The following is a 72,089-nucleotide window of genomic DNA, read 5'->3' on the forward strand; positions in this document are numbered from 1 at the left end:
AGCTGATTTAAAGTCTTTGACTAGTAAGTCCAACATCTGGGCTTTTCTAGGAACAGTTTTTATTGATTGCTTTTTTCCTGTGTACACACCATACTTTTTTGTTTCTTTGTGTGTCTCATAATTTTTTGTTGAAAACAGGGCATTTTGAATATTAGGTATTTGAATATTATAACCCGTCCCTTAGAGGTTGTTGTTGTTGCTTCCTGTTTGTTTGGTTACTTTTCTGAACTAATTTTGTGAAGTCTGTAGTCTTTGTTGTCTGTGCCCCTTGAAGTCTCTGTTCCATTAGGGGTTAGCTAAGAATTTGACACAGATTTCCTCAAGTGCCCGGAGCCAAAATATATTGTATAAACTGATATATTCTGCATAAAGTGGTGTGTGATGCTCTCTGCACCTTTTATGAGTCTATAATAACAATCCACATGATTTCTTAACATTTCAGTAAGACTCTTTCTTCCTTGAACGTGACATATGCAGAGTTCACACTACATGGGAAATCGGCTTATATTTAGTTTGTACGTTCCCCAGTTCATCCATTTGTTCATGTGTTCATTCAACAAAGACTGATGATAGATGTTAATTTAAACAAGACACAGATCTTGCTCTTAGGTGGGTCACAGTCTAGCTGTGTGACCTTGGGAAAGTTTCTTAGTCTCTCTGAGGCTGAAATTCTTTCATGATGTAATAGGAATACTATCAATGATCTCCCTGAGTTGTCATGAGAATTAAATGGGAGTATGTATGTAAAGCTAGTACAGCACCTGGTACAAAGTTAGTGCTTAATAAATGCTTTCTTCCTGCTCTTGTCAATGCTCAAAGCCGCAGAGGACTGTGAGGAACAATGATCACATCTGTCATATGCTGTCTTTGTGCCAACTGAGTGTGAAGGGTCTTATTCAATGTTTCATTTAGTTGTAAAACATGGCAATGAAGTAGGTATTAATATAGTAGATATTAATTAATATAAGTAGCCATTAATAGTAAAACTGAAGGTGGCACAAAGAGATTAAGCAACCTCCTGAGCCCACACAATTGCTAAATGAAGATTAAGAATGTGAATTCGGGTCTCCTTTAGTCCGATATCTATATCCTCAACTTCTTCCCTCTATGTCTGCTGGTACCTGTGCTTCTCTCACTAGATGACACAGGCGTAAAACCCTCAAGGAGATAGTTCTAGAGCAGCAGAACCCAAGAAAGGACCATTGCTTGCTGTTTCTTGGCTCAGAGGGGCAGCGGAGAGCCAGGTTGTGACAAGGGTGAGCCCTCCAGAGTGCAAGTCAGACTCGACCTTCTCTGCTGGCATTGCTCCTGGAAGGTTATTTTAATTTGGACAATGCAAAATCATAGGCCTAAAGCTGTGTAATGAGCTCTTGGAAACCAGGCCAGATGGATAGGATTTTAAAATATTTATTTACTTATGTATTTATTTTTCTGACAGTTTTTCTTAAAGAATATTCCTCCTCTTGGCAGAGAAAGAAAGCAAACCTCAGCCAAAAAATATTAAGCCAATAACAGTTCAAAAACTAATAAAGAATGCTCCCCTCGGTTCCTATTTGAAAGGTAGCCCTTCTGTAGCTTCGTTCTTAGTCAAGATCGAAGAGTTCAAGGTCATATTTTAAAACTAAGGTCTAAAGGAATTTGAGCTGTTTTCACTCTGATTTCTTTCCTGAAGATGGCTGTTGTCGGGATCTCGAGCCCTCCGCCACAGGCAAAGGTTCTGATGGCTGCTGCGCTGGAAGTCACGGAGTGTGGATTTTAAAGGGCAGCCAAGGTAAACTCAGGACGCGGACACTTCCTGTGGACTCAGCATCATTATGTGCTTCTGAGCTCCTTCTCCTGTGTTTAAGGAGTAGAAATGTAATTGCTAAAATTTTGAGTTTCTAAAAGTGTTGATAAATAAAACAAAGTCTAAAATTAGAGAATGTTTGTCCACTGTTTGAAGTAATTAAATTTAACGTTTACTGACTTGATCCTAAAATCATGAACTTTAGAATACAATTTGCCTGCCCTTCAAGGCAATAGACCAGATTGTGAGGTTCTTGGGGGCAAGAACTGGAAACAATGACCCTAACCAACGAAAGCAAAAAAACAGATAAAAAGGTGAATGCACAAATATTTATTGAGTACCTATGCTTAGGACCAGGGATGCAAAGGTAAGTGAGGCTTGTTTATCGCAGGAGGTGGCATAGTCCGGTGGGCCAAGAGCACAGCTGCTGATTCAGACTGTCTGGTTCGAGGGTTGGCTCCATCATCTATTAGCCGTGTGACTGTTACAGGTCGGGTTCCTTGGGAAGCCAATTCTGAGATGGAGAGGAGGGCGCAGAAGGTTTATTAAGAAGTGCTGTGGGCATCAGCATCCAAGAAGAGAAAGGGAAGGAAGAAAGGTTGGCTAGAAGGAGTGGAACTGCAATGCAGTCTCAAAGGAGGCCTTAGCTAACCCCGGGGGATGCTCTGAAGTGAGGTCTGCATGGAGGCAGTCCCCCATGGGGCTCCGTCATTGAATGTGACTGCCCTGAAAAGAGGGCATAGTCTTGGGTGAGGGGTGCCACGACACTTCAGGCAGATGAGGGAGTCAGTCCTTTCTTGAAGGGAGATTTGGAAGGTACATTACAGCTTTCATCACAGTGACTTTAGATAATTCGACTTTGTAGACCCTCATTTTCTTCACTTGTAAAATGAGTATTTTAAAAATATCTTTTTAGGATCAATATGAGGATTAAATATAACAATACACGTAACATCCTTGGAGTGCCTGGCTCATGGTGAGAAGTCACAAAAGTTCTGCGTCATCATCATCTTGTTCACAACTCCTCCAATAAATATAACAACCACTGCCTAAGGCATGAGGTTTTCGAAAACGCATAACAACAGTTCCTGCGCTCAGAAAGTCTCGCTGGGGGAGGCAGACACGTAAAGAGATGTGCGAGGCGATGTGAGAAGTGTTTCCGTGTTGCGCGGATGCCTGGGGCTGGCCTCCTGGACAACCTGCTGCCTGAGTCGAGCACTGGAGAAACCAGCCTGAGGAAGCAGTGGGCAGTAGCTAAGGCAGAGAGGCGTGAAAGGGTACGCTGGGGTCTAGGATGGCTGGAACGGTGGGCGTAAGACAGCCGGACGATGAAGTCTCGGACATCCTGGTGTAGGAGTTTGGATTTATTGAAGGTGTTGGGGAGTCAATGGAGGATTTTTAAGTGGTGATCAATTTGCATTTTACAAAGTTCAATCTATCACAAAAATAGAGAATAGATTGGAGAGGGGCAAGGTGAATACAGGGAACCCACTGAGAGGTGGTGATGGGGTTTGGCAGCGGTGGAGAGAGGCCAAAGGGGTCACAGTCACAGATGCCCCCAATTTCTGGTTTCAGTGGCTCAGCAGATGGTGGTACCATTTTCTCTGAGATGAAAGATATTAGGCGGAGGGGCAGACCTAGGTGAGGGGAGGGGATAAGTTTGGTTTGGGACATCAAAGTTGACATTTTTAGTGCCAGTTGATTATTCCAGGGCTGGAGTGCGGAGGATAATCTGTGGAAGAGAGAGAGTTGTGACTGTGGAGAGAAGAGGGTGGGGTGGAGGAGGACCGGCTAGTTAATGGAAATTGCATCTGAAGACAGAGTTGGCTAAATAGTAGAAAGTCCAGGAGGTTTTCTAGCTTCTGTGATATGTTTTGACACTATGGAAAAATGCCCCATTCCCATCCAGTCAAGTAGCAGCTTTCCGTCTTTTAAATTGTTTGAACAAAGTCACTTCTCTCAGAATATCAACTCCCCCACAAAAGGAAGATGTGGAGTAAAGAGAAAGAGTTTTATTTTTTCAAAATAAGGTGACAAAAAGTTATCAAACATACTACTCTTAGAAAACTAGCTGAAGTAAAAAAAAAACGGAGTAAAGAGTAAGAAAGTTTTTGTAAAGGAATAAAGAGAATGTGGGAAAATGGAAAGGGGAATATAGGAAGTAGTTCTGGGACAGAATTATCAAATACCTTTTAGAAACAGGCACCTTTCAACGTTGTGCAGCTGGCATCCTAGTGAAAAGTAGGCAAAAATAATAGAAATAAAGAAAGTGAAAAGTTTATTAAAATTCAAAAATAGTTGATCATGGCTATTTGCAGTTTAGACATAAAAATGGGTAAGGCAAGGGTCAATTTCATGTTCCTATCTTATGAAGGTAAAGGGAAAAATTCACAAAATATTCTACGGCGCATGAAATACAGCCCTATTTGGGATCGAGGTAGGGCATACTGGATTCAGCCAGTACACTTTGCTAGATGAGAGTGTCAGTCGCGACAAATCTCCTTGGGATAGATCTCCTTTAGGTCTGACAAACTTGTCAGTCAGTTTGGGATTGTCTTGGGATTTCCGCTTTGTAGCGTCCTGACGTCCCGCCCCGTGGCTGTTCTCTACAGATGTCATCGAGTGCTGCCACTGATCCTTCCCACCAGGAGGCGCGCTCAGCTCGTCGTAAAGGCGAAGACGAAGCACCTGCTGAAATCAGCCCGAGGCAGCTTCGTTTGTGTTCCCACCGACAGCAGTTTGGATTTTATTAATTGGAACTTTAGAATCAAAAGTGAGTCTTTATTATAAACTAGGCGACAAGGCAGGCCAGAGGGTTTAACCAAGCCTGAAAGCAAACAGTCTTTGGAACCCTTGCTTCTGCTTCATCTCACACTGTGGTGCATCTTGCAGATGAGTAAGGCGCTGCTGCCAGTGAGGATGCCAGGGTTGCAGTGACACCTGGGGTGGTCCTCTCTTCCCCGAGTACAGGTGGCCTGCGACTGCGATAACTGGGAGATGCCTTGGTTTACTGGGAAGCCTACTACTGCTTCTCAAGGAATTTAAGGACCCAACAATCTTTCTCAGCCATGCACACTACAGAGGCAGCTTCTCTAAGGAGCAGCCTCAGAGGGGAAGGGTTTTCACGCACACTGGCAGAGAGGAAGCAGGACCGCACGACTGCAGCAGCGACCCAGGGGCTCACATTGCAGGTAATGCAGAGAAACAGCTCCCCAGACCTAGGAGGTTCGAGGAGTTGGAGCAGGCAGCGATTCCCGAAACTTCAGGGAGGCGGATGCGATACCTGCAGCCAGGCTCAGGCTGGACGTTGTGGACCCTTGGCTGCTGGTGTCAAAATGTGACTCATGATCCTTCTTCATCAATCTCTTTGTCAACCTAAGCCCAAGAGACAGAACTGGACCCTGGAATCAGGGACAAAATGGAGAACTCTCCCTCCACTGTCTGTGGAAGGGTCTAATTCACAGATGATGGCTAAGACCCACCTTCCGTGAAGTCTTTCTGGATATGACCAGACACAGGAGAGATTGTATGAAATAAAGAAGCACCAGACTCGGAGCCAAAGAGCCTTGTTTCCCATGATGCTCTATCACTGCGTTCATGTCATCTTCTGTCTGTCAGAAGCGGGTTTGGAGCGGAAGACTTGACAGGCTCCTTCAGGCATAAACGTTCTTTGATTCGAATCTAGTAAGGTAGAGTCTGTCTGTAAACTGCTGCCCTACAAGCCCTGCAGGAGAGCTCTCCAGATCGCAGCTGCTTCTGTGGGAGTGGCAGGTTTGTTCTGAAGGGGATTTGTGCCCGAGAGTCAGTTTGGATGTGCTACTTTCTAAAGTACTGCTAGTTATAATTGAGCCCCTAGGTCCACATTATTAGCGAGAAGTTTAAAAAGTATTGTCTGGGCGTTAAGACTTCCAAATATCCTATTTTTAGATGTTCATTCCAAGATTGGGCACAGTCCGTTCACATGCACCAAGGATCTCTGGCGCTCCTGCCGTGTAGGTGCCGGCGCTGTGCTGTGCTGAGCACTGAAGGCTGTTCAGAGTCTAATGTGGTGCATGGACTCAAACATTACGACCCACAGAGGTCATTGTTCTACCAGGGGAATGGACCAGGGGCCATGGGGCTAACAGCCCAGGCTCCCCAGTGGGAGTATCACAGGTAGAGCTGGGAAATCGCGTGTCTGGAGTTGGGGTTCACGGTGGGGGTGGGAGAAGCAGCAGGGTCACAAAGGGTCTCGTTCGCGGCAGCACGTCAAGCACACAGCCCACCGCGCAGCGGCCAATGCTTGCTGATAAAATGCCTGAACGTACACAGATTACAAAGTGTTGGGTAACTGAGAGCAATACCTAAAATGTTTCTGAGACCTTTCTGGAGATAGAATCCAAGGCCAGCATAGCCTGTTTTTTTGTTGTCATCTTCGCAGACCCTCCATGGACATGGACAGGAACCCCAGCATGCACAGGTATGCCGGTGAAAGGAAATTCTTATTTCCCTAACTCAAAATGCAATTTTCTTAGAGTGTGTCCCCTTCCACTTCAGCAAAAGCTTGAGAAAAAGGAGAGGAATAAAGTTACTCAAATACTGTTTATTTTCAAACATTTTTAAGTTTAAAACTCCCTGTGTAATTGAGGGAAGAACCAACCAAGGCACAAGGCACATTGTATGCTTAGTCACGGTGACCATTTTGTACCTTGAAAATAAATTTGGGAAGTGACTTCCATATCAGCTTTTTCTGCCTTGACAGCACACTAAATAAATATTATTCCTCCAACATATTTGAAAGGTGAGGCTGAGATAAAAGAAAAAACCTTTCAAGAATAACTTTAAGGGAATCTGATATCTGACCACGGATAGATCAACTTCCTTAATTTATCTATTGCTTGGTGTCCTTACATAATATGCCTATTTGTTTCAAGTATTTACACTGGAAGTTTCATTTTAACTTTTGGTGTTTATAAAATTTGTAAGCATCACTCATGAAATAAGACTTAGCGGAAAGACTGCAGAAGCAGGAAGTTGAGATTTCCCTAAGTTTTGGCTTTATTCTTCTACTGAAAGAAAATGGAGAGAAAATGTTATGTTTGGGTGTTTTGAGGTGGGGAAGCATTTAGAACATTCAGTGAACTGACAAGGGCATGGCGAGTGCATGAGAAGGGTGATAGATGCGGGTGAAAAGGTGAGGCCAATTTATTGTCAACTTGGGTCATTAACAATATATTTCCATGAAAATATCTATTCAGAGATTCCACTGTGACGGAGTAAGACTACAGACGGTCGGAGTACGGATAGTTCAGTATTGCAAGTAGCTCTCTTCTCAAGTCTGCACACTGTGGCTGAATTGTTCTCTCTTATAACACAGCTTGGAAGGCACTGGGTGAGGCGGAAGGCCTGAGCAGCACACATCTGTGTGTGTGCAGAGAAAACTGCATGCTGCCTCACTCAGCACCTGCACAACACCCCTGCCTACCTGGGGCTATGGTGCTATTTCCAGACTGCGGGAGATGCCAGGCCCGCTGCGGAGCGCTTTCCACATCCTTTCACAGGGATGCCTTTCAGCAAACCGAACTGGTGAGCACTATTATCATCTCCACGTTAAGTGAGCACTGAGGCTCAGAGATGCAAAGTGATTTGCCCCACTTGGTAAGAAACAGAGCCAAAACCCAGACTTAGTTCTGTTCAATTTTTTTTTTTTTTAAGATTTTATTTTTTCCTTTTTCTGCCCAAAGCCCCCCGGTACATAGTTGTGTATTCTTCGTTGTGGGTTCTTCTAGTTGTGGCATGTGGGACGGCGCCCCAGCGTGGTCTGACAAGCAGTGCCATGTCCGCGCCCAGGATTCGAACTAGTGAAACACTGGGCTGCCTGCAGCGAAGCGCGCGAACTTAACCACTCGGCCACGGGGCCAGCCCCTAGGTCTGTTCAATTTTAAAGTATATCCTTAACTAGAATTGGATTGAGATGCAAGCAGAGTGGGCTTGGAAGGTTCTGGAGCTCCAAAAACTGGAGAAAATTAGCAAACATTTTGTAGATCTGAAATGCTCAGAAAAGTAAACCCAACAGCTTTTAAAAAATACTTTGAGCAAGGCGTTGTAAATATATATCCATATATATTTCATATATACATATACATCAACACTTAGCGAGTAACCGATGTATCGTTTAGCTAAAAAAATGAAAGGTATTTCTAAATGTATCTATGTCCCCAGCACATACAGTAAAGGCCTTATTTTGAACATCAAGTTGCTCCCATATTATAAAACCAATTTCTCCGAGACCCGCTGAATAAGCCGTTGACCAAGTATGTGGAGAACAGAGGTCTGCCACGTACCGAAGGATCAGCCTCCCAGACTGAGAGCCCGCCTGCCTCTGTCTGGCCCAGCTTTGTCCGCCATATTCCTCTGGTCGTCTTTCTGTCCTTTTGGGCACCTCAGCCCACATGCTGTGGTAACTTTCTCTTCTTTCACTATGCATTCTTTAATTAATTCAACTGTACGCAAACTCTCACTTCTTCCCCTGCCTTCTAATTCGTGCCCAGTCACCACAGGAAAATCTTTATTCCATTTAAGCAAAAATACAGCCCTTATTTTGATTAATAAGGGTGAAGTTAGACTAGTGATGGATAGACTAATGCCAAACAGAAAGAAATCCAGTGCTAGCCATGTTCTCATCAGCCCTTGAGCAGCACGCCCTGACTTGCCCCACTGCGTGCAAGAAGACGCTTAAAATGAAACTGTCAGGTAATTGTGGCTCGGCAAGGAATTCCTTTGTATGGCAGTAGGGAGGCGCTCAGGGCTGATACAGCCCTGCTCCAGCCTAATGGAGGCACAGAAGGCCAGAGGGACCGGGACTCGGGGAGCATCTCCTCGCTCACTTGTGTCCTTGTGGCATAAATCTTTTGCACTGTTTCTTGGCCAATTTAGTGAGGTGGTCAGAGGCGTCACTTTTTAGCAGACATAACCTGTACCATCTCTTCGTGCTTGGCCTGGCTCGTTTTGCAATCTCCCGTTAGATTCTTTACAAAAGTCTCCCTTCCCCTTCGGCTCTAGTTAAACTGCTTCTCTCAAGCCCCGTGTGTCCAGATAAATACCTGTTGCTATTTTATTCTTGTTTAATTACCAGTTCAAAACCATTTTGTCCCACTGCAAACAATATACAAATTTCCATTATCTTATAGATTAAAAAGGCATTTTAAGTGTAGTTTGATAAACCACCATTTATCGAATGCATCACTTGGAAATGTGCTTGGGAAAAAACCATTTGTAAGCCAGGCAGAGCTGATGCAAGCCTTCACAATTTAAAATATGGGGTAAATGATGGAATAACATGGTTAGAAAATGAACATGAGTACATCCATCAATATAAGTTCAATAAGGGATTTCCATCGTATTTTAGGTTTACAGATGGACTCCTGAACAGCCCATGATGATGGTTCCGTGCAGGAGGTTGGACGTCAGATTCCATCATTTACGAGTGCCTACTGTGTGATAGACTGGGCTGAGCGGTGTCACACTCCATTAGGCCACAACAGTCCTGTAGTTTGGGTGGCATTACTTTCCTTTTACAGGAGACAGACAGGTTGAGGAACTTGCCCTAAGTAAACAGATAGCAGATGGTGGGGTAATATGCATCTTATTATTAGTTTAAAAATAATTAAAAAAAATTACAAAGTAATAAATGCTTATTATCGGAAACTGAGAGAATACAGATTCATGAAAAAAAGAAAATAAAATCCCTTCATAATTCCATCAAGCAGATAACCACGGCTATTATTTTACTATATTTATTCTTTCTGTACACAAATGCATAAATGTATACCTTTTTTCTTTTAAAAGTGAGATCATACTGTTTTGTAATCTTCTTTCAACTAGCAATATGTCATGAATATCTTTAAATATTCTTCTGCAACGTCACTGGGTACAAAATATTTAACAAATCCCCTTAATACTGAAAACTGAAGTATTTGTGACAAATGTCATGCATATCCTTTGACCTAAATCTTTACACACTACATCCATTTCCTTCGTTTAAGCTCCTAGAAGTGCAGTTGCTGAGTTGAAGGCCATGAATATTTTTAATGGTTTTGCTATACGTTGCCAAAACAGGTCTAGAAATACTATTCTTAAAGCAATTCACGCTCCTACCAGCAACGCAGACTTCATTTCTTCATCGTCTTCTTAGAGCTGCAATTGTATTACTTTATTAGTGAGATCAAACATTTTCATTTCATTGTCTGCTTGAATTTCTTCTTTTTCTTTAACTTTGCTTTAAATACTAAATATTATTAGGATAAGCAAAACAAAACTTCATGATATTGCGCTATTATCGTATCTCCTGTGAAGGAAGGAAAACATGATCTTCTATGATAACAAATTACTTATAGAATGAAAAACAAATTAACTCAATGAGACACCTGGGCCCAGCAGGAGTACTTCCATGACACTTGTCACCATGGTACACGTGGAGTCACACATTTCTGGTCTTCTTCATTTTAGTACTACTAACATAGTCCCTAATAGGCTATAGACCATGGTACTATGGGCGGGGACAGGAAGAACAGGAAGGGTAATGCCTCCTAATTAATCTGAGTTCTGTAGGGCAGGCCTCTCCCCGGAATTCTGGATGATCATATCCAATTGCCTGCTGGGGAGCTCCACTTGGATTGCCTACAGTATTTCAGATCCAGCATATCCCAAACTCAGTCTACCCTCAGACTCCCTAGATCCTCCTCTGTCAGTCTCTTCCTTAGCAGGGCGACAATCTACCCAGAGTGTGTCAATCCCCAAGAGTTACATTTTCTTTCTAAACACCTCTATTTTCTCTAATATTTCCCTAATTCAGTCCTTTTTAATCTTAATCATTCAATACATATTTTTGAGCACTTACTATGTGCTCCCAGCTGGGAGGGGGGCAGGGACAAGAGGAAAAGAGAGAAAGCCCTGCCCTCTGGGGGAAGCAGTGGGGAGCTGGGCAGGTGAAACAGACAGTAAGAAAGTAAATAAGAAATTTGAGATGAAGGTGACTGTTTTGAAGACTATTTTTAGGCTGCTTGAAGAGGTAACATTTAACCTAAGACTTGAGAAGAGCCAGCCTGTTAGGATTCTGGAAATAGCTTTCTGGACACGGGGTATGACAAGGTTAGGAGGCAGAAGACCTTAGACTCCAGGAACAGAAAGGTGGCCATGTGGGCTGGCACTTGGGAGAGCAGTCAGCAAAGAGAAAGGATAGATTCAAGGTATAAGGTAAGCCAGCCCCTCGCTCCCCAACCTCAGAATACACACTTGATTGACTGGCCAAGGTTCTCCATCTTCTCCGTAAGATGTGCTGACACCCTGGATGCTCATGGCGAGCTGGCTCCTTCTTAAGACACCTGCACACGCCTGTTCCCTCCCAGGAGCTGTGTGACTACCAGGCATCAGTTTTATTTCCAAATGTGTGTACACCTCAAGTTTATTAGTAGTAGATGAAACAGTGAAACATGAGAACAAATGATCATTTCTAGGGAAAACTAGGTCAGATGATTTGGAAAGAAAGACATGGTAAAAGTATAGGCAAGATAGCAGTACAGGATTAAAAAAATAGTAAAAACTGTCACAGATTCCTTCATACGTGTCTCATATCTTCTCTTTACAGAAACGAAAACTAGGAATCAGAAATGCATTAGGGGTACAGCTTAGCAAGAGAGAACCAGGAACTCTCATTCGTGAAACCAGACCAAAGAGGGGCCTGAACCTCTGTTAGAACACTGGCGAATGAATATACTCTTATGTGCATTGAGTTAACATGCAACGTTTAAGGTGTCTATCGTGGTTTGTGCGTCCCTTTTTGACCTATCACATGAGGTCAATGGGCTTCTGCTGCATCGTGGAGCTTGAACTGACGCGAGATGAAGGCATAAGCAGTAGGGACAATCATGGTACTTGTCACTTGCATGGGCTGAAGCTGACTCTTCTGCTAGCTGTGCCCCTCTATTCCACTTTTAAGAAGCAGCTAAAGCACTAGACTTCTACTTCTTGCTAATCTTTGCCCTCCTTTCTGCTCCTCTCGTCCCCATAATTGACAGTGAATACCGCTATTACCCCATTTACCACAATGCCGCACAAAGTACACATCAGCCTACTTGGAAGGCGTATCACTCTGAATTCCTTGAAGGGACCATGTGCTTCTCAGTAATTTTTATAACCCGGTGCCAACACAGCAGATGCTCAATGTTTGTTGAATGACCAAATGAAAGAACAGGCTATCTACTTTAATCTTTTAAACTGAGAAATATCTTTGTAAACATTTAATGATGTTACTTACATCCATCCTATGCTGTTATGGACTGAATGTGTGTGTCCCCCCAAAATTCATATTTTGAAGCCTTAACTCCCAGTGTGGCTGTATTTAGAAATGGGGCCTCTAAGGAAGTCATTAAGGTAAAATGAGGTCACGAAGGGTGGGGCTCTGGTCCAGCAGGGAACTAACGCTCCTATGAGACACCAGAGCGCTTGCTTGCGCACACATGCAGAGGAAAGGCCACGTGAGCGCACTGCAAGAAAGCAGCCGTCTGCAACCCAGACGGCCCACCAGACACCAACTCTGCTGGCACCCTGATCTGGGACTTCCCAGCCTCCAGAACTGAGAGAAAATAAACTTCTGCTGGTTAAGCCACCCAGTCTGCAGTACTTTGTCACAGCAGCCCGAGCTGATGCGAATGTACAATAAGATTGTTTTCTCTCTCATCTTTGGTTTGCCCAAAGGATCCTGGAAAGTAAGTGACCTTTGATATGTCTAATAGATGCTTCTCTCCCCTTTAGCTTTCAAGAAAAAAATTGTTTTTCTTTAATTTTTTCTTTGCTAACAAAATACACAATATCATCACAGGAAGAAAAGCCTCCCCCCTACACTTAAGCTTATAATCTATAATCCAAATTTAAGATAGCCTTTATCTTGGTACAACTAACGGAAACCTACAATTTATAGTGGTTCAACAAGAGGGTAGCATCTCTGTGGTTCTCTTCCTCTTCCCTCATCTTGTCACTCCTCCTGTTTGCAGGATGGCTCCCCCAGCACCTCTGGACATCTCCTGAGATCAGAACAAGGGGAGGGGAGACACTGTATCAGCAGCATACTTTCCTTCTGACTGGAAAACAAGGTTTCCAGGAAGCTACCAGCAGAATTCCATTTGTCCCACCGGCCACAACTGTGTCACAGGCTCAGACCCAGCTGCAAAGGGAGCTGAGAAAAGTATTCTGTTTCTCCAATTCCTATTTTGGGGTGGCAGAGGAGGAACGCAAATATCTGCTGGGTCAGTCAGTGACTGGCGTTTGCTATCCAGGGAGGTGAAGACTGGACGGGCAGGTCAACTAACTCTAGAGAGAGTCCTCCAGTTCCGGGCCTAATCCCCCAGGGCGGGCTTGACATCTCACGCTTCAGCCAAGGGCTTCAGCCGCCATCTGACCGACACTGACACCTCTGTGATTACAATTTGCCAGGTGCGAAGAGTCCATTAGGGTATTTAAAGCCTATACCTATTCTCACCTGTCTATTACAATAAAACACTGCCTTTCACCGTCTGAGTACACAGCTGTACTGTTTTATATCGATGTTTGCTTTGTGTGGAGATAGTGACGCTGCTCTACTTTGCTGCCAATGATGAACATGAAACGACAAGTGGTGTCTGTTCTAACCAGAGGCCATGGTTAAAACATAATCTGAGTTTATCAATACTGTGCTCTGGCCGAGAACCTACCCACAGCTTGGCACTAGCTAGCACTTCTAAGTTTGCCTTCCACATTCACTGATCTTACTTAAAGGCATCTTTTAAAGGGAAGGATGATTTAATTGTGTGATTATTGGCATCATTTAATGGTGCAGAAATTGTTAGTACAGGCTATGAAAAGTTCTTACCTAATGTAGTCTAAGTTATCACTCAAATCTGAGACTTTATCAGAAAAAAATACACATGTTCTCATGAAGAAGTTAAATAGGGAAGAAAATTGGTGTTGAGAAAATAAGATAGAAAAATAAAGTCCTGTTTACTACACAAAAACCTAACTCATGAAGTTCTATATAGTAGCTACAGGTGAACTACAGTTTGGCTTAGAGCTGCCCAAAAAACAAAGCAAGAGAGACAGTAATAGAGTCCTTAAGAAAACAACAAAGCAATTGTTTAGGAGACACACAGGCTCATGGAACCAAGGCCTAATAGAATTTTCTCCTGTGAGTCCTCACGAAGGGCACCCACCTCATGAGATAGAGCAGTCGTCAGCCTGCAGGACACGTGTACTGAAACACAAGCAAACAAAATCCACTTCAAAACCAGACAAATTATTCTTAGACCCAAGGCCACTGCTCCCTTCTAACATCGCCAACAGCTGGAGCCTACGCAGACGACTTACCCGAGGAACGTGGTCTTCTGAAGCAATGTGCCTTAACCGCCGACCTCAGTACAGCAGCCAGATACAAGACATTTTAAAATGCTGTGTTTTATGGTTGTATTATCTACACGTGAACTTAAGTTTTAAAAGATTATCCACAAAGTGTTTTCTGTTTCAGTTATGTTCTATTTTTTTATTGATTACATTTGAAGTGCATTGCACCTATTCACAAAGACTTATAATCAGTAACACGAAGTGTAACCTTAAAGAGAAAGTCACAGACTCATTCCACATCTGTGAAATGCAGCAGTTAACTATAATTAAATTACAACAATCGTAAGGGATAGGGAAACAGCAATTGGAGGGGGAAAAATGGTATTCAACATCTGAACGACACAGCTACTACTGTACTGAAAAAATACTTTATTAAATGAATATAATACTGGGAATAAAATGCATTATAAAAATAAAAAAGTAAATTCTAAATATAAATAATAGTGGTTTATCTAATTAACAAGAGTTTTTCTTCACCCATCCAAAGCTTTTAATATAGTCTTCTGAAAGGCCAGGTTTTGCAAGTGTATGGTTCACTTTAAAACGCACACGTAGCACACAGAATATCTGGAGGTTAGGAAAGATCATCTTGTTTAATTAGATTAAAAATGGTACTGATTAATTTAAATGATTGTTCCTTTTGAACCTTTTTTAAGCCTAGGATAATATTCTGAAATGAACAAGTACGCGAATTTATTATATTCTTTCTATCTCCCAGGATAAACACATTTCTAATACACTTTGGGGAAAAGGTTCTGAGACAGAGCAGACTTGTGCATTCTGATGAAGACTTTAACATTTTTGGTACTTTGGTAAAAAGCAGTCTCCTTTTTAGATGAAAGGTTAACAACAACTATCGGATCTGTTAATCTACGTCAGTAGAATTTTATACAACCAGATCTTAATATGTACATCATGAGAACAATGAACTCTGAGATAGGAGAGAAAAAAAGAACTGGAGGTTGTTATTCTATTTCCCCAGTAAGTTTCCCTCAGTTTTTAGAAAGCATACGCAGTTCAAAATGCCAGCAAGATTACAATGCTTATTAACAACAATATGCAAAACAGCAGCAACAAAATAAACGAGTAACTTCACACCATAAAAATGAAACAAGGCACTTTCAACAACTAAATGCAACGAAATAAACAATAAACATTTTTTTCATAAAGCTGACTTACAGACCCTAGGAGACTTTTGTAAAAAGTGAAATAGTAAAGGCACTACGTAATTCTTTACCCTAACTCCACGTGCTAAAGAAATTCACCAATTAAACTTGGCACAAGAGTTTAATTATCATAAAGTGCATCACTTGGCTAAATATATATTTAAAAGAAAATCAGCCATAATACATTATAGCAACATATTCAGAAATAAAAATGCAATGACAGGAGTCAATATAGTTATGAACTTTGTAGTATATATGGCTTTTTATTTATTTATTTTTTTGCATAACTCCCTATTTGCTTAGAATCTATAATATACTTTCGAAACAGTATGCTTTGATTAGCAAAAAGAGGTAGTGTTCTGAAAGAGGCAAACTCACTAATTCTACAGGTAGAGATTTCAGATAAAGGCTGTGTGGAAAATAAGTATACCATATTACAATAAACTGGGACACATCACATTTTGATATTAATGACTTATCTTTCAAAATCAAGGCTATTTTATCACTTTAGCTATGTTATTACAGCTCTTTCAAATAGTTTTCCTTTGGTACTAGAAAGTTATCTTCTTTTAAATAGCAGTAACATTCCAAAAAAAGCAATTTTTATTTAGAGTTGGTAAATACGTCAATATTTAAAACTCAATTCATCTTTACCACTGATTTAAACCATGAATGAAAATATATCCTGTCAGAGACACAAAGAAGTACACATCGATCAGGTAGCAACATGCAATTAATTTTCATTTGACTAACATACCTGGTGATTTAAAAATACACACACACACAGATGCATGCACGCACACGTTAGTTTGGAGCAATACATGGGCAGAACACCAGAATAATTTCCACACAGTATTTAAGAATGTGGCCTTGATAACAGCACTCTACCTAGACTTCTTGTTTAGTGTATTGAACACAAAGGTTGGATAAAAGACAATCTAAAGCAGCAGTGAATTGATTTCCTATCCCAATAACTTAAAAACAAAACTTTTCTTTCTGTAAACTTTACACATGTACATTCTTGCTGTTTTCTGTAAATGCCTCAGTCTTTTTTCCTTCTTAAATACTTGCCACTCTGTTCTAAACCTGCTGAAACGTAAGAATGAAGAACTGCTTGTGGTGTTAGTCTTCCTCAGCAGTATACGCCACTTCTGCTACTTCTATCTCAGATACGGAATTCTCAGGTTCACCACAATTTAAGCATGGCTTATCATCAGCTCTGCAAAAGAAGAAACACTCAGTGAGGAGAGTGGATGCCCGCTACTTCACTTCACTACACCTTTAAAACTCTTTGACCTTATGTAAAAAAGGTTCGCATATTCAATTAGAAGTTGAGTACTTTTCAGTTGCTTTTGTCAGATAACCCCTTGGGAGATTTTGTTTTAAAGATCGGCACCCGACTTACAGCTGTTGTCAATCTTTTTTTTTTTCCTTTTTCTCCCCAATACATAGTTGTACATTCTAGTTGTGGGTCCTTTTAGTTGTGGCATGTGGGACGCCACCTCAGCGTGGCCCACTGAATGGTGGCATGTCGGTGCCCAGGATCTGAACCAGCAAAACCCTGTGGCGCTGAAGGTGAGCGCTCGAACTTAACCACTCGCCCACGGGGCTGATCCCTGGAGATATATTTTTAATTCAGCTCTCTCAATTACCAGGCATCAATGAAAATCTAGGTTGTAATCACCTTTACCAACATAAAATTTGTTCTCATGATTCTAGCTTAACTAGTATCACTGAAGTATTAGTAATTACCTTGGATTTACATGTAATAAAAATCCTACGTGCTTTCAAATATACTATTTTTTAATCATTCCTATTAAGTAGGCAAGGTGGTTGCTATTACAATGTCCTACCCTCTAAATGGAAAAAGAGAGACATCGAGGGAGGTTAAAGTAATTTGTCAAGATTTACAAAACTAATGAACTGAGTCACAGACCAGTTACTTCAGACACAGCTTCAAAGCAGGTTCTAAGAAAACTTAGAGCCTGGATGCCAAAGGCTTGTTTTTAGGCACAGCCTAGAAGATCTATAGTCTTTCTCTGTCTGCTCAGCAGATTCATGACACAATAACACTGAGTTCATAAAAAATACTCCACAGAGTAGCATTACGGCAATCTCCCGACGATTATTCAGACGATGAGGCTAATGAACTAAACACTGTGTACCCAGATTCTTCATCCAAGACGTCTCCATCAGCCGCGAGTGCAGGCGACTCCGCCGTCAGGCTCGGTCCACCTTCCAGTCCTGCCCCATGCAGTGATCCTTCAGGTTCTAAAGACAGTGTTCTAAAAGGAAATCACAGCGACAAGTTATTTTCTTGTTCAGTATCTTCTTGAATAAAATAGGCGTACATACATTGTTGAGAAGGCACGCAGCCTTAGTAGTCTTCCGCTGGTAAGGCTTAATTAGTCATATGACTAACGCACTGCTGACTCTGAGTCAACAGAAAAACTAGTTATAATTAATTTAAAATGATTTTAGCATCAATTCAAAAATGCTGATGAGAAGGCAAAGTAGAACTTTCCTATGTGAAAAGCTGGCATGAAGGCCTAGAAACAAAGATATCATTTACGTAGGTTAAAGCGAATATTGCTTAGTTTGTTGAACAGCCAGAGGCTTATTTTCCTGATGTTTCCCCTCCTTCAAATGCTCAGCCTCCTAAACAAATAATCAAAAGACAACTTCCCCAATCTACGAGGAAGCACTCCGAGAGTCTACGACTTTCGGAATCAGAAATATCCTAAGTCATATGAAAATACAAAGGGCATCCAGCCCAGCCTATTGGGAGCTGAAAACGCAGGCGTCCCAACTCACCGGATTCTGCTCTCCAGAGCGTCTATGCGAAGCTGCTGCTCACTGAGCAGTGTCTTCAGGGACTCCACCTCCTTCTGCTTTTCAAGCAGTTCCTTCTGAAAACGGTAGTTCGTCTCTTCTAAAGTTTCACAGAAAGCCTTAAAAACAAACACACAAACACACATGGAAACAGACTCTAATTACTTCCTTATGCAGCATGTCTCTCAAGAGCATTACTGGAGTGAAAGAACACGGATAATCAAATCCTCTGTTCGCAGCCCGCACCCGCTGCCCTCCCCTGCGTCTTCTTAGCTCTCCGCTGTCTCAGCTCTCTGTGCCCCATCTACCAGGGGGACTTGGAACTGCAAATCCCTTTTCTAGAGAATTATTATGTAGAAAGTCAGGGGGCCTGAAGCAAATATGTGATATCTCTCTAGTGTGGGAAAAAATGACGAATAGCCACTGTTTCAGTTTCTATTCTCCTTAGTTTATTTTTGCCCAGTCCTAGGTAATTACATTTAAAAAGAACTGTGGCTCCTGATTCCGTGTATCAGCCCAGCAGAGACACTGCTGTAGCAACTACTTCCTCGACAGCACCTCGGCATCGCTTTCTCTGTGCTTCTCCTTTCACTGTAATTACTCAAAACCGACATTCTATCCTTTATTTCAGCAGTGTTTGGCGTCCTGGTTATAAAGATTAAAACAGAGACACAGACAAAATCATACTACCATGAAGAACGATGCCATGAGAAACTCTGGGTCGCCTCCCGTGACAAGGCTTTCCAGGTTACTGATGGCTTCTTTTCCCTGTTCCTAGTTAGCACTGTCTCCTCTGTGACTATTTCAAGCCTTCACCCTGAGCAAATCCCCTACAGTATGTTACCACTGATGATCCCAAGCCTGGAAGATGATCCTGATTCTTACACCAGAAAAAAATCGCTGATCCCCAGAATCCTAACTACACTTGCAGCCTGTTCTTGCCCTCAAGGACACGTGACTCTTCAAGTAAGCCCCATCTCCTGTGGAAGCTTGCTCCATCACTTACACGCTCGCTCCAATTTTCAACCCTCTCTCCTCTTTTGGCCCTTAAACCTCGACAGTGTCTCCATACAAAACCAAAATCATCTCTATCACTCTCCTGATCATAAGTCTCTCTAGCTACTAACTCATCTCCTTCCTTTCAAAATGGAAAAGTTTTCCACGAAAAAAGGTCTTTTTTTAAGCCAAATTTAGCTTCCCATTCACTTCGAAAATCTTCAGAGTTCTACTCTTTTTTTCTCTATAATTAGGCTCAAGCAAAGGCTAACAATGACCTTCTAATTGTCAAATCGAGAGTATTGTTTTTCACCACTTCACAGTATGTCACAATTGACTTAAAATTTAAAAAAAAAATTTTAATGGAATCCTCTTTCATTGGCCTCTGTAAGACTTCCTGGTGCTCCTCCTAACTTCGACAGTTGCTTCTGAGCCTTTACTTGTTCTTTGCACATGGGCATTCATCAGAGTTTTGTCCTCGGTTATACACTCTCTTGTTCCGCACGCCACCCCTGGGCAATCACACTTACTGCTGTCGCTTCAGCTATTATGTATACTATATGCTATCGACTCCTGTTGTTGTTGATCTCCAGCCCAGACCTTTCCTGAGAACAGACATCATTCACATGCCCACTGGTCCTCTTCAACTGGATGTACCAAAGGCAAGTCAAAGCGCATTCGCAAAAGAAAACCTGCTCTACTGCCTACTCATCCACGCCACCAGGCAGGCATCTCACGTCCTTCCTCTGCCTGATTTCTACCGCCCAAGGGTAACCCAGTCTTCCCACTCTTCCATTGCCCTCCTCCCCCACTGCCTCATCAACATCTCTCGTGTTTTCTCACTTTATTCTCTATACTCATTTCTCCTGTTTTTGGTTCTTAACAAACTACAACACCAGGAAACTAACTGGCTTACCTATGTTTACTTTGGCACTCTTCCAATCCAAGCTGGTTTTCTTAAAAATAGATCTGATCATGTTACCTATGATTCAATACCGCCTAAAGGATAAGGCCGAAGATCTTACTTGGCAAATGAGGGATCTTATCATGTGACATATGCCTTTCACCCTAAACTCACAGATTGCTCTATTTACCCTTCCCCTCCTCTGAGCCTCCACACACCCATGTTCCAACCAAACTGAACTATTTTTCAGTTTCTCAAATATTTATTTTTATATAGATGGGAGTATATAACACCTATCATTCTGTGGCTTGGTTTTTCACCTAACCACATAAGACAAACATTATAAACATTCCCAAATTAAAAAATTTGGGTATATTCACAATATTACGAAAAAATGAAGAGTTTTTAACTATCGCACAAATAGAACCTAAGAGCATAGAGAAAAACAAAGTAAATAAACCACAGATCACTTCCATTGATAACAATATGGTTGACTAGATAAACTAAAGCCTCCAGCTACAAAATATCTAGCTAAAACCGAAACTTTTGAATAGCTGTGAGGGGAAGATACAAAGGCAAATCTCAGGGGGCAAAATAAATGGAAATCAAAACAGGTGCCGTCAGCCTGCACGGACTCGGCAGCATTGGGGAGTGGGAGAGGACGACGAGAGGAGAGGCTGCCGTTTGGTAACGCTGAGCACCAGGATGGGACAAGAGATGAGGAGTCAGGCATATTTTGGGAGCCAGTGACAAGAAATGAGACACTCAGGAATGAAGCAAGGGTCCTAAAGAGCTAAGCCATTAATAAAGTCACTTATCAACACAGGGATACAGCACGAAAGACAGTCTGTCTCACTCTGGCCTTGAGGTGGGAGAGGTGGAGTCTTCCCTGAAGAGCCTACACCCTTGGCCAATGCCTCACGTGGATTTAGGCTTTGAATTGATACTATCACAATTAGCCAGAAACACCCAGCTGAGAAACTAGCATAAAAAATGCTTGAGGTATATCTGCAGAAGCAAACACAAACTTCTACGGAAGGACGTACCCTTGCCTTAGCTGTACAGAGTTCCTGCAGACCAAGTTCTAATCAAAGTGAATTTACAATTCAAAATGACAAGGAATTTATTACTAGGAAATTATCCAACACTCAGAGAGTGAAGGGAACCAATACACAGAAGGATCAGAATCCCATCAACTTCAGATAACATTACTAGGAAGAGACTGTAAAATCTGAACATGTATAATGACTTGCAAATATAGTCATTTTTAAAATGCAACTTTTTTTTAAAAAACTATTTCTTTAAAAGCAACTATTAAGAAACATTGGGTATACTGAGACAAACCAAACAGAATGTCAACACATGAAAAACAGTCAATAACATTAAAATCTTAAAGGAAGGATCACATGGAATAAGTCTGACTGAAGACAATATGGTAAATTGGAAGCCAGAACTAAGAAAATTACCCAGAATGAAGCACAAAGAGATGGAGATGGATATTATGAAGGAAAGGTTAAGATAGATGGAAAAGGAAAATAACATGCATATTTATAAACAGAATTCTAAAAGGAGAGAACAGAGACAAGGAGGAGAAGCAACACTCAGTGAGAAAATAGCAGAGAATTTTCAGAACTGATTAAATACTAGCGTTTTCAGATTTGGGAAGAATAATGCATCCCAAGGGAGATAAAAAATAAATACCACCCAGATATAAGAGAGTGAAACTGCAAATGTCAAAACCAAAGAGACGCTCTCTAAACCACCAGGGAGAAAAAGCAGCTTACTCTACAGGGACAACTGCGAACAGCTCCCGGCGGCAGTCCACGCCCAAGGCAGCGAGAAAAACGACTCCCGAGGTGGAATTCCAGATCCAGTCAAATCACACTTCCAGAATGAGAGCAAGATTAAAAAAATTTCAGACATCAAAGACCCAACATCATCAACACACATTCACTAAAAGATCCATTAAATGAGGCACTTCAGGAAGTGAACTGGAACCCCGTGGAAAGAGCGAGATGAATTCGGCACAGTGAGGAAAGGAAGCGGCGAACACGCACCTAAGTCAGAAGCACTGACTCTGTAAAGCATGATAACGGCTAACTTTGGGAGGGCTGGACAACTTGGTGCTAAAACACGTGAGGACAATAAGATATGACGACCAAAAGACAGTGAACACAGAACTTACAAACCAAGAGTGGAGGAAAAAAGAGAAGAAAGAAAACTGCAAATATGTAAAAAGGAGGAAAGGGAAAAAAAGCAGGGTAAATAAAAAGGACAAAATAAAATGGCAGAAATAAATACCAATATACTGGCAATTACTATACACACCAGAATAAACTCACCAGTTCAAAAACATTTCTCCAATTGCATCAAAAAATGAAAATCTACCTCTATGATGCTTACAAGAACACACTTAAAACATAAAGGTAGAAAAAGACCTATCAGGCAGCAGGCAAATCTGCTCCTTCTCCCGCACAAACGGTGTAGTTTTATTAAAATCAGACTGAATGCACTTCAAAGTGAAAAACACTATTAGGCACAAAAAGAGCCACTATCTAATAATAAAAGTAACAATTCACTAGGAATATTTCAACTACATAATTGCAAGGAGAAATTTAATAAATCCACAACTATAATGAGTACATTCAATATACTACTTTCGGTAATTAACAGATTAAACAGGGAAAGAAAACAGTAAATATTTAAAAAATTTAAATAATACAATTAGTAAGCTTGATCTGACAGGTATATATTTAACCCTGAGCATAACAATCAGGAAATATATTCTTTTCAAATACACACGGAAAGTTTAGAACATCTATACCTGCGGACTGCAAAGATTACACAGCACTGTCTCAACAATAACAGTGTCACAGAGAGCAGTGATGAAAATGCAGACAGATGAAAAAAGTCAATAATGGAAGGAAAAATTTACAGAAGTGTAAAAAATTTAAGAGAATTCAAAAATTTATGGAGCAAAGAAGTATTAAAAAGAACATTACAAAACATGAATGATAATGAAAATACTACTTAAGACTTGTGATATACGGTTAGCATGTAATTCAAAAAGAAATTTATAGTTTAAATGAATGCATCAGAAACAACTGAAAAAGTATCCAACTCAAGAAGTCAAAAAAAGAATAGACTAAACCTAAGCAGAAGGAAGAAATTCACAGAGATTTGAAAAGAATTTAGTCAGTCAACAAAATCAAGAAATCAAGAGATGGTTCTTTGAAAAGACATAAAGTACACCAAATCCAAGGATAAAAGGCTGGTAGAAACAACAGTGAGATTGAAAGTGGATCTATAATTAAAGATATGTTTAACAGATTTTGAAAATCATGACAAAACAGCCTTACATCAATGTATTTTAAAACCTATATAAAATGGTTTTACAGTCGAGTTCTGATGACCACTTAGGGAACAAACATACTCATCTCATTCAAAAGGTTCTGGAGAACAGAAAAAGAGGGATTGTTCCTCAACTTACAAGACTGGTTATAATCCTGACACCAGATCCAATGACAGTAACAGAGAGGAGAATTACAGATGCAAAAATTCTAAATAAAATCATTACAATCCAAATCTAGCAATTAATAAAATGGTGAATTTATGAGTTAATCCCACAAATAATGTTCTTTCATCTGAGAATTTATGAATGTAGTTTACCAGACCAACAGATCAAAGGAAAAACCCCATATGATCATCCTTATAGAAGCAAGCAAAAGCACTAATAACACACACACCACCTCTCAGTGAACCAGGAAGAGAAGAGAACTTCCCTAACCAAAAATAAAAACAGCAGAAGCAATGCACAACTACCAAAAGCCTATAGAAAACACCATACCCAATAGGAAATACAGAATCATTTCCTTTAAAGTCAGGAAGAGGAAAAGCGCGCTCACCATAACTGCTTCTGTTTCATTCCAAAGATCCTAGCTGGCACGATCATATAGGAAAATAAAATGAAAGGAACTACAGATTAAAAAGAAAAAGACCTAACTGTCTATATTGCAGAGGTTATGACTACCTACATAGAAAATCCAAAAGGACCTACACATGAATGAGAGATTTCACCAAGGATGTGACACATAAAATAAATACACAAAAAATCAATACTACAACAGTAAAAAATTAGAATATAAGATAAATACCAATTATGATGTAAGAAAACCAGAAGAATAGGGCCAGCTCTGGTGCCTAGTGGTTAAGTTTGGTGCGTTCTGCTTTGGTGGCCCGGGCTCAGTTCCTGGGCGTGGTCCTACACTGCTCTGTTAGCAGCCATGATATGCTGGTGGCCCACATACTAAATAAGAGGGGAAGACTGGCACAAATGTTAGCTCAGGGTGAATCTTCCTCAGCAAAAAAGTCCAACTAACCAAGCAAACAAAAAACATACGCATAAACCCTACAGTTTTCCTTAGAAATTTAAGGAAAAAAACGTAAACCTTTACTGAAGGACTTTTAAAAAAGACCTAAGAGCCAGCCCAGTGGCCTAGTGGTTAAGTTCACATGCTCTGCTTCAGCTGCCTGGGGTTTGTGGGTTTGGATCCTGGGCTTAGACCTACACACCACTCATCAAGCCATGCTGTGGTGGTGTCCCATATAGGAAATAGAGGAAGATTGGCACAGATGTTAGCTCAGGGACAATCTTCCTCACCAAAAAAAATTAAATAAATAAAAAAGACCTAAGTAAGCAAAGATCTATGGATAAGACTCAATACTATAAAGACAAGGCTCTTCAAAATCAATCAATAAATGTACTATAATTCCAGACAAAATGCCAACAGGATTTTTCATGAAACTCACATGCTGATCCTAAAATACACATGGAAGAGCAAATAGCCACTTTTCAAGAAGAACAAGGAAGGTAACTCCTGCCCTACTAGATACAAAGATTATAAAGCCATAGTAACACAGTACAAACTCAACAAATATAGAAACTTAGTAAGAAACAGAATGATTAAACAAAAAGCAAATAGAAATTCTGGAGTTGAAAAACACAATAACTGAAATGAAAAATTAACAAGGAGCTCAACAGCTGATGTGAGATGACAGAAAAATGAATCAGTGAGCTTGAAGATAAATCAATAGAAATTAACCAATCTGAAAAACAGAAAAAAGTGACCGAAGAAAAATAAACAGCACTTCAGAGACATGAAGTGTAATATGAAGTACACAAATGTACAGGGCATGGGAGTCCCAGGAGAAGGGCAAGGGAAAAGAACGGGAAAAGTCTTTGAAGAAACAATGGCCAACAAATCACAAGTCTGAGACAGAACATTAATTTGCCAAATCCAAGCAGCTCAGTGATCAAATAACGATAAACACAAAGAGATCCACACCTCAATACATCATAATCAAACTGTCAGAAGTCGAAGAAAACAATCTTGAAAGCAGCAAGGGCGAGATGACTCATCATGTATGTGGGAACAATACAGTGAAAGGCAACTTTAATCAGAAACAACGGAGGCTGGAAGACAGAAGAATGACACAAAGTGCTGAAAGAAAAAACCTGTCCAAGACACTATCCTTCAAAAATGGACACTCCCAGATAAACAGACAGTGAGAATTTGCTGCCAGCAGTCCTGCCTTACAAGGACTACTAAAGGACGACCTTAGAGCTGAAGGGATGTGATACCAGACGATAACACCATCCTCAGGAAGAAACAGAGGCCTGGAAATAGTGAATATATGGATAAACGTAAGAGTCTACAAAATGCTTTCTCACTTCTCTTAAGTTCTTTAAAAGATAAAAGAGTGTATAAAAAATAATTATTACGCTATATTGTTGGGTTTATAATACATATACATGTAAATATGTAACAACAGCAACACAAAAGAGGAGGAAGAAAAAGGAAACACACTGGAGCCAAGTTCATAATTCACTGCATTGAATTATAGTATTATTCTGAAGTAGACTGAGTGAAGATGCATCCAGTCATACCTAGAGCAATCACTAAAAAATAACTAAGAAAAATGAACATTTCTACAAAGGAAACAAGATAGCACAGTAAAAATATTTATTTCACACAATAATAGGCAGTAAAGAGGAAGAGGACCAAAACAGATGAGACAGATAGAAAACAAACTGAAAAATGGCAGACGTAAAAGGAGAGATGTCAGACCGAATAAAAGAGCAAGACCCAACTACATGCTCTGTACAAGAGACAGACCTTAGATTGACAGACACAAACAGACTGAAAGCAAAAGGATGGAAAAAGATGCATCATGCAAAGCTGTAGGAAACAAGACTGTGGTACTGGCAGAAGGGTAGGTAACCAGATCAAGGGAAGAGAATAAGAGTCCAGAAACAAACCCTTCCTCTCATGTTCCTCTGACTTTTGATAAAGGTGACGACACAATTCCATAAAAGGTAGAGAGACAATTAGATACCTATAGAAATTTAAGACCCTTAACTCACATCTTATGAAAAAAATTAGGTCAGGGTAGATTTCAGACCTAAATGTAAGAGCTAAAACTATGAAACTTCTAGAAAATAATGTAGGAGAAAATCTTTGTGACCCTGTGTAATCAGAGTTCTTGCAATATAACCAAAAGCATAAGCCATAAAAAAGTCACAAAATGAACTTCATCAAAATTAAAAACGTTAGTACTTCAAATGACACCATTAAGAAGATGAAAAGACGCATGCAAATAGGAGAAATTATTTGCAAATCACGTATCTGAAAAAGGACTTGTATCCCAAACAAAGAACTCTTACAACTCAATAAGACAAACACCCAAGTAAAAAAATGAACAAGACTTAAATAGACAATTCATCAAAGAAAATATATGAATGACTAAAAAGCACATGAAAAAGTGATCAAAATAAAAAATCATGAGAAAATGCAAACTAAAACTGTAATGAAATACTACCACACACCCACAAGAGTGGCTATAATCCACAACAGATAATATCAAATGTTTGTGAGCACGGAGGAACTGGAATACTCATACATTACTGGCAGGAATGTGAAATGGTATAGCCACTTTAGAAAACAGTAAGTTCCTTAAAAAAGTTAAACATAATTTGCCATATAACCGAACATTCCACTCTGAGGGATCAACCCAAGAGAAATGAAAACACATTTTCACACAAAGCCTTCTTTGAGATCGTTCATAGCAACATTATTCATAGCAGCACAAAAGGGGAACAATCCAAATGCCCCTGCACTGGTGACTGGATAAACAAAGGGTGGGACACGGATACAATGAAAAGCCACTCCACAATAAAAAGGAATGAAACACTGAGAGAGGACCCTCCAAACATTATGCTAAGTGAAAGGAATGAGATGCAAAACTTATACACTTTATATATATATATACACACAAACACTGTATACTATATGTTAGGCATACTGTATATATAAAAGATTACGTACATTGAATACTGACTTTTATCTATCTATACACACACATACATATATACACTATATGATTCTATCTATATGAAATATCAGAAAAGACAAATTTGTCGAGATTGAAAGCAGATCAGCAGCTGTCTGGGGCTGGGAGTGTGGACTGACTGCAAAACGGCTTGTAGAAATCTTTGAGGTGATAGAATTTCTAGAACTGGATTATGGTCATGGTGGCACAGCCCTACAAATTTACTACAAATTATTAAATTGTACATTTACAATGGAATAGCAAATAGCAAATTTTATGGATGAAAATTTTACCTCAGTAAAGCTGTTTTTAAAAAGCTATGGCATTCACTCTGATACAAACAACTGACTCAGTGTAACTGAAGACATTACAAACCTACCAATTAAATCTGTTCCATTTAAACACCATCAAACATTTGGGAAAAAAACTTGCATACTATCCTAGCTAATCCATTCTTACCACATGTTTCGTGAATCTAGTCAACTGCTTCAAGAAATAGGCCACTTTAACATGTCAATTAGCGCAATCTGAGGACCATCACACTTGTGCTGAATTGCTAACAAGACAATGACTTCTACCTCTGAAGACAAGTTTTAAATTTGATCTTAACTCTAGGTTCTTTACTTTGATACTCAGATGGAAGAAAACTCAGTGTACAAATAGTACTTTTAAATCTAGTAATTTTTTTAACAGTAAAAATAAAGAGAACAAAATATAGGATTTAATTTTAGATCTTTACTGACCTTATGACATTAAGGATTTTTTTTGTTTTGTTTTACTGAACCAGGCTCATGTATCTCAATGAAAGAAACCTTTGACTCAAACATTAAAAGCTTTCTGTGCAAAACTACCATGGTCTAAAATGATAATATTTTGCTGTTTTCTGTTCTATTCAAAGAAACAATGTAGTTATTGTACTCTATTATTTGTTCCTCTTTTCATGTGATATATGATACAGCACTTACCCTGCTTTCTTCTAGGCTATCAAATGGACCTGGAGGATCATCCAGACAAAGAAATTCTCTTACTGCAAGGCTTTTCAAAGAAAAAAAAAAAAAATTGGGGTGCAAATAAGTTTACATAAGATAGCAAAAAGCAAGTTATTTTGAAGCTATACAGCATTTTAAGCAAGTTGTTTCTGCTGATAAACCAAAATAAGTAAGCTGGTTTATGTGTTTTCATACAAGTAACCAAATACAAACATAAAATCTATAGAAGACACAAAGATTTTTAAGTTATTTTCTACGATATTGCGAACATGGAGATTGTGAACTCATGTTACATACAAATACAGGACATAAAACATAATTCAGAATAATGGTACAGGAGACCCAAATAATTGGTGAACAGACACTTTATCACTTTCAATGAGATATTAGTTTGAACAAGTCTAAAAAAGTCACTATCGTATGAAGAAATACAATTTTAACTTATACTTCGTTTCTTCCTCAGAAGATGCTTCTAAATTGAAAAGTACTTAGGTTGAAACAAGTTAAAGCTTTTCCTTGCAATCATGTTTATTATATTAGTTTACTTAGATATTTTCCCTAGAGAGTTCAAGAGAAAAAATTCTGACCATCCCGTTTCTGAACTGCCATAAATTTCAAAATAATTAAATAATATGGTATTGTTATATTTATACTTTCCAATTATCAGAAACAGGCTAAGTGGGTAGAAAACCAAACTTCCTTATTAGAAAAATACTCCCTTTTCTAAAAAGCAACTTCAGTAACATTTTTACATTCACAAATTACCCTAATTATAGGAATGCTGCTGCTAGGAAAGAAAAAGTGGGACAGCAATTTCTTTTTATACCTCTGGTTTATAGTATAAATGCAGCCCAAGATCATCAGTGATGTTGAAAATGTACCCAGCTGCAGGCACCTTTTTTTGGAGCGGCTATTCTGGTTCATTCTCCTTCCCTGAAAATCTTTATGATCTATGGCTCACTAGAATTCTACTCAAATGAAATTCAATGGATTTCCTAAGTTTTTTTCAATACAGTTCCAAGGTTATACTCCATGCCCTACTCTCTTTGCAGCATAAGAATGAAATTTAATTTAAAATTGGCTTTACAATGCTGATTTACAAAACACCTTTTCTGTGGTTCACTATGTTTCTTCTGTTTTGACAGGACTCAGTCAGTTGAGGAAGACACTCAACACTCTCATGCTTTATTCCCACTCCAGGAGAGGGACACATAAAAGTCTCCAGTACACAGCAGTGTTCGAGAAGACAATTTCTCTCTCAGAAATTCTGATCTCTTTTCATTTTCCTAGAAAAGGAAGCCCTCACCCCTGCTTAGAATCACTGACTAGAGAACTTTACTTAGATTTGATAAATATTTGACTGCCTATCTGTGCCACAGTTCTGCTCAGTGATGTTCTATATATATTATCCATGTATGATTCATAAATGAATCAAGTGAATTCAAATAAAACACAAATACCAGTCTGTATTATTGAATGGTTTATGGATTAAATTTAAGTCAATTTCTTTTTCTTTAAGATTGGCACCGGAGCCAACAACTGTTGCCAAATCTTTTTTTTTTTTTTTGCTTTTTCTCCCCAAACCTCTCCAGTACATAGTTGTACATTCTAGTTGTGGGCCCTCCTAGTTGTGGCATGTGCCGCCTCAGCCTGGCTTGATGAGCAGTGCCATGTCTGTGCCCAGGATCCGAACCGGTGAAACCCCAGGCGAAACCCTGGGCTGCCCAAGCAGAGCAAGAGAACTACTTGGCCTCGGGGCTGGCCCCGAGTCCATTTTTAAAATAAAGTGTTACTTTTTTTCTTCCTTACTTGTTCACTGATAGGTTTAACACAGTCCCCTTAACTGTCTTCTGTAGTCAATCTTTAATACCTTTGCTTCCATTTCATCACGATAATGACTAGGCAAGAAAAACATCAGGATAGGAGAGAAACCTCTCTGACTCAGAGAAGATCCAACAGTCTAGAGTAAAAAGGTCAGGAAGACTGTATCTTTCTATTCCTTTCATTAACTAGAGTACCTTGTCAGTGTGTTTGGGGAAACTCCGTTTTAAAATTGGGATCAGTTGCTGACTTAACTTGCCTGAAGACGAGCAGACCACAGATGGTATCCTTCAGCATCGTTTTTATTATCAAAGCAAATGTGTCCTATAACTTAAACTCTTCCTTTGATTCTCTTCAAAGTTTTCTTTAAAAAGGTTTTACTGTATTTTCAAACTTAAAAGATTTCATCCAGTGAACTTTCACCATCTATTTACTATTTTGCTCCTTTCTTTCTTTCACAGGTATGTATCTGTTTACATTTCATAATTCTTTAAAAGACCAGGTATTAAATAGGTAAGTGTACACTTTATCTCAAAACATATTTTAAATGGGAAAAAATCCCCTAAAACTAAGTAAAAAGTGTACTAAAAATCCTAGATATCACTTCTGTCAAAATGAAATTATGCACAAAAAGTCACTGCAAGAAACTATTACCGAGGGATTTAGATAGAAATGTTACATCAGTTAATATTTCTCTTCAGAATTCTCCCCAGTTAAAACAACAAAGATTAACAGTGAATACAAGCCTGGGGAGAAGGGCAGAGGCAGGCATGACAGCTGAGGCCACGGGCAGGAGGGACAGGTCGGGCAGCAGGCGGTGAGGCCCGGCCGTGGGGCCCGGGTTAGACCGTCGGCACCTCTCCCCCGTTACTCTTAGCACACTGTGTCTCCACCTTCAGTCTGATTCCTTCTAATCCAGAACACTTCAAAAAACATGTTTTATGTCAAATCCAGTTTAAAACCCATCTATGCCTCCTCTAGCAAGGGGGAACAAAGCCCAGATCTTGGCGTTGGCATAAAGCACCTGCCCACATCAAGTTTTAACTGCCTTTCTTATCCGAAATTCAGAAACGGTCATCCTCATTTCTCTCCTGCTGCTCCAGGCTTCCAGGCCTCTCCTCACACTGGCTGCTGTTATCCTGGCCCATCCCTGCCACCTTTACCTGGCATTCTCAACCTTAGTCCTCAGGACTCAGCTCATCCATCACCTCCTCATGGAGTCTTCTCTGACTAGATCCCGTCCCCATCCTCTCCTAGTTCAGTATTCTCAGTGTGTCACCACAGCACCTGGAAAAGATCCCTCTCACAGGGTTTATTAGCCTGTATTATTAGTACTGTCTGTTTATGAAGCAGTCTGCTTCACCGGCAGTAGAGGACAGGTTCTGGGACTGTGCAGACTGTGTCGGAAGCAATTAGCACAGCAGAGAATAAGCATTCAACAAATAATTAATTTACTTGTAAGAGCGAAGCAATTAGAAAAAATTAATAAAACTATTAAGGCCATCAGAACAAACTTCTCTCCACTGTTGTAGATAAATACTACAGTACAATTCTCAAATTTGAGGTGGATTTTAGTTTTTAATAGATACTCCAGCTTTCACAAGAAAGTAAGCCTAGGACAGCAAGAAGTAAGACCAAAAGTCTGAAGAGTTAAAAGAAAGTTAGAACCTGGCTCTTTCTGATGGTACAGCTTCAAGATTCATAAAGAAGCACAACAAAAACAATAAGATATGAAAAATTCAGAGCTGAAAGGGAATTTTCAGAGAACATTTACCCCATTACCTAATTTTCCAATTGAAGACTGGTCAAACTCAGTTAAGCTTATTTCACTACGAAGCCCAGAAAACTCAATTTTGTATAAGGTCTCCAAAACCCAATTTAATTAAGTAAGGGTTTACATGTATCTGAATACAAAATGTTTGGCTTTATTGCCTTTTTAAAAACTGTCCATAACTGAATTTCTACCAAACTTTTTGTGGTAAAAATCATCCAACCAACCTTAGCAATAACGTGTTGATTCTCATGAGGTACTATTACACTAGTGCAAGTATAACTGAATTCTTGTCTCATTTTATAAAAATACTAAGACTAACCCAACTTCTCTTGATAGTATCTTTACACAGAAAAACAACTTAACTATATTAACAACAAAATTTCCTGTGAGAAGACAGTTCAGGTTGAAAATGTCTAAAAAATAGTTTAAGTATTCTGTTCAAGAATTATAGAATTACTGAACTTTACAACTAGGAGAGACCCAAGAAGTCACCTACCCACCACAGCCCATTTAGTAACTCCCTCTTTGATGCCACTGAGAGTCATCCAGCCTTTTCAAATACTGAAGGTAAAGAGGAACTCCCTTTCTCAAAAGGCAGAACACTTTCATGCTACATATCATTTGATTAATCCTTCTCCCCATCACAATCTTTAAAGCATGTGAAGATGTTTATCATATTCCCCAAGTACTTTTTCCCTTTAAAGGGTAAATATTCTAATTTCTTTCAGTTGTTCCCTCATGCAAATGCTTGGATACTATTTTTTTTTTTTTTTTTTTTAACTATGAACTGCTGCTAATCTAGATCCATTCTAAACTTTTTTTTCCCACAGATGTAGAATTTAAAACACTGAATTTTGGCACTGAAGCCCTTATAGATGAACGGCACTATGATGAAAAAACATATAATTTTAACCCGTGTATCTTACGAGAATTAAAACGGAGGAAAAATTTGGTACATCAGGACATAAGACCAGTACTTCTGAAAATAGAGAATAGGAAAATATCTGCTGTGCTGATCAAATGATGTAACAATTTCCAAGTGGCACAAGACAGCATAAAACAATAAACAGCCTTGTTTTACCTATAACAGATTGTGCAATCTAAGACTCTCCCCCTTCATCCATCTTCACACATCTTTCACCTCGACAAACTGAGTTACACACTGTGCCTGGTCTGAGAGCTGGGCCTTCCTGCTTCTGCATTTTGATAAAATATTCCCTCTCATCTGGAAAGCTCCTCTTCACCTTCTCTTTATCAGTCTAAATAGCATTGATTCCTTAAAAACCAGCTCCAATGTCACCCCGTAGGAGGCCCCCTCTAACTCTCCCTTCCTCCTCTGAAAGAGGTCTAACTCTACCCATTGCAGTTTTCTCGGGTGCTTCTTTCTCCTATTCAGTTGTCTTGAATAAAACATTAGCATCTACCACACCCGTGTGGCTGCAATACCTTATGTATAGTAAGACCTAAATAAATACTTATGGAACAAAAATCAATAACTCCTTTTATCATGAAAATATTAATGTTTTTATGTTTTCTTACTTTGTATTTTCTAAATGCATCTGAAAATAATATTGTGTTAAAACATTCAAACCAACAATCCTAATACCCTTTCAGTTGTCCTCTTCCACTCGTGCTTTGTTAGAGTTAGAGAAGTTACAATATTAAGAGCTGCCAGTTGTGCAACGGCAAGCTCCTAGACAACACGAGGGGTAAGAAATAACTGTGCTGTGAGATACTAAGAATATCAAAAAGGAAATGAAAGACGATACTGAAAAGGAAAATGAAAGAACTGTATGAAGAACTAATAGCAAATTCTTATTTGGCTGTACAAAGATAGTAATTTTTCTATGCTGCCATTCCAACTGTAAGAGGATGCTAAGAGGTGTACCAACAGGTACTGTACAACTAACTGATGTTTTAAGTAGTGGTTCTTCAATGTAGTTTTATGTTTTATAAAGAAGTATTGGGATTCTGTTTTTTCTCCTTTTCTCTCTTAGGAAAAATTCATAAACAGCTGTTTGGCAACCTCAGACTTCCTAGATATCTCCTAATTATTTGTTTCTGACTCATATTCATCTTCTTCCCCATAATCTTAATCTGGCCTTCAAGGCTGTCAAATCCTACTTCCTGCTTCCAGAATTGCTCGATCACTGCAAAAAGGACTGACGGTTCCTTTTCTGTGTTCCTGCTACTTTTATAATCAGAATCATACCAAGAAGCATTTCATAAACTCTTACTTGGTTTAAACAGAATACTGATAGAATACTAATTTTCTTCAAATGAATTTTAAGACCAATGAGTATATCTTCTTCTTTCATACCGTTCTGAGCATGACACAGGGCAAACACTTAAGATAAAGATTAATAACTCTTCTCCCCACCACCCCTACACCGTGCTTTAAATAATAATTAAGAAACTTCTTAAATTGTGAAATAAAAAATGCTATGCATCACCCACAAAAAGACAGTGGGTGCCCTACGATAAACAAGGCATAAATACCTTATTTCGGCTTCAAGTTATCTTACAGCATTCCCTAAATGCCTGAGGACGTGACAGGACAAAAGTAGGTAGGTGAACACCGTGAGGCACACTAGATGCTTTCATGCCTGACTTCTGAGAACCATGAATGCTGCAGCAATGCCAAAGGAAACCTTCCCCGCCCTCTCCGGCCAAGAAATCTTTCTCTCCCTGAAACATCTATTTATGAACTGAGCAAGACCAAAGTATGCAGTTTTAGACATAACAAGATCTTGAATGTCCCTAGTAATGCCCACCTTAGAGATGGAGATCTATTATCAGGAATTTAAAAAAAAAAGAAAGATGCATCTCAACTAAGATAAACTTTCACTATTTAAAAAAATCAAGAAATCATAGAAAGAGTTTATTAATATGGTTCACATTAATATTTCATTTGGTAAAAACAGAGTATAGTCATTTATAGAATAAATCTGATTTTAAGTCACTAGAATATTTTCAATACAGAGACATAAAGGTTTTTGAATAAGGGACAAGAGAAAGGGGACAGGATGTAAAAGTCCTCTTTTATGGTATGGTATACAATACATTTTCTTCAAAGGCTTTCCCTATGATTTTAGGATTTGTTGGTTTTTATTCCTGTTTGCTGTGTCTGAATTAACACTAACCTTTTTTTGGGGGGGATGTAAAAAACACATACAAAAGTAGGGAGCACCCACGTTTCCACCACCTAGAAAACAGCTGCTAAGTTTTGTCATGTTTGCTTCAATCGCTTTTTCTTATCACTAGTACAACAGGAAACACCAACAGTTCTGCCATTCACTCAACAAGCACTTACTGAGCACGGCCTCCGTGTTGGCACTGTGCTAAGCGCTGCACCCCGACTGGGGAGACAGACAGCTACACGACCTACTATTATGTATGCACCTTGCAACCTAGTGGGAGAAACGCAATCAAATCATCACAGAAATAGTTACAAACTGAAATGCTAGAAATTAAAGTACCAACTAGCCATTCTTAGCAGGGATTCTGAGAGAATCAGACCCTAGTGACGAGGATTTCAGTGACCATTTTCTCAGTTCTCTTAAGATTGGTCTGTAGCTAGTATCACCCTAGAAGAAGAGAATTTAATTCACACATAGAATGGGTGTCATAGGCCTTAGGAGTTGACTCTCAGGACCAGTTGAGAAGGGCTGGTACTGCTACTGTGAGAAAGAGCTGAACTACTTTTTGGCGAAGGTAGTGGTGGGTGAGGGGGTGATCAGGAAAGCCAGTCACCTAAGGAAGTGAAGTTTTTATTGCAATCTGAAGGATATACAGGCATTATCTAGGTCAGGGCTGAGTGAGGTAGCATGAAACACTGCTTTTCCAGGGAACAGCATATCTGAAGGCACGAAGGGACAAAGGAGTGAGGTGATTTGGGAAAACTAAAAGACCAAAACAGCTGACATACAGAGAATGGGGGTGGGGAAGAATAATGAAACACGAAGCTGGAAAGACAGGCAGGTAGGCAGAGACCAGGAGGAACAACAAACTGATACAAAAGGTGACTATGGCTCCACAGGCTACAGAAACAAGAGCAGACGAGAAAGGTCGGTGGGAAAGCTTCTGAGGTAATTAAGGCGAGAAAATTGCTTAGACTAGAGGGGTGATGGCAGGAACGGAAAAAAGCAGAGTTGAGTGGAATTTGAAACATACAGGAGGGATAAGGGTAGTGAAGGAGGTGTCAAGGACGACTCCCAGGTTTGGGGAGATGATACTGCTGAATACTGTGGAAAAGGTGTAGAAAGCAAGCTTTCCAGTCTGTTTTAGGTTTGAGGTCACTTTGAGATACCCGAAGGAGCTGTCAAGGACGCAAGTGCATACGTGAATGTAGAGTCGAGAGAAGGGTCTGGCCTGCAGCTCCTTTCGTAGCGGACAATGAGTGGGGATGGGCGGAGACCTCGAGCAGCTGTCAGGCTTAGGCAGCAGACGGTCAGAAGCAAGACGTCTATGCACAGCACGTGTGTGTTATGTATAACCTCAGGTGATATACACTAAAAAAGGCTGAGAAAAGAGGCTGAAGAAGTGAGATCGGATGGTTTTCTAATTGCTTTCCATCGTTATGTGGAAAACTACTAAAGATAGTTACAGATATAGGTATCTCTACAATACACTATTGCTGCCTTGTAAATGCTCTCTTTTCTCAAAATACTTCCAATTTACTCGATAATGTAAGTTCCAAAATTAGATACCCAGCTGACATCAAATCATAAAGCAATTTTCTGTAAATATATTCAGAAGCCAAAAAACCCATACAGATCCCTTCTCTCCCTGTTCAGTGGTTTTGGTACTTTTCACTTTATCCTCTAAGTAAATTAACTCAACTTTACAGTTTTCTTATTTTTGCATTACTTTGGAGAAATATAAAGAATACTACCCTTAAAATCACATAGTGTCATATTGACCATATTGATGTGGGCCGCTTTGTTTAAATGACTGCTAAAACACTAAATATTAAAATCAACTTCACACTTGGGTGGTTTAGTATATGGCACACTGAATTTTTACCTTTAGCTAACTTCTTAAAATTGTTAATACAAATCAAACGCCAAATAAATTCCTGACTGGAAAAAAGCAAGAAAATTCCATGGAGTGCTTTATTAGAGAGGAGAAGTAATTATAATCCTACCCTATATTTCTGTGCTTGAATAACTAGGGTCCTAGATTTATTTTTTTTCCTCCCCCCTACTTTATGTCCCCAAGTCCCCATGGTACATAGTTGTATATCTTAGTTGCAGGTCCTACTAGTTGTGTCATTAGATTTATTCTTTAGTTTAAACTAGTTGTTAGAATGCACTGATAACCTCTTACTTCAATTTGTTACATACCAGTTGGCAATGTCCTTGTGAGCTACTAAATTTTGAAGAAATGCTTGTAATCCTAATTGTCTATCTTCTAAAAAGTCGGCATTGTAATTATCTTTGAACCAGCGTTTTGGTGGAAGTGCTAGTCGAAAGCCTGGAAACATCTCTTTTAACTGAAAAAGAAGAAAAAAGAAAACACAGTGTTCAACTTAATTATATCACCTCTACAAAATCTATCCTGTTGACTAGGTAAAACTATTCATGAAATATGTTAAAATAAAAGAATTAAATTTAGCTAAGCTTTTTATGCCTTGATTCTTGATTTCTAGCAGTTGCATATACATAGAAGCCACAGTTGCTCCACATCTTTGCCAACACTCGGCATTGTCTGTTTAACCTTAGCCATTCCAGTAGATGCATGGTATATTTCATCGTGGCTTTAATTTGCATTTCTCTGTTGACAAATGACGTTAAATATCTTATATGCTTATTTGAATCTGCATACCTTCTTTGGTGAATTATCTATTCAAATCTTCTGACCTCTCCACTTTTTAAGGAAAAAACTGGGTTATTTGTCTTTTTATTATTATTTTGCGAGAATTCTTTACATATTCCAGACACAAGTCATTTGTCAGGTATATGTATGACAAATATTTTCTCCTAGGCTGTCACCTGACTTCATTTTAAGTCTTAATACAGCATAAGTTTTTAATTATAATGTTATCTAGTTCATCCATTTTTATCTTTTATGGTTTATCCTTTTTTTTAGATCCTAAGAAATCTGTGCTCACTCCAAGGTTACAAAGATATTCTTCCACGTTTTTTCCTGGACATTTATAGTTTTAGCTTATACATTTTAGTTTATGATCCATTTGGCATATCTGGCTTAAATTCTGCTTTCTTGGGCAAGACTTTTCCAATCTTCTAAGCTATATTAGATTTCCCTTTATATACTGGGTTCAAGTGACTATACCGGTGTAACACGTTACCTCAAAACCTAGTGGTATAAAAACGACCATTTATTAGGTCATGGACTCTGTGGGCTATCAACTCACACAGGGCACAGTGAGAATGGCTTATCTCTGTTCCACAATGAACTGGGACCTCAGCTGGAAGACCTGAAGGTGGGAGCCGGAATCATCTGAAGGTCAGTCCTGCATATGTATAGTAGATGATGCTGGCTGCTAGCTGAGACTTTTAGCTGGGGATGTCAGCCACAAGCCTAACATGGCCTCTTCACATGTCTTGGACTTTCTCTCAGTAAACAGGGTGGATTTCAAAGGAGAGCATCCCAAGAAAGCGAGGATGAAGCTGTCTACTTCTTATGATCCAGCCTGGTCACACAGCTTCATTTCCATTGTCCTCTATTGGGTGGAGAAGTCACAAGCCCACCCAGGTTCAAGGGGGAAGGGAAACAGACTCTGCCTCTTGACGGTCAGTGGCAAGATTCTGGAAGAGCAGAGGGGATTGGAAAAATTGCTGTGCACACTTTTAGAAAAGACAGCCTGCCACACAGTCTCAAATCAATTCACTTTTCAAATGTCATTTATCACAATGTACATAACATTTATTTAATTTTGGACTTTCCTACTAGACCTGTGATTCTAACCCTTGGCTGCACACTGGAATCGCCTAGGAACTTGAAAAGATATTAATTACTGTGTTCTGCCTCTGACAGATCTGGGTTTAATTAGTTGGGATATGGCCTGGGCACTGTAGTTTAAAAAAGGTTTCCAGGCAAGTCCAAAGTACAGCTAAGATTGAGAACTATTTTAGCACACTGCAACGATCATGCCTTATTCATAGGAGCATCCTCAATGTCCAGCACAGTGTCTGCTCCATCACAAGCAGTCAACAATCTCTCTTCAATAAATGGATGAGCGAAACGAAATCATGTACACACACATTTCTACACTTAAATATAAAACTAAATATCACAAGGTAAAAAAAAGGCTAGCAAAAGGGAAAAGTTCACAGGGTAAAATGCTAAGTAAAAATATAAAATATAACATTCTGTCTGTATTTCTATAAACATGTAAAGATAAAATAGACAAAAACTAGAGAGTAACTTGGACCACTGAAAACACTGATTTGATTTCAAGATGTAACTAGATACTTTTGGCCTTGGAGTTTTGTTATTTAATGTGTTTGCAATGAAAATAATAAAAGACATGAGGAGGAAAAAATGGTCTTTTATTAATTTTAAGCTTTAAATTTAAATAAAACATATGTCCAGATACATGGTTATGTTTTTCCTTTAAAAAATTATCCTCAGAAGAGGGGAGTGTCCCACAAATGAGTCCTCACAAAGTCTTCATTTTATGGGTACTTAGTCAATAACTTTATTTTGAACAAAGTACAATTTGGGGACTATCCATTAGCTTGCAATAACTTTTGTAAATGCTAATGTTCATATTTCATTAAATTAAAACATTAATACATTTCTTGGAAAAATGATCTCATAATAGGCATTTGCTGTTTCTATAAATAAGCTTTCAAAAAGGAATGCACGTTTTTCAGATTAAGATGGAGAATTGAGCACACTCATCTAATTCTGTCTTTCTGCAGCCCCACAAAAACTATAATGAAGAGAAAAATACATAAAACAATACATGAGAAGCTAAAATGCAGAGAGAAGAGTGGTAATTGACTCAGCAGAGGCAAGAAAACCCTACGTGTACGAAAATCTCCACCAAACGGACACTACAGAAACCATTTCAAACTTTTGCTCAGGAACTGGCAGCGAAAGGCAGGAGATTGGAAAACACTCCTCTGGACAGTTTGATCAAGCCAAGAAGAAGGACCTAAGATCCTGACGTCAGAAGTTCTCCAAGAGTGGCCAAAGCTTAAAGTCAATGGAGGCCTCATCCACGGAGTAAGAGATTCCAATGAGCTTTTAGCACCCACCTTCCAACCATGATCAGACAACCAAGAACTACTTAGTTACTCTTTAACATGGAAGACAAACAGAAAAAGCAACTCAGAGAAAAAGATAACACAAGGAGAACACATGAAAGAATAAAAATACAGATGAAAACTTATCACTAACACACTCAATGGATTAAGAGCAGATATCACATCCAGGAAATACTAAGATGACAAAAAATGGACACACTTACAGAATAAAAACATGCTTTTAGAAAGAAAGAAATAAGGAAATATCCTCCCAAATAGCAAAAAAGAAAAAGAGAATTAAAAAGGGGAGGCAAAGATAAGGAACCAGCTCAAAAGGTGTATTTTACAAAAGAAGTTACAGAAAGAGAGAACTGAGAACACAGAAGGGAGGAATTCATTAATAAAGCAATTCAGAAACATTTGTCTGAAGGACATGAGTTACCATATTAAACAAGACCACTGAGTGTCCAACAGAAGAAACGAAACCTACAAAAAACACTGTGAAATTTCGATTAATTCCACAGAAAAGGTTCAACAGACTTCTAAAGAAGAAAAAAACAGGTGTCCTACAAATGATCAGGAGGAAGAATGGCTTTGGGCTTCTCAACAGCAACACTCAACACTAAAAGCAAGATGACAATAGCTTAATGTCTTCAAAATTCTGAAAAAAATCCCAAAGACTCCAACCTAGAATTGTATACCTAGCCCAAATTTGAATCAAGTATGAGGACAGAAAAAGAGTATTTTTAGACACGCATGGATCTAAAAAATATCACCTATGTGATTTTCCTCAAGAAGCTACTGGGGAATTAGTTCCTCTAAAAGCAAAGAGTAATTCAAGAAAGAGGAAGATATGGGATAGAGGAAACATGACCCAACAAAGGAGAAAATAGACAAAATCTCCTGAAAGACAATCTTAGGACGCTACTTTGGAACTACATGATGAGATCAATCAGTGTAGGACAGCTCGGGACACTGTGGCCCAAGAGACAGGCAGGCTGAGGACGGCCACGGAATTTCTCTTTAATGGAGGGGCTGAGCCCTATGCCCTGCTGCCTGGAACTGAGACCAATTGCTCCACCTCACAGAAATGTTCAGTTTTAACCTACTTCTGCAACCTGGAAGTAGAAAACAGTGAGCTTTTAAGTAGAACACAGAGAAAAACCCACTTCTTGTGGCCATATTTCTGCAAACTATTCATCACTCAGCCTGCTCTATAACCCTGCCAGACACCTCAACGCTGATCAGCCCCATGTGTTCCAGAACTTGCTCATGACTTTGCACTCTGACTTCCTCAGAAGAGGCTCTTATAAGCTGAAGCCAGATTATAACCCAGGAGACTAAAAAAAAAGAGGAAGAAAAAAAAATCAGTGTTCTATACAAAATTTTCTCTTTATAGCCAGTTTATTTCAATTATGTTCAATAATTCTCATGTTGTCACTTGACTATTTTTTTCCCCACTACTATAGATAAGTGGGGAATATAAATTCCTTAAATTTAGGACCCATCCATGTAGTTTCTATGTAATCCCAAATTCCTAGAACAATGCTGAACTCAAACTACCCACTTCATAAACTCTTCATTATTGGTTTTATAAAATTAAAGATCCTAAGATTTTAACTTCATTTTTAACAATTATAAAAATAACTGCAATTTAACCTGTGTGCCCGCTGGTGTTTCACACATTTTGATTCTTGCCAGTAAAAGCAGGTAATGGGTGGAGCGCCTTCTGGTACCTAGAAAACTGATATAGACACTTAATAATTTTAAGTGCCCAACTTGGAGTACCATGGAGATAGTCACCAGATTTAAATTTAACTCCTACTATCATTTTTCTTCAAAAGCTTCAGCGTTCTCTAAATCTCAACTTGCCTAAGACAAGAAATATTTTAGCAATAAAGATAAATCTAGAGAGATAAAGGAAAGTAAACACTAAAAACAGTTGAGCCCTGAAAAGAAAAATAATAAATAACAGATTAAACAGCGCTAAATTGAAACCTAGAAATTAGTCTGCAGGAACAAAAATTATAATAATTTCATAAGAAAGCTAAGAAATCCACATAAGTATGTAGTAACTTCATGAATTACTTTGATTCTTCTTGTTTGTTTAATCATTAAAAAAACTCAACAGAAGTACAGAATTATAGGTTTTTAATTCATCAGTGTAACATAAAAACTCAGGAACAGTAAATGAAGTTCATATAATGGCAGAAACACACTAGAAATAATACTTTAAGTATTCTGGCATACTACAAAAAGGCATCTTAATATCACCTTAATAAAGGATAAAATAGTTTGCCATTCTATGTTTTACCTTTTCATTCAAACTGAGGTTTTCAGAATGCCAGAAACTTTTTGGCAGCCAGGCAGCTGCAAAGCCACATAAACGGGGTTTCCCACCAGCGAACATTGTTAAGAACATCCTGACTTTAGAAGTTCTGAGGAGTCCAGGAAGCAGGGGGGAGGGTGGCAGGCGGGAGAGGACAGGACCAGTGAAGTTTCCTCTACTGAACACCCGTCAAAATGAGGGAGTAATTTCCGGTCCAAGGTCATCTTACTTGGCGTCTCAGAAGCACATAAACCACTTGCTGCTTCTGGAAAAATGCTCTTTCCCTTGGGGTCTAAAATACCAACTCCCCCGACCTGCCTCATCTGATTTCCCTCTAGCTCTGGGCAGCTCAGCTCCTTTCTCTATTACATTCTCACTGCAATTTACTCAATTTCCTTATTGTTGGAAATGTAGGTTGATTCTAACTTTTAACTATTAAAAACAAATTAAAACACAAAGAAAACAACAATAAATAAAACATTCTGATAAACATCCTTAGAGCTGAATCTTGACCATATCCCTGATTTCTTATATAGGATAAATCCCAGAAATGTGATTACTGTCTCAAAATTACGCACAACTGTAGGGTGTCCTCTAGGAAGATTCCTATTTCCAACAATGAATAACGCCATTTAAATGTCTGTCAACTTGACAGGTGAAAAACAGTTTCTTAATTTTCTTTTCTTGGAGTTCCTGTGATAGTAAATGTTTTCCAAATTTACTGGTCATTTATATTTCTTCCGTGGATTTCCTTGTTCATATCATGTGTTGCATTTTATACTTTTGGGTTTATCTTTTTTGCTATTTATTTTTAAGGGTTCTTAATATACTGGCATTTATTATCATCTTCTGTTTCACATGTGCAGTATGCAGAATTCTAGATGGGCCCATGATCTTTGCCTCTGGGGTTGCTGCTGTCATTTTACGTTACACAGAAAAGGAATTTTGCAGGTATAATTAGGGTGACTATTCAATTGACCTTAAGATGGGGAGATTTTCTGGGTGAGCCTAATCTTATCACATGAGCCCTTTAAAAGTAGAGCTTTCTTCCTGGCTGGTGGCAGAAGAGAAAGTCAGAGAAATTCAAAGCATAGAAGGGTCTGACCCACTGTTGCTGGATTTGAAGACGGAGGGGCCACGTGCAAGGACCGGGAGCAGCCTCTACGAGCTAAGAACAACCTCTGGCTGACAACCAGCAAGGAGACAGGGGCCTTCATCTCACAACCACAAGAACCGGAGCTCTGCCAACCACCTGAATGAGCCTGCAGTTAACAGCCCAGTCAGCTAACAGCTTGATTTTGACTTCGTTTGGCGCTAAGCAGCAAACCCAGCCGAGCTCACCCAAACCACTAGGTAATGAACAGGTGCGTTTTAAGCCGCAAAGTGTGTGGTACTTTGTTATACAGCAACAGAAAACTAATACAATATGTTAAAAAACCTTTTTTTGTTCATTATTTTGTAGTCATATGATTTAGGGGCTGTCTTACATACATCTTTGTCAAACTCACAAGGTTATATTAATAATTACTTATATTTCTGTTAGGGATTTTAAGGTTTTCTCATTTTGACAGTAAAAATAATTTTTTATTTCCAAAAAAGAAATTTATTTGTAGAGATGGGACTTTAGGCTATTAAAGTGAGATGAAACGGTTAATTTTCTTAGGAACTAGCAAAGATTTAACTTCACTCAATTAACAAGGAAGAAACAACACAAATAGAACAGAAGCATCAGGAACAAAAAATAATTCAAATTTGGAAAGTCAGTTTGAGATCTATTAGAGTACTTACTTTATCATTAAGCCTGGAGAAATCAGTGTATCTCCTGAAAACCACCCAGCTCTCCTCCGGGGCTTTCTTTACTAGTATTTTATAGACCTATGCAGAGAGAGGAAGAAAGAATCAATAGGTATATGTGTGAAGATATTTAAAAATTCAAACCAAATATTTTTAAACCTTTTACTTGACAACCCAGATCATAATGATTACGTAAAAAGAATCAGAAATTATCTAGACCATCAAATGTACAAAATAATCAATGTAGGCTCCAAAGGCAAGATTTTTTCTTAAGAAAGATGACTATGACAAATGTGAGACAAAACATTTTTCTGGTGAACACTAATAACAAATAAACTCAGCTTCCAAGATATATTTTATGCCAACAGATTATAAAATTGATAAAATAATCAATCATGATTGAAAAAGCTAGGAAAAACAGCCACTCTTGTCCCATACTATCAATTTAACTTCTAAACTCAACAACTCTGAAGCAAAGTTTTCAAATAAATTTGATGTTATTTTAATCTTCAAGGCTGAAATACAAGCTAAAAAACAGCCATATTAGATAAAAGTTTACATTTCTATAGTTATGCACAATTATCTAGGCTATTGAATAGAAAAACTTGGTTGAAGCCAGTCAATATTTCAAAAAGCACATAATAAGAAAAAACTAGATTCTATTTTTCGTAAGTATAATATTAGAATTTATTATGAGGAAGTATTACTTATAAGAGAATCTCAGAAACTCTGTTAAATGCCTCCTGGTAGCTCTTGGTGCAGTTTTGGGCTAAGCTAAATACACGGCACATATGAAGTACTCAGTAACCGTGCGATGCCTGAAGCTTTCTTAAAAAGAGCGACTTTTTCCTTGAAGTCTGCTGAGCTGTAATTTTCATCTGTAGCTCTGGAGCTGCACCTGGGCCACAGGCGGCTGCTGAACACTTGAAACGTGACTAGTCCAAACTGACGAGATGTGAGTGTGAAAAACACACGAGGTTTCAAAGACTTAGAAAGAAAATGATGTAAAAATACTTCATTAAAATGGTTTTATAGTGATTACATGTTAAAATGATCATATTTTGGGTATATTAGGTTAAATATATTATTAAATACAATTTCATCTGTTTCTTTTTACTTTAACATGACTATTAGACAACTTTAAATTACAAATATGACTCACATTCACGGCTCACATTATGGTCCTACTGGATGCTCCAGAGACAACTCTATTTAGGGGCTGTAGATCATCCCACCATTCCACTTTTCTCCCTTACAAACTTCTCTTTCAGCTTTTAAGGGGAAGAATCAGAAGGGTCAAGGATGCATCCCTTAGCTTTGAAGTAAGATAGAAGTAATTTATCTTTGCAGCATATAAAGGTGAGGAAGATTACTTGGACACCCTTTCAAGTCTCCACAAAGTCCTGATAGCAAAGAGGATACAAAGGAAACATTCTTTGTAGGAGTTACTAATTCCAGCTGAAGGGATAAATGGGCCTCAGAACTCTTGAGTATGAATGAATGATGCGTGATAAAAGTCAACTTTACATGATAATTAGGTTATCTTCACATAATCCATATTGACTTTATTTTCCTATTTTAAAAAATGAGCCCTCCCTTCTCACTGAGCTACTCTCCACAGTGGCCTCTGAACACTCCTGTTTCTCTAGGGCAGACAGTAGGGACTTTTGCGTTTTCTCTCTTCTAGAAGGCGCTACCTACCACGTTTACCTAGTGCTCTCAACAAGAACTTAGTGCTGATTACTTCCTCCTCTCTAACAGCAGTTACTGTTTCTACTCTTCATTGGAAAATCAGTATACACTACAGTGGACTGTCTATGTTTCTATGTAGTTCTTGTTTTAGGATTTTTAAGTAGACTATAATATACACAGAAGCATACACTGAATTATAAAATACATATAGAAAAGTGCAAAAATCGTAAGTATACAGCTTAATGAATTTTCACAACAGAGACACATCTAGTAACTAGTCCCGAGACCAAGAAACAAAACATCACCAATTGAAGATGCCCGCCTCACGCCTCCTTCTCAATTCTGCTCACCACCCCTCTAGTCAGTTTCCATTTTTAAACACTTTTCAAAGACTTGCCATTCTCTATATTATAAGATCTCGCCAGTCAGTACTAACACTTTCTTCAGTTAAGAGAGCAATTCAAAGGAATAAGTTATTTTATAAACCTAAGACTCCCAAGCTTGTATCTCCAGCTCAGACCTCTGCTAAACTTATATATGTACACACATGATACATGCGTACACACTCACATGCACATACACACAAACACACCTGACATCTCCAGTCTGATGTCTAATGGACATCTCAAACACGGCACGTCCAAAAACACATCCGGATCTTCCCCTCAAAATCTGTCATCTAATTAAATGGCAACCCTATTCTTCTCATTGTTTAGGCCAAAAACTTTGGGATCATCTTTGATTTCTTTTTCTCCAACATCCAAGGCTCTACCTTTAAAATATATCCAGAATCTGATCACTTTTTAGGCTCTTTCCAACCACCCTAGCCCATGCCACCATCCCGTCCCCCATGGATTACTGCAGGAACGTAACTGCCTCCTGCTTCTGTTCTTCCCCACAAAACCAAGTCTCAACGCAGTAGCCAGAAAGAGCGTTTAAGAAAATTAAGTCAGATTATGGGACTGTCCCTTTTAAAACATTTTCAAAGATTCCCACCTCGTGCAGAGTGAAATCTAAAGGCCTTACACTGGTCTACATGCTCTACTTGATCTGGGGTCACATCCCTCGTCTTTACCTGTCATCTCAGTTCCGACATCTCTTCCCACTGCTTCTCCTGCTGTCAGCCACACGAGTTTTTGCAGTTGTCCCACCTGTCTGGAAAGCTCTCTCCCTCTCAGCGTTAACATCTTTTCTGTGGGGCCATGACTGACAATGCTATTTTAATTGCAATTCCAGTTTCAGGGAAACTCTCTCTCTTCTCTCTCTCATTTCTCTCTATAGCACTTATCACCATGTGACATATCAGCACTTTAAAAAATTTACTCATGAATCATTCATTCAAGTTGCTGTACCATTATTACCTGGAAGAGTGCCTGGTACATAACAAGTACTCAAAAATATTAAGTTAATGAATAAATGAGTATGACTAACTTCATATCTGTCATTTGCTTCTTTCCTCTTGAAAGACTTTACATGTATAACCCACTGCCTTACATTTCCCTACGAACTTGCATTTTCACACACATCACCTCAATGAACGCTCATTCCTTCCTAATGAAGGTAGGTCACCGTAAGGAAATGAACCAGCAGTTTATTATAATTTCCGAAATCACTCTCAACAAAGTCAGGTCCGTGCAGATCTCCCATCACATCATCAGTCTTATGACAATTTAACTCTAAGGACTGTTTCTTCATAAATTACCTCAAGAATTTTTTCTTGGAGGGCCTTCCGTACTGTAGCAAATTTACAACATGAAATGCTGAAGTAAAATAAAAACTTTACTTCAAGAAAATCCAAGAGAAAGAACAAACTATTTCAACTTATAAGTGAATTTAGTAAGGTTGCTGGATATATAAACATACATTCACATACAAGACCAAAATGAATAAACTAACAATGAACAAATAAAAGACAGAAAAAGAGATAGAGAACATCAAACAAGAGCCACACCTAGAAACAGATCTAACCAAAAGATGTACGACCTCTGCCCTGAAAACTACAAAACGTTATTAAAAGAAGTTAAGGACTTAAGTAAATGGATTAGGTTCATAGATTCAAAGATTGAACATTGTAAAGACGTCAGTTTGCCTTCGATTAGTCTATAGATTCAATACGTTCCTGATACAAAGGGCCAAGAACAGCCGGATGATCCTGAAAAAGAACAAAGGGAGAGTACTCAAGCTACCAGACACCAAGACCTATCACAAAGCTTCACTCATTAAGACAGTGTGGAATTGATAAAGGAGGGAAAAAGGAACACAGAAACAGATCCAGACATTTATGTTCGCCTGACTTATGACATAGGCAGTAGTGCAAATGCAGAAAATAAGTGGTCTTTTCAATAAAAACCTGATTACTTGATCCCATATGGAGGGAAAAAAAAATGTCTTGACCTTTACCTCACGCCATGGACAAAAATCAATTCCAGATGATTTACAGATTTAAATGCGAAAGGTTCAACAATAAAGTTTTTAGAAGAAAATACAGGACAACATCTTTGTAAACAGAGAGTAGGTAGATTTTAAAAACTGCTAAACATGAAAAAAATTAGTAAATTGGACTATATTAAGAACTTCTTTATCAAATGCATCATTAAGGGTAGTGAAAAGGCAAACCACAGAGAGATGATAGTCACAGTACACACTCTGAAAAAAGGACTTATGTCCAGAATGCATAGAAAACTATAAACCAAAGTGGAAAAGACTTCTCCAAAGGAAAATGAACAAAGGTCTTGAACAGACACTTCACAAAAGAGATTATCCAAATGGCCAAGAAGAGTCTTCAATCTAATTAGTCACTAAGAAAATGCAAATTAAAACCACAAAAGAGTGATATCACTCTACCAACCAGAATAGCTACATTGAGAAATGGAAAAATACCACGTGAGGAAGGTGTGGAGTAACAGTAACTCTCATACGTTGCTTAGAGGAGTATGAATTAGAACAACCACTCTGGTATGCTGTTGATCGGTGTCCTCTAAAGCTGGGCACGTGATGCGGCAATTTTTTTTTTCCTGCTTTTTCCCCCCAAATCCCCCCAGTACAAAGTTGTATATTCTAGTTATGGGTCCTTCTAGTTGTGGCATGTGGGATACTGCCTCAGCGTGGCCTGATGAGCCGTGTCATGTCCGTGCCCAGGATGTGAACCAGTGAAACCCTGGGCTGACAAAGCGAAGCGCGAGAACTTAACCACTCGGCCACAGGGCCAGCCCCCTGATGCGGCAACTTTACTCCTAGGCAGAACTCAAACAGAAATGCATACTTTTGTTTACTGAGTGACAAGGACAAAAAGCTTCTTAGCAGTAGCATTTCTAAGAGCCCCAAACTGGAAATTACCAAAATGCTCCTCAACAGAATAAATTGTAGTATATTCACATAAAGGAATCCTATCAGTAATAACGAGCTGCCTACAATTACACGCAAGATCAAGGATGAATCTTACAAACAATGCTAAAGAAAAGAGATCACACCCCAAAGAGTACCTACTCCATAATCCCATTTATGGAAAGTACAAAAATGGGCAAAATTAATCTAAACTATCAGGAGAGTGGGAAGTGGCTGACAGAGGGCACGGGGGGCTGGCTTTTAGCATGCTAGTAATGCTCTGTTACTTAATCTGTGTGCTACTTTCAGAGGTGTGTCTGCTTTGTGAAAATTCATTCAAGTAAAACAAAGCATGACAAAATTTAGAGGTAAAAACCATTTGAGTTTTATGTTCAAGAAATTACATGTAGTGGCTAACATTAATCAATTGAACACAGGTTTAGAACACAGGTTAGTCATTCTTTCACGTTCCACTGGTATCCAGAAGTCAACACTCACCGTAAATTTAGCTCTTTCTTCCATCACCTCATAACCCAGTATGGTAGGCGTAGAAGGTCTATCTTCCAAACTCCCTGTCTCAGGATTCTGTTCTTCACTTTCTCTTGGTCTGGTAGTATACTCAATGGAAGAATCTGCACCTGTAAATTTAGTCCTAATGAGGGGACTGCTACACACAGATGAAGTACTATCCGTTTGATCAGGTACACTTGTCTGTTTACAATTACCCATGTTTGAGTCTTCTAAATGGCCTTTGGAAGAGTTTGAGCTTGTTGAGATACTCCCAAAAGAAGAAGTTCTTTGGTTTCTGTTGGTTGTAAAACTGGAAGCAGAGTTCCCTATGGGCATAGGAACTGGGACATAAGGAGTTGCCATCTTCTTTCGGCCTTTGCAACACACCTGTGCACTGCTGAGTCCAAACCCTTAGAGAATAATGAATATGCAATCCATTATTTTCTTCTTAGGAATTCACTAAAAATGAGAAGAACATATGGAAAGATTAGTCTGTAATCCGGAGCATTATCCAAAAGAAAGCAAAACGTTCATATCCGTTTCTTTTAATTTTATAACACGCTATTATTTCATTTGGAAAGAAAACACACCCCAAAGTTCGTCCTTTAATCCCAAAATATCATTGCTAAGGACTCCTATTTGCAAGGTATAGAGAACAGAACTATCCCACACCCTTTTTCTTGACCCTCATATTACATGTTATCCCTTTTTTCCCCCTTTATTTCCTTGTGATGGATTTCTGCAACGTTCATTTTAACCTGATCTCATCTATATAAGAGGTGGAAAGAGAAGCGTGGTCCAGACGTTCCTCTGCTTATGGTCCTGACAGTACTACACAGAGTATGGGGAGGGAAGGGGAGAAAGTAAGGGAAGAAAGGGAGGAAAATTATTCACACACCACTTGATTTGATTACTGAAATGCTAAACAATTACTCAGAGTAATAACAGTGAACCAGCAGCTTAGAAACTACAAGGTAAATACCAACTGTTCTTAAAGTAACAGTTTATTAAACCCGGGATGAGACGTATTTGGAAAAAAACGATCAAATTAATCAAACAAAAACCCAATGAACAATAAACTTACACCCAACAAGATTAAATGACTCGAAGTTTGAACGTTCTTCTAGTTTTCCAGATCATCACTTATTCTGCTCTGCCACAAACTGGGGGCACTTAACAAACCTTCCTAACTCTTAATCTCTGTTGTCTACAGGACAAGTTCACCGGGCCTCAGAATAATTTCATAATAAAGAAGAAAAGGCCCTAAGCTGCTAAATGATAAACTAAGAAACTGTAATAACCACAGTCCAGCGACAGGACACACAACGGCTCTGCCTAGCCAACCACATCTACACGTCGCTACTCACTGACAGGGAAGGGAGGAAACGAAGCGCTCGGACTTGCAAAGATGCTGAACCAAGACTTTTAACCCAGCACGTGGCCCTGGGTACCTTTCCCCATCACCAAGGATTCGGGGACCTCGGGCTGCTGACTCGCCGCTCCCCCGGCCCGCCCGATGGCCCCCCGCAGAGGGGTAAGGAGAAGCCCGCCACCTCGACCTTCCCAGGCCCGCGGGAGCGCCCGGCCGCCCTCGTCCCGCGGGCCCGGCGGGGAGGTCGGCACGCACGGGCCCCGCGCGCACAGCGCCGCGCCGACGTCGGGGACGCGCGGGCTCGGGGGACGCACGTCGGTCCCGCTCCGGGGCAGCGCGCGCAGGTGCGGCGGCCGGAGGACCCGGCCCGAGTCCGAGCACGCGGGCTCCGGCGCCCCGGACGCGCGGCGGCTCGGCTTTGGAGGAGCGCCTGGCGCCCCCGCCCTCCCCGCCCGTGGAGCCCGCCGCCGCCGCCGGCCCGGGGCAGGTGTCACCGCACGAGCGCCCGGGACCGCGCCCGCCGCCCCGTCCCTACCTCAGCCCGCTCCGCGGCCGGAACAGGGCGCGTCCCCGTGACGCTAACTCCGACCTCCAGAGCCACAGCGCTTCATGCCCCGGCGGCCCCGACAGGCCTCCCGTGACCCGCCGCCCGCAAGCAGCCGCGCTCCGGCTCAGCCCGGCTCTGCCCGGGCAGCCGGGCCCAGCGTTCCGCGAGGCGGAGGGCGGGGCGGCCGGCCGCCTCGCCCGGAAGCGACGTCACGCCGAGGGCGCCCGCCCCCGCAGGCGCAGATTGGACTTTGCAGGACCTGGGCTGTTTGGCAGGTGGGTTGAATCCAGTTTTGTGGTAAGAATTCTACCTTCTGTGCCATAGCATTATTTTTATACGTTAACTTTTGAGAAATGGAGGCTAAAATACCTAGTATGCCAGACAGGTAATCAGAAGACTACAATTCCCAGGAGGAACTGCGGCCCTGATTAGTCCGGGCTCCTGCTTTGCATCATGGGACTTGTAGTTATTATCGGCTTGGGCCGGTTCTAATAGGTTGTAGATTGTTTTCCATAATTAGCAGCACTTTAATGGATGACAATCGATTTTAACAGTGGGAAGATAGAACACTGCGCTAAAGCCTTTTCGTCCTACATAATTCAGAAGTCCTTATTGGCAGAGAACTCCTGAAATTCTTTAGTGTTTTTTTCTTCCTTTTTTTTAATGATCTAGAGAGAAATTTTATCCTAAATAATACAGTATTAGGCTTGTTAGACTTGCGCATCTGAAGACCTATGAGGTTTTCTGGAAAGTCGTTCTTTGATAGTCAAATACCAAAATTCAGACCAATCTACAGGCCTGTTTATCATTAGAATTGTGCAATTTGGTTTAAGGATCGTTCCATGATTTTAAGGCTTTGGAATGTTCCCAAGACTGGGAAAACTGACAGTTGTAATTTCAAAATGAACATAGAAAGAGAATCTGGCTTATAGCATAATAATGGTCTGGGGTTGATAATATTGCCCTTCCACTGTGAATGAGACATAAAAAGCAAATTCCATAGAAATAGTGGACTAAAACGTGCCGTAGTTTTCAGGATACACTTGGCAGTCTTGGCCCTGAGGTGGCGTTATATCCATGAGTTCTGTGAGACAATCCGGGCACAGAGAGAAAAGAAAAGAAAAAAATGAGCCTTGGAATCTTTCCCTCGCTTGTGGACAGTGTTGCTGGTGGTAGCGACATATGCCTGTGATGGGGAAAGCCTGATAGCCCGATATCAAGGAAGCCAAGGAAAATTAAGCTTTCAGGAAGTTAGGGTGTACAGATGCCACAGTAGGAAGGAGTATAAAGATCTAGAAGAGGTCATTTCAATTGTTCAAGGAGGACTTCCTTCAGAGATTATTGAAAGGAGCATATAGGATATATATACTCCAGGGGCCCTTTATCTTGCAGACTATCTGGTGTTGATTAACGTCTATATATTAGTTTCAGATGTACAACATAATGATTCACTGTTTGTGCATATCATGAAATGATCACCACAGTAAGTTGAGTTAACATCCATCACCATACATAGTAACAAAAAAAATACTCTTCATATGCTGACGACTTTTACGATTTACTCTCTTAGCAACTTTCGAATATGCAATACAGTATTATTAACTATAGTCACCATGCTGTACGTTACATCCCCGTGACTTATTTCGTGGCTGGAAGTTTGTACCTTTTGACCCCTTTACTCATTTCGCCCACCCCCTAGCCCTGTCTCTGGCAACCACCAATCTGTTCTCTGAATCTGTGAGCTTGTTGCTTTGTTCTGTTTTTTAAATTCAACATACAAGTGAAATCATACAGTATTTGTCTTTCTCTGGCTGACTTCTTTCACTTAGCATAACGCTCTCAAGGTCCATCCATATTGTTGCAAATGGCAAAATTTCATTATTTTATATCTGCATAGTATTTCTCTCCCTCGCTCCCTCCCCGTCTCTCTCTCTTTCTCTGTGTGTCTACACCACACCTTCTTTGTCCATTCATCCAACGATGGACACTTAGGTAGTTTCCATAACTTGGTTATTGTAAATAATGGAGCGATGAAGATGGGGGTACGTATGTTTTTTTAATTAGTGTTTTTGTTTTCTTTGAATAAATATGCAGAAGGGGAATAGCTGGGTAGTGTGGTAGTTCTATTTTTAATTTTTTGAGGAAGCTCCATATTGTTTTCCATAGTGGCTCCACCAGTTTATGTTCCGACCAACGGTGTAGAAGGGTTCCCTTTTCTCTGCATGCTTGTCAACTCTTATTTCTTATCTTTTTAATAGTAGCCATTTTGACAGGTGTGAGGTGATATCTCATTGTGGTTTTGATTTGCATTTCCTTGATGATTACTGATGTTGAGCATCTTTTCATGTACCTGTTGGCCATCTGTATATCTTCTTTGGGAAAATGTCTGTTCATATCATCTCCCCATTTCTTAATTGGATGGTTTGGCTTCTTTGCTATTGAGTTGCATGAGTTTTAATATATTTTGGATATTAACCCTTTATCAGCTATATGATTTGCAAATATTTTCTCTCATTCAGTAGGTTGTCTTTTCATTTTGTTGATGATTTCTTTTGCTGTGCAGAAGCTTTTTAGCTTGATATAGTTCCATTTGGTTATTTTTGCATTTGTTGCCTTTGCTTTTGGTGTCAGATCCAAAAAATCATTGTCAACACTGATGACAGGGAGCTTACCACCTGTGTTTTCTTCTAGGAGTTTTGTGGTTTCAGGTCTTATGTTCAAGTCTTTAATCCATTTTGAGTTAGTTTTTCTGTATGGTATAAGATAGTATTCCAGCTTCATTCTTTTGCCTGTGGCTGTCCAGTTTTCCCAGCACCATTTATTGAAGAGACTGTCCTTTCCTCATTGTATATTCTGCACCATTTGTTGAATATTAATTGACTGTATATGTGTGTGTTTATTTCTGGGCTCCTGAGCGTCTTTAATAATCAAGAAAGAATATCCTATGGTTGTCAGAGTAAAAGTTGTATTATCACAGACCGTATCTGATGGCTAGTCTCTATGTATGGAGTATTTTAGATAAGCTTGGATGCCTCTGCACAGTGTACACCATCAAACTGAATTGTCTACATTTTAATTTGTAGAGTAACAGAAGACCATTTTTATGCCCTTTCATTCTTTTAATTTTGTATAAAATATATACACCTAGGAGGACATTTTGAGCCCACTCAAAGTATGATTTTATGCAATGACGCATGGGTGTTGGTAACTTGAGGAGCGGGCTTTAGGGGAAGAGAGAGGAAGAGTAAATAAATCCAGCAGGAAAAAAGTATGTGCAACTGTGTCTTAAGGTTGCTTCCTCAATCCCAGCATTTTCCCTTCCCTGGAGCTCGTCCCTCTTCTACGAGGCTGGGCACCTGGTGGCGTGTTTCTAGTGTGTTACTCTTGTAACAAAAACAAATGTTTTTTGTCATAGTTGATTGTGCCTGAGGAGGACATTTGACCCAAGTTATGTCCAAAGGATGCCTTCTCTGAGGAATTAAAATGGGCTGGGGACGATATGGCTGGAAGTTACAGGCCCTAAAGTCAGACTGAAGGAAATTCTGTGGTGAGAAGATCCATGAAGTCCCACTGCTGAGGTCCCTGGAGTTGATCTGGTCCTTCCTAGTTCTCTACTTTTCCTTGTGGTTCATGCGATACCCTAGTGTTCTTTCGATAGACTTGCCGTTTTCTTAAATCTGGCCAGAGTTGGTTCTTTTGCTTATAACCAAAAGTACAACTAGTACAGCGAGTTGGCATGAGGCAGACTGAATTTGTATAATAAAAGCTGATAAAATGCAAATGATTTTTCTCAATAATTTATAATAACTAAGATAAAATAAAAAACAACTCATTCTAAATATTATTTTGGTATAATTTCATAGATTCCTTAACTCATGTATCTTGTTTTCCATAGGCAGTTTTTCTGTAATCTTGATATTCCAGGATTTGTATTCCACCTGCCCTCTATTTTCTCACCGCCGTGAAATTGTAAGAGTCCAAAGAAAGAACCATAAGTGATCTATTCTTAGGATAACAGGAGGTGACCAAAGTAGTAACAGGGCAACAGGACAGCCAACTTTATTTCAGTGAACGTGTGACTATGCAATTCCTAAATCCAGGGAGGAAGTAGATGGCATTTGGAACGGCACAGAGAAGACTCTCTTCAATACTACTGCCACTGATTAGTGGTTTTCCACTCGTCATGTTACATAAGGACAATTTTGAAAGTGTGTGTGGAAATCCTACTGGAAGTATAACAATGAGAACAAATTCCTTCACAAAATCACAGTTATAATCTTAGAACTGAAGGGGACCAAAATGATCATGAGGATCAGCCTCCACTTTAGAGTTAAGACACTGAGGAAAACAGAGGCTAAAAGATCTGCTTGTAATCAGAGAGCCAGTGAGTCCTTGACTCCCAAACTAGTAAGCTTCTCACCACACACAATGAGACACCCTTCTCTGAGCGCCTCTGCACTCTGTTGTGTCCTAAAGGTCTTCCAGCCTCCCAATAGCGTCTTGCCTCTTATACCAATGAACATTTGATACCTGGGAAGTCTTCATGGATTTTGTGCATGAGGAAGGCCTGCATTGTGCCTTTAAGAGTTAGTAGGAATTGCATAGTTAAGGGAGAGCGGCAGGGCATACTAGACAAAGTCAAAGACTTGAGAGGACATAGCCGAGAGTGGGGTGTTGTGGGACAGTGGGGAAACCAACCTGATTGGATTGAAGGAAGTTCAGGGGTAGCTGGAAAAGAGAGATGAGCTCTTTCTCATCCCTCAAGTCCATCTCAAATATAATTTCATCAGTAACACCTTCCTGATTTCCTGAGATTGAATTAAGTAAGGCCCTCCTCTATGGTCCCACTGTATTTGGTACATGAATGGGGGCAATCATCACGTTATATTGTGAGTACTTACTTATGTGTGCAGTCTAAGGGCCAGGATCATATATTAGACATCTATGTGTTGACAGTACCATACATGGTACCTGGAGGAGGTACTTCGTGTATAACCCTCATAATTACTATTTCTTTTACACCTGGCCCACCTTACTTATTCACATTTCTTATAAGATCCCTATAGATATTTGCATTTTCAACTCCTAGTTTAGAGAATAAAATCTAAATTCTTTGAGTAGGCCTATGAACCCCTTCGTGAACTGACTTTTGTCTGTTTTTATAGACTGTTTCCTCCAGATTGATTAACTAGGTAATCAATTAACCAGCAGTTTATTGAGTAGCCATCACATGGAATGAATCGCAAAGTCTAGCCATGTCAATTATTTTCCATTCTGAGCTGTTTTTTCCTGTTGCTAGTATTGGTTGTTGCTTTTGCCTGGAATCTGCTGCTTCTCTCATCCCCCTTCCAAGGCTCAGCTCTAGGTGACCGCTTCTCCAAAAGCTTGTCTGCATCCCCCTCCAGCTCGTCCTCACAGTCCCCTCTGCAGGCTTCTGCTTTGGCCTTGCTCCCACTGGGTGTGGTTATTCCTGTACGTCTGCTGTAAGGCAGAGACGACGTCTTTTCTTCCTCTCCACTGACTGGCACAGCCTCTGGCAGATGCTGGGGTTAAACTGAATGAATAAAAGGATGAAAATGAGTGATTAAAGTTTTCTTATTGGATTAGCTTGGTGGTTTAATATAAACACACACACATTCTCAGTGGAATTTGGTTTCCACTTCCTTCCACTGAAGGAAGATTAAATGGGAGCTCACTTTATGAAACAAAGTGAAGCAGCTCTGGTTAAAGAGAAAAGATTCCTTCATCTGCTCAGAATAATTTGTAAACCCCTGAACTAGATAGATGAGTTCTAAGGCCCCTTCAGATCTAAAGTTTTATGAGCGTGTGTGTATAATTTGAAACCTGCAGTAGATAACAGGGCAATGCTAAGATCTGTAAAGGACATTAGGTAGAGCAAAAATAAAATGAAAACAAAAAAAAGCTAAAGTCCTGAAATTAAACAGACCAACGAATCAGGTATTGTTGTACATTTATGTCTTTGTGTTAATTAAGTTTGAGATATGCTCCAACTCCTGGTACAAACATGAAGAAGGAATTCCGTTTTCTGAGGTCTCAGTGCCAGGTTTCAACATCTTAGTGTATATGAGAGCCTTCCAAAAAAGAAAAAAAAAACATTTTCAGGGGAAAACTATAGCCTTGGAAGAGGAGGCTAGTGTCCATTCCATCAAGCCCAGGATTCCTGCTCATCTGCTAGGTGAGCTAGATACCTCTTCAGGGAGGGCTTACATCACCTGGTTACCTCTGGTCTTGTGTTTGGATTATTCCCCACTTTTCTTCATCTGTAATATGTGACAATAACAGTCTTTCCTCATAGGAAATGATCATGCTTGTTAAGTACTTGGGCCAGTGCCTCCGAAAATTAACAATAGCTATTATTATTATCTTGAGTCAACAAGGTAGCTCAACTACTTTAAAAAGATAGGCGGTGTTAATAATAATGTAGACAGATATTTGTTGGAGGAATAAATAGTAGTTAACTGTGAGCAGAGAACTGTGCTATTGATTTTATGTGCATTAATTTATTTAATCCTCATGATAATCCCATGAGACAGGTACTATTATTATTATTGATACTTTACAGATTAAGTCTCTGAGAGGCTGGTTAGCTTGTCCTTTTTATATGGAAAGTTATTCTCTGGGAGGTTATCTTGGTCAGCAAGATTTGGGCCCAAGCCCTGTTCTGTCTGTCTCTGAAGCTCATGCTTAGACTTCTACTCCGCTGTAAATTCTCCGTCATTACAGGGGGTAGAGCTTAGACCCTCAAAGAGCCATACTTGGCAGGACTTGGGTTGAAATCAAAGTCTTTGGACTTAGTTCCAGGAACTCCTGCCTTCCTCGCCCAACTTGACACCATGGTAGCTAGCCCAAATGATTGCATTTCTTTTTTCTTTCTCTTTGACCATTACCTAGCTCCAGTATAATTTACACATCCTAGGTTTGGCTCCTACAATAATTTGTCTTGATAAAATGGGGTTATCCTGTGCCTTTCCTGTCCTCAACTGCTTTATTGTTATTCTGGTTTGCTCTCTGGTATTGCCTCTGATGTCTTCACTTCTTTCATCTTTCTTGTTGAAAGACTGGATTAACCGGAAAGATTGGGAAGGAGTTAGCCAGGTGACGTATATGTCTGGAGGGGAAGCGAGGAGAAGAGCAGTATCTGAGGCAGAAAAGGTGTAGAGGATTTTTTTTAGAGACTGCTTCATAATGAGAGACAGAGTTGTCTGAATTAAAGAATAACAGACATGAAGTTTTCATTTTTATGTGGTATCAAATAGCCTCAACTCTGTGAGGAGCCAGATCTTCAGACTCATTCAACAAATATTTGTTGAGTGTCTACCATATGTGTCAGTTGTTATCCTAAGCCTACAGGAATTTATCAGCAACAGCATATGCAAAGGCTCTCCTCTCATGGAGTTCACATTCTGGGGAATGTTTATGCAGAGACAGACAATAAGCATAACAAGAAATAAGTTTTAAGGATTTATCTAGATTTATATTCTTTGAAGACAATAAAGTGGAGTAATATGATCAGAGTGGCTGGGGCAGCATTTATACATTGGGGCATCAACTCAGACCTCTCTGGGAATATATGTTGATTGCTGAGATTTGAATGTCTAGAAGAAAACTACTTTGCAAAAATCTGGTGGCAGAGTATTCCAGGAAAGCTGCCTCCCGTGTGCTGTAGGAGGAAGAAGGAAGCTAGTTGGCACAAGTGTTCCCTTTTCCTTCTCCTGAGAGCTCCACTTCTAGGAAAAAAGATGCCAGATGTTTCTCCAATCAAATGTGTGGTCCATATGTCTCTGAGACGTTGGATTTTAACGTTAATACCCAAATCTTGCTAGTTTCAAGCCCCTACTTCATTTTAAGGAATTCTTGGCTCTTCTAAATTTTCCCTTTCCTACATATTTCTACAGTCCTCTAGGGCTGTCTCCTATGCTCCAGGGAATCCGTTTTGGTTATTGCTCCCGTCACTGCCTTGCTGCGGGCTGAGTCACACTTGCCTTGACAGCTCCACACCACCCTTTCCACTAACAGAGATTTAGACGTTCAGTGTCTCTTGAGTCCAACTCCCACACCAGGGATGTAAGCTGGAGATCTTCCAGTAATGCTCCCTGCCTCTGCTGAACTGGAGACCCACAGTGTAGCAGTCTGCTGCCAATTGAATGGGGAATTTTCTTTCGCTTTTGCTTGTATGCTGAAGTGTCACAGAGTTTGGTGAGCAAGCCCTTTCAGCTTTGGTCACCCAGTCCTCTTTTCCCCAGGGAGCACCATACCATGTGGGTAGGTGAGTTGGCAGAAGCTCCTGTGACAGTTCCACAGTGGACCTTACTGGTTGCCAACTATCCGAATCATAGGGAATTCCTGCCCTATGCATCTTGGTGAGAGGTCAGAGCCCACTTTCTACTATAAAATTCTAAATTGCCGTATATTTGCTTTCTCAGCCTCTCTTAGAGCTAGGGTATAGATACATGCTCCGGGCATTGCTAATCATATGAGCCCCTTCCCAGGCCTGCCGTGTTGGTGGGCCGAGGTACGAGGTCTAAGGCTCAGTGGTGGCAGCACCCTCACAAGACTGGTTTTATGGTTTGATTTTAGGCTTTGTCCTGGGAGCATTGTCCTCAAGCTTCCCAGAGGTTCTGTGAGCTAGTCAATATCTTTTTAAGATTTCTTTATTCTTGAGCCAGCCCTGATGGCCTAATGGTTAAAGTTTGGTGCTCTCACCACTTTGGTGGCCCGGGTTTGTTTCCTGCTTGCAGAATCACACTACTTGTCTGTCAGTAGCCATGCTGTGGTGGTGGCTCACACAGAAGACCTAGAAGCACTTACAATTAGGATATGCAACCATGCCCTGGGCTTTGGGGAGGGAAAAAAAAATCTTTATTCTTAAATTGGAGAGGCCACTTTTGGCTGCATGCCATATTGGCAAGAGAAGAGAAGGGCCAAGAGAAAGGCCAAGAAAAGGGAAGGACTTAACTCCTGTGCTTGGGGGGAAATATTCTCTTCTCTTCAATTGGATATGACAAAGGAAGCACAGAGTCCTGGTTGCCATTGGCATTCACCTTGCAGCTGCAAGGGAATCACTTTGGATGAAGCCAGTGTGAGGATGGCAGAGTGAAGAGGGTAAAGCATCTTGATGATATCATTGAGCCTTTGATTTTACTGTGCACAGAGTCTGCTCTGCTTCTGGATTTGAAATTATCTGAGATAATAAATTTCCTTATTGATAAGCAAGCTTAAGTTGGGATTTTCTGTTGTCACTACCTTTACTGTAATAAATACGAATAATAATGCCTAGCCTTTATTGAGAACTTAAAATGTTACAGTCACTTTTCATGCATTCAACAAATATTGATTGAGCATGTCTATATATTAACTCATTTAAATGCTATGACAACCCTAATGTTACAACATAGTGTTATGTATGCAGCTGGAGGTAGAGACTTATACATAGAAAAGACATATGCGTAGATATAGATACGTGTATATATGTATATAGATATAGGTGTAAGCATGTATATGGATACAGATACAGGTATAGCTATGGTTATGCCCATGGGTATAGATATAGACATACATAGAGATAAAGATATACAACTAGATGATAAATGAGATTTATCATCTATGGCAGCTAAGTCCCAAAGCTGAAGGTACAAGTTCCAAGTTCTGTGTTCTAAGGGTACAGTGCACAAGTAGTTGGAGCCAGCAATCTTCTCCAAAATTCTTCTTTGGGGTGCAAGCTCAGAGACCTGGCCCGATCACCAACGTCAGCCTGGTGATCTTGAGGAGGCTTGAAGAGAGAGGGTGGTGTGCCCTTTTGGGGAAGGAAGTGTTTGTGAAGAGAGGCTGTTTCTTTTCCATCACAACAGCTAACAGTTTAACCAACAATTTCAGCCTTATTTCAAGATAACCAGCTGCTCAGCCTGGGATATGCCCTGCACCATGCTTCTCTTGTTCAACTCATTTCACATTTTAATACCAGGTTCTGAATTAGTTAGTATGACTTGGGGGTAGAAGTAATAGAAAATATGGCTCACACTTGCTGAAACGTTAATAAGAAAATATTTTGGCTCAATTACCTTAAAATCTAGAAGTAGGATGGATTTTAGGTTTGGGTGAGCCGATGACTTAATGGTTCTGTTCTGTTTTCTGTGGTGACAGGCTAATTAGCTCCATGATGTAGGAAGGCTGCCAGTAGTAATCAAGTATACGTATGTCCTTGTTTATTTTTATGGGAAAAAGAACTTCCATCTGAATATCCAAGCGAGAGTCCTGAGATTCATCCTGACTGGGCCGTTTAAGTCACGTGCCCAACAAGACACCAGTGGCTGTGTCCAGGGGAACAGAACATGTTTTCTGACTTAAGTCAGCCAAAGTCCACCCCAGAGGTAGGAGACTTTGAATCAGTTTTACCCAAAATACATGGGTTACATGGGGGAAGGGGTCTATATCTGAATAAAAATCTAGAGGTTCTTAGGAAGAATGGAACATGGATGCTGAAAAACAATGGATAATGTTCTGTACAAGGAGTTAGTGACATAATGACAGGTGATCAATGACAGGGAATATATGCAAATCCTAGACAAGGGGCAGAAGAACTTGGATGTTGTCCTAATTATAGGCAAAGATGTGCAGCTTTTAGAGAAAGGTTGGGGTGGTTTTGAAGAATTCTTTCTCAGTGCAGATCTGTGTATGCTTCCACCGGGATCTGTATTCATTTGCGGGAAGTCAGGTTTGGAGGTGTCTAGTACAGACTGAGGAAATGCATCTCCTCCTCTGGCGATCCACAGGGAGAAACACCGGCTTCGCGAGGGTTTTTGAGTGGTGAGGAGCGTCTGCCTGTTGACAGCAGTGCAGCTGGAGAGATGGTGAAGTTGACCCCCACTGCCAGTTTTCCCTTCCTGGAGGTGAAGATACACTGTAGGACAGAAAGAAAGGAGCGCACCACTTGGGCTTATTTCCGAAAGCTGGTGAATATTTCTACTCACATGTCCCCTCAGCACTTTAAAGTCGTCATTTCTTCAGTGTCTCCGTCCTCTCCACCTTCACGTTCCTTCCCCTCCCTACTTTGCTTGGTGATGATATTCCTACCTACCAGATCCCCTAGAGCAGAAAACTTGAGAATTGTCCCAGATTTCCACTTCTCTATTCCTTTCACCCTGTCAGAAGCAATCTCTGTCAATTGTTTTCTAAATATCTTTCAAAACTGTCATCACTACAAATACCTTCCTGCAGGCATCCACATATATTGCCTTGGATCAATACAGTTAGCCCCAGATCAGTGTCCTTGACACTGGACGTTTATTCTCCACTTTTGCTACTGGAGAGAACATTCTGGAACACAAATCTCCATGCATTATAATTCACCTGCTCAATGTCCTTTATTATTGCTCAGTCACTTATGAGATAAAATGCAAAAGTCTAGCCTGGCAGCCTGCACCCAAGGACTATTATGATCTAGCTCCTGCCTACTAATGTAGCCTCATCATTCCTAAGTTCCTTTTTTCTCTCTCTTTAGTCCATATATCAGATGAATCACTTGTCATAAATGTGAAATGCCTCCTCTCCTTTGTCCATGGTGTTTCTTCTCTCTTCTGTGAAAGATTCCATTCATAAAGCTCACATTTTAAGTCCTTCATATGGTTTTTCAAAACTTTCCCAAGCTTAGTTGGCATTTCTTCCTCTATGCTCCTGTTTGTTCTTTGTGTAGATTTTGGCCTTTACCACACTGCATTGAAATTGTTTCTATATTTGTCTCCCCACTCATTCAGTCAGTCCACATTTCTTGATTACCTTATGTATGTAAAGCATAATTCTAAGTGCTGGGGCATTTAAAAATAAATACTTTATACTTACTGACTTCAGTCTACAGTTAAGTAGAGATAGGCATTTAAATCAATAATGCAAAAGTGTTCTAGTTTCTATGATGGTTCTCCCAGCAGGGAATCCGGTCAGTATAAAGAAGAGAGAGGCAATTTTACTTGGAGTTGGGGATTAAGTGTCAGGTTTTTTGCTAGTCACTTTACATATGTTATCTCTTTTATTCTTTTCACCAACAACAGATATTTATTGAGCATTTATGATTGCTGCGCTTTGAACCAAGAGATACAGTGGTAATCAAAGCAGAATTAATTATTCCTCTTGTGGCGTTTACAGTATAGTTGGATGGGTACAGACCAAATAAGCAATTATAATATGGTGCAGTAAGCACCATAATTGGGTAGAGAGTGTTCACACAAAGGGGGTGTGCCAACCCAAGATACAGGGTGGGTAGTCAGTGATGACTTCCTGGAGGAAATAACATCTAAGTTCAGACCTGAAGGATGGTTAAAAGTCAGGCAGGGGAAGGGAATGGGGATTGGAAATGGGAAGGGTGTCCCAGGCAGGACAATATTTCCCAAGGTCGAGGTCCCAAGGTGAAAAACAGCATGGCAGAGTCAAGTGCATTAGGGGTAAAACATTATGAATGTGTGAATATGTACAGTTTTTCATACGTCCTTGACTTAAGGTGGAGGGGTCAATCTTTCTTATTAGGTTTTTTTGCAAATCTAGTATTGGGCGGGGGTTTTTTTTTTTTTTAAAAAGAGGGAAAGCAATGGAAGAGGGTGTTGAGACGACCTTTCCCAGGAAGTTCCATGTATGTTTCCCTTCTGAGGAAATGAAGGAAGTCTAGGAGCCTGAACCTGCTGGGTTCTCTGGCTGTCCCAGACCATTCTAGAATGGATTACCTTTGCTATTGGGCTTGAGTGGAAGACTGGGGACCAGAGGTAGTCCATGATGGGAATGGGGCAGAGTGAAGGGAGGAGTTCCTGACTGTAAGAGAACCTTATTGAGAGAGAGAAAAAGATTTTTGCTAGCTTCCCAGAATGAAAAACCTTCAGAGGAAGGAGAGCAGCATTAAGGGAGTGCTTAGTAGCTTTCTGTGAAATTCTATATAAAACTCCTATGCCAAATTATGTATAAAACTCCTTTGAGCACCTCATAGCTAAGATGACCCTATCCTTCAAGCTTTCAGACACAAGGCTCATGTTTCTGTGGCTGGTATACCACGTGGAGACTGGACTCTATGGCTTCTCTGGATATCAGAAGGAAATGTAAGAAGAGAAAAAGAAGTTGTTCACAGAACCCATACCACCAAGTGTAGAGTGGGGCAGGCTCAGGAGCAGGGGGGTTGAAGGAAGACCAGCTCACTGAGGGCTTTGAAAGCAAGGTTGAGGTGCTTAGAAATGAATTCTTGGCAATGGACAGTGGGAAGACAGAGAAAGGAACCCAGGGCCAGATTTGCATTTCAGACAGATTACTCTGTCTCTAGTGTCCAGAATAAACAGGAGGGAGGCAAGACTCAAGGCAGGGAGATGATTTCTAGGCTACGTAGCGATCCTTGCAGGGAGAGTAGTATTACCTTGATTTTCCAGATGCAGAAGCAGAGCTCAGAGAGGTCTCTGGCAGTAAACAGAGAGAATTAGGACTCTGGACTGTTGGGCTCTAAACTCCATGATTTTTCCTAGTTGACCATACTGTCTCTGTCTAATGAAGTGGAAGGAAGAAACTGGGTCTTATTTATGGTTACAGTGCCTGTTCTGGTTATCTGTTGGTGACTGAATGACCATGATGAAACTTAGTGGCTTGAACAATAAGATTTATTTTGCTCATGCATTTGCTGTGTGAACAGGGCTTAGGAGAGATCACTCAGCTCTGCTCTACACAGTGACACCTGGGGCGGTTTGATGGCTAGGGACTGGCATCACTTGGAATCATTCACACACTTGTCTGCCACTTGATGCTCACTGTTGCCTGGAACCTTAGCTGGGGCCATTGGCCAGAACACATCCACATGGCCTTTCCTTGTGTCCTGTTCCTTGTTTCCTCACAACATGCTAATTGGGTTCCAAAGGTGAGCATCCTATGAGAGGATCATGATGAAATTGTATCGCTTTTTCTAACTAGCCTTGGAAGTCGTTGCCTTCTATTCGTTAGGAATGCCTCACTAAGGCCAGCTCATACTTGAAGAGAGTTAGACTCCACCTTTTGATGGAATTTGAAGAGTGTCAAGGAATTTGCTGATATGATCTAACTCTACTACAGTGCCTAATATTAATAGTTAACACATGTCAAGCACTCAAATATGGTGAGAACTCTTCTATAACTTTTACTTATATTTAGTTATTTGATCCTCATGACAACCTTGTATTATTATACCATTTCATGAATGAGGAAATCTAGGCACAATGAATATTTTACCCAAATTACACAGACAGTAAGGGAAGTGGAACCACCATTGGGACCTAGACAATCTGGCTCCAAGGTCTATGTGCTTAACCACTGTGCTATGTTGTCCATTGCAGTGTCTGGAATATAGTCTGGACCAATATACATTTGTTGAATGAATGAATATTTTGTGTCTTGGTCTTCCCTCAAATGCTAGTAAAGACATTCCTTAAGTTAATGGTTTCATATGCCACCCTGCATTGGACATTGAGTGGAAAATATCCTCTCCTGTGCAAGTGAAAAAGGAGCAGTTCATGAATTTCCAAGTGAGTGATGAAAGCACCTATTCAGGATGCCTTCCTTTTAGGAGGTGCCATAGATACCACATTCTACTAGTTACTCAGGAGCCTGAGTATCTTCTAAATAGATATGTTATGGTAACAGTCTCTCTCTCTCTCTCTCAGACACACACACACACACACACACACACACTCTCACTCATACATATCTTTGAAAGAGCAGTCAGTTGTATATATTACATTTTGCTTAGATTTTTTTCTCCTTTTCTCAAACTGGCTTTATCTTAATAGTATTCACTTTAAAAGAACGTGTAAGAGATAGTATATTCTCTATGGAAATTGTGTTTTCAGTGCTGCTTACATAATACAGTTAATTTAAAATCTAGGAGGAGCCACCTTGTGGCAAAATTTAGCATTTCACAGTTATATATTTTAAGAAAAAATTATAAGCAGCTCTAAAAGAAATCCGTTGTGTAGCAAAATAAATTGATATTATATACAAGTCACATAATATGGCTTCTGAGATACATAGTTTGATTTTAATATTAGCAAATATTATCCAAAGGTATTTATTGAGAATTCGAAAAGCCTAGAGTAAAACATGCAAATGATATTACATGCACTAATGAATTTATATTTAAAGTGCTCATTTCAAGGTTCTGGTCGTCTCCTAGTACACTCAGTTTCAGCATTAATTTGGACCTTAAAAATGAAATCTTAAAAAGTATATTCAATGGGCCAGCCCTGTGGTGTAGTGGTTAAGTTTGGCGCACTCCGCTTCGGCATCTCGGGTTCTCAGGTTTGGATCCCAGGCATAGACCTACACCACTTGTCAGCCATGCTGTGGAGGTGACCCACATACAACATAGAGGAAGATTGGCACAGATGTCAGCTCAGGGGGAATCTTCCTCAAGCAAAAAGAGGAAGATTGGCAATAGATGTTAGCTCAGGGCCAATCTTTCTCAACAACAACAAAAGTATATTCAATTAGATTTTTTTCTTGATATTTAATTATAATACAACTTGAATTTTATTATATATTTCTACATATTTACATAACATTCGTTGCAATGATTTATCAACAATCAAGAATACTAAATTTCCTTTTTGGTTAAATTGTTACATTGACTTCTTTGTAATTTTTCCTAAATTTCTTTCTTATACTTCGGCAATTCTCTAAATTCTCCATCTTTCAATTAATTCCCACATTTTCATGTCTTTCACAGAACCTTCCCCATTTAATTGAATATGGCAGTAAATTTCCACCTCTTAATGAGTACTCATAGTGTGTGCTCAAGTATGGGTGGCCACACCATTGTAGAGCTCCCTCTCTTCCTTTCTCCACTGGCACTTTGAAAACTTTCTGGAAGCAAAGAGGTTAATTCGGCATCTTACTCCCTTCCATTCTCCTGCCAGTTCTCACTTCATTCCTTACCTCCAGATTTCGTCTGACATCAGTGCCTGTCTGATGGTGGTGGAGTCGGGACAGGTGGTGATGCTGTCAGAATTGGCATGGAGTGTAGACTACTAAAGCTCGTAGTCCGGAGGAAGAGGAGCAGGTGAGTTGGACTGTAAAGGAGAGAAAGGGAAAATGCAGGGCATGCTGTTCCTCCTCACTAACAAACTCTCCCTCTCTGGCTCCTTCTTCCTTTCTGATTTCCAACTGTACTTCTCCCTCTCAAACCCCCAAGGCTATATGGGTTTAGTTTGGGCTCTTTTTGCTTCTGTCAGTTGGCATTTCTGGATTGCCAGCTTCTTCAACTCCAAATCTGGGATATATGAGGCAAAAAGAAACCCAGGAACCTTACCACCCTGTCATCCCTTGGGTCTCCACGTCCCTGGCTTGTTTTGCCTTCTCTCCACTTTTCAGTCTTCCTATGTTTGTTTATGCATAGTGTCCAGGGTTTTTGGTTGTACTTAAAGCAGATCTACTTTTTCTTTCTTGGAAGCAGACGTCTCAAATTACGTATTTTTTTTCAAATTTACTTTTTATAAATCAGTTTTGTTACTACGTGGAGAGCAGATTCAGAGGGGAAGGAAGTGGTGAAGCAGGAGAAGCTGGACAACCAGTTAAAAGTTGTTTCAACCAATCAATTCAGAGATGGTGTTCACCTGCTTGAAGGTGGCAGCATGGAAATGGAACAAAGTCCATGTTTCTGCTTACATAAATTCTTGGTTAGCTATTTATTTCTTTAGTAGGTTTTCTTCATCTAACATAGATTAACTGAGCACATGCCCGTGCTAGAGCCTGACTTGGGCATTGGGTAAGAGTGGTAAGCAACGTGAATATTATGGCTGACTTTATGGACCTTATTGTCTAATTTGGAAAGATAGATAATAAACAAGTAAACAAAGAGTACTACACAAGTAAACCAAAAAACTGAATTATAGTTACAACTTGTGACAGTGGTGTGAATGAAGTAACTAGTGCTATACTAGAGCGTAACATAAAACCTACTTAGATGGCAGAGTGAGCACAGGCCTTTGAGAAGATGCTATTTGATGTGAGACCTGAACAATGAGAGGGAACCAGCCATGTGCAAATCTGGGTTTAGGTGGAAGGAGAAGGGAGAGGAACTGGATCAGATTAGAGGATGTACAAAGCACTTGGGTTATGAGATAAAGGATGAGGCTTGGGCTTTTGGTGAAGACCTGAGTAAGTAGGAATACATGACGAAATGGGTTAGTCCTGATAGGCCCTAGTTAAGGATGTGCGCTTAGCTCTTGGACTGTGGATGCTGAATAGTTTACCAGGCAGTATGGGCTTTTCAGTGCAGCTGCTTTCTTAGCAGCATGGACTGTGGTCGGTGATAGGGGTGCTGCTCATTGAAGGCCACTCAGGGGGATTTGGTCCTGAAGAGCAACACAGCTCCCTCAGGCAGTGGTGGTGAAACTTATGAAAAGCATTCCTGATTCCTTTTATTTCCACTAAATATGTTTTTAACCGAATCACACTTTAATTGCCTTGTTTAGCAAATGTTTATTAAGTTCGTGTGCAGAGCAGTCTGTGCACTGTAATATCCATGCCCATGTGGCAATACCATGATTATTTCACTTTGTTCATTGCCTTAGGATAAGGCAAAACAGACATACTTGAAATATGGTGTTGGTTGCTGTGTGTGCCAGTGATGAAGATGATGGTGGGACAAGAAAATGTAAATAACCAGAGAAGAATGCCGAGATGAATTGAAGATGCATTAATATGCAGCGTATTGTTTTCAATTTTAACTACTTTAAAACACATTTTTATGTAACCAAAATACAAAGGATCTTTTGGAAGAAGAATGAACTACTCAGAAAAGAAAAAAGACTGTCGTATGTTCCTCTGCCTTTAGACTGCAGATGTGCAAGGGTAGAGACCAGGCAGAATGTATTCTTGAACGACTAGTGCCTGCGCAGGACCTGGCACATCCAAATAAAGGTCTGTCCAGTGAATGAATGAATGAATGAATGAATAGATGATGGACAGAAAAATGAAACGTTTAAGCTGATGCTCCACATACCAACCAGGATGAATTCTGATCACAGAAGTGCTGATTTCAAATGGTGAATTTGTGTGTGTGTGTGATATTCCATAAGTACTCACTTCCCTAAGTGGCAACAGAAGAAACTTAGAGAGCAGGTTCATCGCAAAGGAGTTTTTGTCTACTTTGTCCACTCTTGACTGTTCCCTCCACTCCCTTCATCTCTGTTAATTCCTACCTTGAGAGTTCAAGTTTCCTGGAAGGGGTTAGGGATATAGACTGCTAGCTAGTCTAGCTCCACATAAATGAGAGGCTGCTTTAGCTCTGGAATATTTCTAGGGGTGCAGCTTCAGAATGGGGCTTGACTTTTCTACCAGGGAGTTGGAAAGAGGAGGCAAACTGATGTTGGGCTATAGCAGAGACGACAGTCTGTTAACATGGTCGTAGTAATTTCCATTTATTTGTTATCTGCAGTGTGCCTGCCACTATACCAAATGCTTTACATGCCTCATTTAATCCTCAAAACAACCCTCCAAATACTGTTCTTATTCTATTTTTCCAGATGAGGAAATTGAGTGTTCCAGTTACTATATCTTTGTTACAAATTATATCAAAACAACCATTTATTCTGCTCATGGATTTGTGGGTCAGGCATTCAGATGTGGATGGCTTGTCTCTCCTCCATGATGTCTGAGGCCTCAGCTGGAAGACTTCAAGGCTGGGTCTGTGCTCATCTGAAGGCTCATCCACTCACAAGTCTAGTGGTTGCTGCTGATGGATGCTCAGGACCTCTATGTGATATTTTCACATGGCTGGTTAGCACTTCCTAAGAGAATGGTGGATAGATTTCAGAGGTGACTGTTGAGAGTCGGGGGAGAAAGAGAGAGAAATCACTGTTATGACTAGCGTTGGAAGTCATGGCAGCATTAACTTATGCCACATTCTAGTCACTGAGTGACGATGTGACTGAGGAATGCCCAGTTTTAAGAGGAGGAGAACTGACTTCTCCTCTTGATGGGGGAGTGGCAAGGTTCTGAAGAGAAATGTTGACGTGGCCATTTCTAGAAAATACACTTTACCACCTGAGGCTCACAGAGTTTAGATAACTCTCCCAGCCAAACGGCCCGTAAGTGGAGCAGCCCCAACAGGAGATCCCATTACTTGTCTCTAATTTTGTGTGCTTGCCACTTGTTCACATTGCACAGTAGAGTGTGTGGGATCAATAAGATCTTAAAAGAACTGTTGTGAATAAATAAGCAAAGAAAGTTACACGAACAACTTAAATTCAGAGTTTAGAATCTTAAGACGCCCAGGCTTCAAGATTTGCAAGTCACTGAGACAATAGTTTGTACCTTTTTCTGTACCTTTCTAATGTCACCTATTCACTTTTTGCCTTAAATTATGTTATTTGTGCACATGTCTGATAACTGACCACCTCTCCCAACACATATACTCCAGTGGCTTATTTTAGGCAGCGTGGGATCTTTGTCTAATTTGGTTCATCTCTCTACCCTGACAACACCCTTTATGAGAAGCTGGCTCGTAGTAGATCCTCAATAAATGCTTGTCAAATGAATAAATGGGAGTTCACACTAGCAGAAAATAGCAGACTGGTATCACTTTGCTGTTGTTGAGCTGCTCTGGGTAACTCCAATTGTGGGTATTGTGAGGACCAGATTAGGTAATTTGAGTGAAAGTGCTTTAAAATGGTAAATGTCAGATGTGCTTTGTGATTAATATGGTAGTTGGGGATCAATCCTGGAGCTCTGATAGACCTGCAGGCAAGACATGGAGACGTTTCATTCTTGGTCTTTGACCAGTGGCAGCGGCTGCTTTTTGAGGAATGAAGATAATTCCTGGGCACAAGATCAAAATAAATACAGCACTGGATGGTAGGCAGGTCTCCTTCTCAATCGGTCGGTCTGTTTCTATCTATCATCTCTCTCTCTTTCTCTATCTACTATCTGTTTGTAATTTTAACACAACTCATGAATGAGGTCATATTATTTGTAATGTTCTATTTTTCTTTTGCTCTTAAAAATATATCTTAGAGGTCTTTCCATGTAAGTACATATAGATTTACCACAGTCTTAAATATGTCTATATACAGTCATGTAGTGTGGGCACACTGTATTACATTGAAATAATTCCCTATTCATAGACATTGGTTGATCCTTTTTTTTGTTTTTTGAGGAAGATTAGCCCTGAGCTAACATCAGCCACCAATCCTCCTCTTTTTGCTGAGGAAGACTGGCCCTGAGCTAACATC

The 72,089-nt window shown here is 40.0% G+C and overlaps 1 protein-coding gene across 2 annotated transcripts; it reads right to left on the reverse strand.

Moving 5' to 3' along the window:
- Window positions 1–14,171: 14,171 nt before the first annotated feature.
- Window positions 14,172–52,018, reverse strand: SNX16 (sorting nexin 16). Of its 2 annotated transcripts, XM_046642226.1 has the most exons (9): window positions 51,838–52,018; window positions 50,146–50,389; window positions 49,919–50,058; window positions 44,399–44,485; window positions 37,411–37,559; window positions 28,447–28,516; window positions 18,175–18,311; window positions 17,526–17,645; window positions 14,172–16,579 (listed from the first exon to the last, which is right to left on the reverse strand). In XM_046642226.1, exons 2-9 carry the CDS (start codon window positions 50,291–50,293, stop codon window positions 16,483–16,485), a joined length of 948 nt encoding a protein of 315 aa, XP_046498182.1. In that variant the 5' UTR covers window positions 50,294–50,389; window positions 51,838–52,018; the 3' UTR covers window positions 14,172–16,482. The 2 variants fall into 2 exon arrangements, with proteins under 2 accessions (XP_046498182.1, XP_046498181.1); XM_046642225.1 differs by having other exon boundaries at window positions 14,287–16,579; window positions 49,919–50,389.
- Between the last annotated feature and the right edge of the window lie 20,071 nt (window positions 52,019–72,089).

The sequence above is a fragment of the Equus quagga genome, chromosome 16, assembly GCF_021613505.1.
Source record: "Equus quagga isolate Etosha38 chromosome 16, UCLA_HA_Equagga_1.0, whole genome shotgun sequence".
Lineage (NCBI taxonomy): Eukaryota > Metazoa > Chordata > Mammalia > Perissodactyla > Equidae > Equus > Equus quagga.

Coding starts and splice junctions, on each gene's coding strand:
- SNX16 (XM_046642225.1), bottom strand. CDS start 50,293: ATGGCAACTCCTTATGTCCCAGTTCCTATGCCCATAGGGAACTCTGCT. Junction 18,312..28,446: donor ATAGCCTAGAAGAAAGCAGG/GTAAGTGCTGTA, acceptor TTTGTTTTTAAG/GCTTTCTGTGAAACTTTAGA. Junction 17,646..18,174: donor GCTCTGGAGAGCAGAATCCG/GTGAGTTGGGAC, acceptor ATTTCCTTTTAG/AACACTGTCTTTAGAACCTG.